Source organism: Ursus americanus, chromosome 2 (genome assembly GCF_024610735.1).
Source record: "Ursus americanus isolate L20-20 chromosome 2, mUrsAme1.1.p, whole genome shotgun sequence".
Classification (NCBI taxonomy): domain Eukaryota; kingdom Metazoa; phylum Chordata; class Mammalia; order Carnivora; family Ursidae; genus Ursus; species Ursus americanus.
This window is the reverse complement of record NC_142128.1, coordinates 6,131,829-6,192,776: the sequence shown is the minus strand read 5'-3', so window position 1 is coordinate 6,192,776 and position 60,948 is coordinate 6,131,829. Positions and strand designations below refer to the sequence as shown.

Genomic DNA, 60,948 nt, shown 5'->3' with positions numbered 1-60,948 from the left:
GTACGGAAGGAACCGAGTGGGTTCCCTCTGGAGCTGTCTAGAGAGTGCCAGGTGTAGAACCACCACAGGGCTGAAATGGGCTAGTGTGGAGAGAGAGTGGGAGTCACCAACGGAATGTTAATATCCCTTCCTTTACCAGCTGAACAATGATTTCTGTCTGCCAGGGCACTGGAGAGAGATCAGAGTGCTTAAACTCAAAGGGAAGACACCATTTCCAGGGAGTTGGGGGGAGGTGCCGTCTGAGGGCTGTGCACTGGCAGGGAGCCCTCATGGTGCTGTCTCCTCCAATCCTGCACTCCAAAGACTAGGAAAGCAAGGGGAGGAACAGGGTCCAGGATGTTAAAGGTGACAACGGAAGCCCTCTCACTCTTGGGAGGGTTGAAGGACCCAGGAATATTCAGCCTTGGAGAAGAGAAATCTTGGAGAGACATGAGAACTGTCTGCCATGGAGGTCGTTCTGCAGGGTCCTAGGTATCAAAACCAGGGTTAACAAGTAGATGCCGCCAGGGGGCAGGTCTCAACTTGATTTAAGGAAGAATTTAAATCGTGATTTAAGGAAAATTTGCCTGTGTCTGCTCATCCTGGGAGATGTCAAGGTAGAGCATGTCGGGGCCTTGTGGGTCTTTAGCCTGGATGGATCCTGTAACATCCATTCAGGGATTCTGTAGTTTTCTCAGCTTTATGGAACCTGGTTCATTTTCGTATCTGTGGTCTACCCTTTCAAAATTTGCAGTGAACCTCACCAAGACTGCATAATTCTCATGGTTTCCGAAAGAAATAAGCCTGTGAATGAGGATATAGGGATAAAACAGAATTCGGACATATTGTAAAAATTGCCTTTGGATTTAGAAGCCTTAGAAAAATAAAATTTCTTCCCTTACAAACAATCTCCAGTCTGTTTTTCATGTTTCTTTTATTTAAGCTGTATTGGGACAGGGCATTAAAATTGTCCACAGGAGGAATTACTTCTAGAAAACAGCCAGGGCACACAGACATTACATATTCCGTCTTTGACATGAACATGTAGGATCTCAACTGAAACAGACCCACTGTTACTGCTATCCAAGTGCTTACACAGCTTGATGCAGTGTCAGAGAAGCCACACTAATTTTAGTTCTTCAAATGGCTGGGTATTTACATACTCAAACCCTTTTCCCCCACAGCTATCTTTATTCTGTCGCACCTGTCTCTTTCTGACTTGTACTTTCTTTTGCATAGTAAACATTCTCAGGATATCCAGTTTTCTATTTTCATACGTTTTTCCTCTCAATGGTCTGCTGTTGAGATCTGTGTCACCCTGGAAGGAAGAAAGAGAGAGGGTGAGAAAATCCTTGTGGACCAGAGCCAAGAGTTCTGACATCTTTGCCTCCTTCTTGCTGGAGAGACGGTGTCCCCTAGATGCATGGGCTGCAGCTGCACAGGCTTCCTTCCTCATAATGGACACCATTATTGGATCAGAGCTGGTTCATTCTATGTGAGGTTGTGAAGGTTAGAGACACCTTTGGGCCTGGGGTGCCTAACTGGGCCTGGACTGCATACAGGCCATTGAGAGGGCTGGAGTGTGGTCCCCAGGGATACAGTGCTCACCACGAGCCTGCCTGTGGTGTCTCATGAGGGGCCCACAGGCTTGTTTTGCCATTGTGATATGTCCTCCCGAGAAAGAAAAGTTGCTCATTACATCCCACACATGGATTTAAAAACTAAGCAAGATTTCCCTAGGGAAATTATGGGATACTTGTACCCAATGGGGCTCTTCACATCCTCAAGCATGCCTGTCCAGCTAGCTTCGTCTCCCACTGCATCCAGCACTCTCCCCTCTTTCTGAGCTCCTCTTCCCTAGTCACGCTCTTCCCTTGTATGCATCTGACCCCTGCGCTTAGGCATATGTTGGGTCTTCTATCTGGAATTCCTTTCTTTCCTTCCCTATCTGGTGAGGGATTAATTTTACTTATTCTTTTTAATTTCCATTAAAAACTTGTTCTTTTCATTTATTTTACTTAATCTCAGAAACAATACTTTTATAATATACTTTGATCATGCATCTGGATGTCATGGCAGTATCAATTGCTGTAAAAATGTTGATAAACTTCCTCTCAGTTTCTGTACTTTTGTTGTCCTGGGCAGGTAACAAATGGACCACTCACTGAGTGGCACTGCCTTAGACTTTTCTTAGACTTTTTCCTCCAGGGAGCTGCTCTACCCAGCCACCTCAGTTTAAACTAGTCACTCCTCCCCTGTCATCCTCCCCTGTGAGATGTCAACACAGCATCACAGAACATTCACTCACAGCCTTGTGGTGATGTGTGCTTCTATTTCTCCACCAGATTCTGAGCTCCACAAGGGAGGACATTCTTTCTTATTCATTATTTATCTCTGTATCTCAGAGTCCAGACCTAGTCCATATTCAGAGCTTGGTCAATATTTGTGGAACTGAATATAAAGCCACTTTGGAAAACTAAACTCTTGTGGGGTCTTGGCTCAGTGTTGACTCATGTACTAATTTGTTTAAGACATCTCCTGGCTACTGATGGCGTATCTAGCCCTGTGACCAACAAGGGGAAATGGGATAAAAGAGGCTCATCACCTCTGGGTGCCGTTGGCAGGACGGTGGCCTTGTGGTGTGGAGACAGAGCTGTTGGACCAAGACTAGCACCCCAGGAATAAACAGTCACTAAGCCAGGGCAGAGGATCTGTTTCACAAGATGGCTAATCCTGGAGGCTGAGATTTAGCAAGTGGAAGGAGTGAACTACCTCCGGAGTCTGGGTGGCACAGGGAGCCTCCTGAGTAACCCCCGCCAAAGTGAGAGTTCAACAGAAGGGACTCCTTGCAGGGTTTTGCCCCAAAAGGAGATGGTTATACGTTAATTGTAGTATTCATCCAAAGGCAAGCCTCTGGTTTCCTTAACTTCTTGAGCTAACCATTACTTAAGAATTAGAGAATTAAGAAAAAGATTATCTCCTATCTTTTGTTTCCTCCCTAACCAAATGATAAGAAAAGTCTTAGCTTGAATTCAAAGGTCAGTGGGGTTATCACTTTTGACTAAAACCCAAACTGACCCAGTACTGGAAGAGAGCTGTGAGTGGGGAACCTTACACATCCATCTGGATGTGCACACACAAGACCAGAAGAAAATTCTCATAATCCATGGAGGCTGGACCATCAGTACACTGAGACTTCAGCCCCATTCCCTCCCAACCTAAACCAAGTCCTTGATCTTGAGTTGTCCTACTTAATCCTAAACAGAGGGCAGCCTTATTCATCTCCGCAGTAATTAAAATAAAAGACAGCTTGCCTTTCCACAGCACAAGGCTTGTATGACCATGAGCAAGTCACTGAATTTCTCTGAGCTCATTTTCCTCACCTGACAAATGGAGATATTTATATATCTCCTTACCACAGGATGAATAAGATAGTGAAAAACATTACCACGTGCCTAGTTCTGGTAAAAGGCGGAGAAGCCTCTGTTCCCTGGCTCTGCGTTTCTGTAAGGGGAGATTTCTGCTACGGCCTTGGCTCTAACACACCCGACCATACATCTGATCACCGTAGGGCTGGTTAAACCGCAGACGCTGGGCCCGCCTCCAATAACTTCTGATTCAGTAGGTCTGGAGTGAAGCATAAGAATTTGCATTTCTAACAATGGCCTGTATGCAGTCCAGGCCCAGTTAGGTACCCCAGGCCCAAAGGTGCTGATAATGCTGCTGCTCAAAAGGACCGCGTTTTGGGGGAACCACTGCTCCAGAATAATGTTCTTTGCCTCTTTCCTCATCTTTCCCTTGCTCCATTCATGGGAAGAGGAGTGATTTATCCTGTGTTTAGAAGCAGGAACCAGGAAGGAGGGGATGAACCCCATCTGGTCTCTCCTTTTGGATCTGCCTGTAGGTTTGATGAGTTCTGGTCGTCCCTCCCCTTGGAGTGGGGGTTGCTCCTTGTGGAGCTGGGCTGTGGTGGTTCAGTTCGGCAGGTACCTTTAATCCCTTGGATACCCATTAAATTCTTAATCTAGAACTATAATAAAACTATAGCATTTTGACTTTTATATATTTGTCTCCTACATTTTTTTTCTCAGTCGATTCTGAGTTAAAGAAAATAAGAAAGGACTCTTTTACATGGTCTCCTATGGGACAGTGCTCAGAAATGGTAGCTGCAACTATAGTTATTAATGTAAGAAATCTAAATTCAACCAGTATTGATGAAATCCTCAGGAATAATGATATTGTGGGGCTGTGAAGGATGAATACACACTGGCTGTAAGCTTGCAAATGTCCCTATGGTTCTCCAGTGGAAACAAGCATTAGCACCTGTCTGCCAGGCCTAATGTCAAGGGGCATCAGACATGGAACCTGTCTTCAAAGAGCTTCCACCCAGATGGGGGAGCATCATGACCCCCAGCACCTGTGTTACAGGTGGACAGCGCCACGCCCGAGGGCTTCGAGAAGGCAGAGAGGGAGTGGTGCAGCTGAAGGGACCGGGGAGCTTTGGAATTCCCATGGTGTGAGGTCAGGGCACAGCAGACAGGAAACGTCGAGTCGGAAGGAGCAAAGCAGGAGCAGGGAAGGAAATTTGGGGCACGGGCATCGAGAGTGGAGTCCGTACCTACTGGCTGTGGGCTGGAACGTGGAGAGCGTCACTCCTCAGAAAGGGTTTTGGAGGAGCCTGTCTTGGACACCTGGATGATCTCCACGGAGGTGATGCCTTTGCCAGCCACGCGGTGTCTGGTGCGCAGCTTGTTCAGGGCGGTCTCTGCCATGCCGGCCCGCTCCTCAGCGTCATCCAGCTCGTGCACTGTCTTCCTGTAGCGAGCCAAGGTCTGGTTGGCCTGCTCCTCCTGTGACAAAGGCATGGTGGAAATCAGGGTGGAGACCTGGCTGCTTCTGGTTAAATGTGCCTCGTTATCAGTTCTACACAGACATGTAAGAGTCCAGGCTTTCAGTCGTTTCAGATGATTCTTTTTTGTCCTTGACATCCGTATTTCTAAATACAATGTGCTCTGTTACTGCTTCTGTCATCTGTGGTTTTAGGCATCAGCTAGTGGTGCCCCACTATGAAAGATGTGGGTTTAATGCTTTCCCTGGCCCCCACCACACATCTCCCATCCCCTCGTCTCCCCAGGAGAGTCGTAGTGATGTTTTCGTTAGAACCACACTAACAGTAAGCCTGGTCTTTATCGAGCCTTTCGGGAAAGGCACTGGTTGTGTGAGTGGCTGATGGATTCAGTGTGGTAGCCCCAGAACTGGCAGCAAACAATGGCAGGGTCAATATCTATGTCGGGGTTGGGATGGAGGGGTGGTTGGTGCCGGTAGGTGGACGTGTGGTTTAGGGTTGAGACTCGAAGCCATCATTTGCTAACCATTTGACTCGGATTTTAACGATTACTAACATAACATAAATACCCCACTCTGGGCTGTTTCCTCACCTGTGAAACAGACTAAGAATATCAGTCTTCCCGCCTTGTGTTGGGAGGATCAAAGAAGGGAATGGTCTTGTGTCTCACAGGATGAGCCGGAGGGAGAAGTTATCCTGGCAGAGGCCACAAGGGGCAGCAGAAGCAGGACAAAGGCAGCCAAGACCTTCCCGGTTTTGGAGCACACCTTGCAGTGGGCACCCTAGTTAGCACGGGTGTTCTTAGGGGATCTTTCCATTTTCTACATGTTCTTATCTCCAGTGTATAGTATCCAGTCTGCTTCCAACACGATAGTGAGAACCAAGTGCCACGAACATAAAGCTCTCAGGGATTGTCTTTTGGCTGATACCTGATTCCCTGTGGTTAATTCTAACCAAGTCTTGAGACCTGGGCTGGGAAGGGAGGTGTATTAGGGACGCACAGCGAGCACCTACCGCTTCTTCGATCTGCCGCTTGTAGACCTTCAGCTTGTTCTGCAGCTTCTCCACCAGCTCCTGCATGCGCTGGTTGGTCTTGTGGTCCTCCTCCGTCTGGAAGACCAGCTCTTTGAGGCGGCGCTCATTCTTGCGCAGTGTCTTGACCGTCTCCACGTGCTGTTTCTGCTCACCATCCAGCTCGGTCTCTAGTTCCTTGATCTGAGGGAGGAAGAGAGGAACATGGCTGAGGGAACGCAGGTTTTTGAACTTGGGAGCTCAGTGGCCTTGGGTGGGGGTGTCATGGCTGCCATGTCCACTTCCTCCCCAGAGGAGAGCAGGTAAGCTGTGGCCAGGGGGGTCAGGTGGGTTCTGCCTTTCATGCACCTGCTGCGGTTGTCACATGTGTCCCTTTCCCTGAGCCTCAAGTTTCCTCCTCTGGGAAGTGGGGGAGGCAGGGGCCAAACCTCCTGGGCCCCTCTAGCTCTGACACCCCATGGTGAAGACTAAGGCTTGTTTTAAGTAAGTAATAAGGGAGGAACAATGTGGGAAACAGACCGGGAGCAGAGACGGAGGAAGAATCCTGGGAACTGCCCTGCTTGGGGGTGACGCACATTCTGGGGGAAAGGTGGTAGGGGGAGAAGGAGGAGAAGTGGAGCCCTTTGTATAAATAAATTACAGCTCTTGTCTCAACTTCCTTTCCCTTCCTAGCATTTGAGTAACCCAACTCCTCATCAAGCGCTGGGCTTGGTGTTTTTGGGAAAAGGCCCCTGCCCAGCCACCTCTGCCCTTTCTCTGTCCTGGCTGAGCTCAGGGGTGCCCTCACCCTGGCTTCCAGCTTCATGATCGTGCGCTTCCCTCCTTTCAGGGCCAGCTGCTCAGCCTCCTCCATCTTGGCCTGCAAGTCTTTGATGGTGATCTCGTAGTTCTTCTTGATTTTCTCCAGGTGCATGCAGTGGTCCTGCTCTTGCCGGAGTTCTTCCGCCATGCGGGCAGCCTGTGGGAGGGGAGAGGACGGGGGGCTGGAGCTGGGTTCCCATGCAGCCTCACAGTGCTTCTGAGAGATGAGGGACCTTGTCCTCCGGTCTCTGGGAGACCGAGTGGTGGATGAGGAGAACCTCGCTCATGTGCTGCTGGGTTTTGGTAGAGGGGGTGCCCCATGTTCCTGTGGCCCTCCGAGTGAAAGGGGAGGAGGCAGGCTCATGCACGCACAACCAGGCCCCCCAGTTCCGTAGACTCCACCAGCCTGGGGCTCTCCAGCCCCTCTTTGCTGTCTCCTCCACGAGGCACACAGCACAGAGGGTGGGAAAAGCACAGGTCTGGAGGAGGAAGACAAAGGTCTGCATCTGGCCCCTGTGTGGCCTTCAGCAAGTCACTTTACCCTCTCATCCTTGTATTCATTCCACAGATATTCATAGAAAATCTGTATGCTGGGTGTGGGTCTGTGCTCTCCCGACATAGCACCAATAAAAGCAGCAATATTCCTGAGCTCCTGGCATTTCAATCAAGTGAAAGCAACCTGGCAATAAAATCTGTATTCCCTCATCTTTAAAGTTGGGTACATGGTTTCTGCCACTCAAGGTTATGGGAATACTCAAAGGGATATTGGGGCAAAACCACTGGCAGCACGTCCTGCTGAATCTGCCCCTGAGTCCCTGGACACAGCACCCATCTTCCTTTCACTAATGCTCTCCTCAAGACTGGTTTAATGCTCCTCCTTGCCAAAAGGCCTGCCCAGAAAAGCTCACTTTCAGTGGCTCCTTTGACCCAGGCCCCAGGCCTCAAGCACAGATCTCTCACACCCTCACGTGTAGCTTGTAGTTTTTCCTTACTTTCATGTATTTGGCTTTTCAGAAAAGCCTCCAGACTCCTCAGAGCAAGGACCACAGTCCTACTGGCAGGGCCCTGCTGCAGAGTGACCCTTGAGTGGTTGGGGTAGCCTTCCCTGCCGGGGGTGGCCTGGTCTTCAGCAGGCAGCTTGGCCTGGAGTGCCCAGGCCTTTTCCACCAGCCCCAGGCAGCGTGCACACTTACGTCAGTCATGGCTTTCTTGGCCCTCTCGTCGGCCGAGCGGAACTCACTGATGAGCTCCTCGTGCTCATTGGAGATGCGCTGGACATCTGACTCCAGCTTGCGCTTGACCACAAGGAGGCTTTGGTTCTAGAGGAGAAAATGAAGACATCACTGTGAGCCAGAAGTCTGCACAGTCCTTTCCATGTCCAGGAAAGAAACACAACCCTCTCCCAGACACATTTGCCAGACTCCCCAACAGGAAATGGCCCTGGGCTCCCTGCTTGGGGTAGGGTCTCTCCCAGCATTTTTCTCTGGGTTTTAGAGCAGAACTTGTGTCACAAGGAGTCCAGGAATAATGTCATTTAGGCCTGGGATGGGTGGCAGCTCTAGAATAATCCTGAACTCAGAGCTGGGAAAACCCAGGTTCAAGCCCCAGTACTTCCACCTACGTGGGTAAATTCTTTACCTCTAGGCTTTGGTCTTATCTCTAAAATGGGGTTATAATCCTTGTATGTCCCATGCACATTTTTTCTTTTGGTGAATTCACATGAGATGCTTAGTAAGAATTAAGCTGTGCTGGTAAAGGATTGCACTATCAGCGGTACTGGTATTACCACCAGCAGTAGATGGGGGTCCCCACTGCTGACCGTGGATACGCCACTCAACTCTCTGGGTCACGGTTTTTCATTTGAAAAGTGAATGTCAGACTTTGGAATATTCTAGACCCCTTCCAGTTCTGAAGTTCCGTCCTCAGCTACACTGAAGATAATGGTGATCCTTAAAATTGGCTAAATCATCAGAATCTCCTGAGGAGTCTGGATTTAAAAGTTTAGATTTCTGGAGTCCCACCAGAAACCCACTGGATCAGAATTTCCAAGGGAACGTCTGGGAGTCTTTGAAAGCTCCGCGCAGCCGTGTGCATGCACACTGTGTGTGCACTGAACTTGGTTAAGACGGTACATTTTGTGTTATGGGCTTCTTGCCATAACAAGTCAAGTCTCTGCAGGTGAGTTCTGAAGATTTCCCAAATGGGGACACTATCTGCCTTTAAGTTCTGAAGGAAGCCCACAAGGTTTGGGCACCACCCGGGCCTTGTCCCAGTGCCCCAATTATGAGTCGGCCTAGCACCCCCCAGGAAGCCACCATCCTACCTGGATGTTGACCTCGTTGTGCCGCTCGGTGATCTCCACCACCTCCTGCTCCAGCAGCTTGCGGGAGCGCTCGCTGCCCTCCAGGCCTGAGCGCACTTCCTCCAGCTCTGTCTGTAGCAGGCTCAGGCGCCGCTCCTGCAGGTTGTACTGCTCTCGCAGCTCCTCGTGCTGCCGAGCGTCCTCGTCCATCTGGACCTGCAGGTCCTGGGGGGCAAGAGCACCTGGACTGAGCCCACCTTTTGGGTCCTGGCATGGTCTGGGGCTGGCCAGGCCTGAGAAGCTCTGACCTTTATGGACCGGGCTCAGGAGGGAGCTGGGGCAGGGTGGGGAGGTGGAGTCCACAGAGGAAGAGAGTGCAAGGTGTAGACCTGCCCTTCGGGAGTTCACGGTCTGGTTGAGGCCTACCTAGCTGGCCAGGACCCAGGTGTCCAGAAGATTTGTCCAGTGGGCGGTTAGCATGAGGTCAAGGCTTTTCCAATGATAGAGCACCTGGTGTTTCTAGCAGGGCCTTCTCACAGAGGCCTTCCTCCATGACCTTGACCATTACACCCCTGCTGGCTAATCCACGTCTCCCTTCTCCTGGTCCTGTTATTTCTCTAGAGCACTTACCACCTTTTTTAATACTACAATTTTATTTATTTGTTGTTTGTTGCCTATCTGGAGGGATGTCTGTTTGTTGCGTGCATTCTTGTATCCCTACCACTTAATATAGTGCCTAGAGCAGGCAGGTCTCCAATAAATATGTGTTGAATGCATGGATCCAGCCACAGGTGCTTGAAAAATTAGCCTGATGACAGAAGGGGATAAAGGAAGTCTTCAAATCTATGCTTATTTCTTAAGATGAGTGGTGGGTATATGGCTGTGTATTATGTTCTTTATTTTTCCGTGCCTGAATTCACTTTTAATAAGTCAAAAATGACTTTCAAAACCAAGACAGGCCCAACTTTCTGTTTTCCTGTTTTCTTCCCTCTTTTCAGTGGTCCAGGATATGGACTTTGGTGGTTGGGGCCTCTCATGCATGAGTCCCCAGGACTCCTGCTCCCTGGAATGCCAGGCTCCCCACATTGTCACTTTCATGCCTCTGTCCTAGCTGCAGACGTGCATACAGTTAGCTTCCAGGAGTCCTGCAGGCTTGGGGATGGCTTACTTTGTCATTAATTCTTCCTCCTCCCAAATTGCTACCTTGATTTGCTGTTGTAGCCTTTTCAGGGTCTTTACAAGTTCGCTGTTGTTCTTGTTGGCGTGGTCCAGCTGGATTTCCATCTCATTCAGGTCCGTCTCCATCTTCTTCTTGAGCCGAAGCGCCTCTGCCCGGCCCTTGGCCTCCGCTTCCAGGCTGGCCTGCAATGACTCAATTGCCCGCTGGTGGTTCTTCCTGCAAGTCCAAACAGAGACGGTCTTGGCATGCTGGGCTCGCTGGTCAGGCTGTGCTTACCCTCCCTAGATTAGAGGTCTGAGACCTTCGGCATGGATATGGCCACCATATTTGAAATTAAACCCTATCTCCCCTTAAACGTGTAAGTGGGGGAGCATTGTTCTTTGGGAAAAGGAACGAAGGTCAATGTTTACCACCTATCTTTTGGGATCTCAATTCATATAACATGCAAAACATGCAAGGAAACTGAGGCTCCACGATGACGAAAAACATGCCAGAGGTGTAGCCCACCATGGAGTCAGGATTGAAACCCAAATGCTAGCCCTGTTGTTTAAATTACAAAATGTGAGCCTTGGCCGTACCAGTCAGATTTATGTCTCTCTTTAAAACACCAGTCATTGCTTGATTGTATTTGCTATATTTAATTTTATTGTAATCAATGTAATGAACATTTTCACAAGGCCCTCATAGAAGCTGTGTTAATCTCCTTTCATCGAAGGGGACTATATTTAGATATTCAAAAAATAGTTGTTTCATTGAGGGAGATAAATGGGTAGCACGTAAAGATCCTGTCACCTGCCCCATGCTGTGTTCACCTCTGCTCCACCCCTGAACACCTTCTGTGTACTTGCACATTACTGGGTTTGTAGCACTTTGAGAGATGAATTCAATTTCTAGACATGGGAGAAGGTGTCATAACATTCTCAGAAGAGAACAAAATTTTGATTCACTTTTACTTAAATAAATTCAAGAAAAACTATAAAACAGGTTGAAAAAAGTTAAAGAAGAGCTAAATAAATGGAAGGACAATCATGTTCATGGATCAGAAGACTTAATATTGTTAAGGTGGGATTCACTGCAATCCCTATCAAAATCCCAGCTGACTTCTTTGCAGAAGCCGACAGGCTGATACTAGAATTTATACAGAAATCCAAGGGACCGAGAATAACCACAACAATCTTGAAAAAGAGGAACAAATTGGAGGACTCACACTTCCCAAGTTCAAAGCTACTACGAAGTTACAGTAATCACGACATCGTGGGGGTGCCTGGGTGGCACTTTTGGGGATTGAGACTCTTGGTTTCATCTTGAATCATGGTCTCAGGGTTGTGAGATTGAGCCCTGTGTTGGACTCTGCGCTTGGCATGGAGTCTGCTTGAGATTCTCTCTCCCTCTCCCTCTGCCTCTTGCACTTGTGCTCTCTGTCTCTTTCTCTCAAATAAATAAAATAAATCTTAAAAAAAAACCCACAACAGGGGCGCCTGGGTGGCACAGCGGTTAAGCGTCTGCCTTCCGCTCAGGGCATGATCCCGGCGTTCTGGGATCGAGCCCCACATCAGGCTCTTCCACTATGAGCCTGCTTCTTCCTCTCCCACTCCTCCTGCTTGTGTTCCCTCTCTCGCTGGCTGTCTCTATCTCTGTTGAATAAATAAATAAAATCTTTAAAAAAAAAAAACCCACAACATTATGGTCCTGGCATAAGGACAGGCCTATAGATCAATGGAATAGGATTGGGAATCCAGAAATAAACCCTAGTCAATTCATTTTCAACAAGGTTGCTAAGACCATTCAGTAGGGAGAGAACAGTGTTTTCAGAAAGTGATTCTGTGGGGCGCCTGGGTAGCTCAGTCATTAATCGTCTGCCTTTGGCTCAGCTCATGATCCCAGGGTCCTGGGATCGAGCCCTTCATCGGACTCCCTGCTCACTGGGAAGCCTGCTTCTCCCTCTCCCACTCCCCCTGCTTGTGTTCCCTCTCTTGCTGTGTCTCTCTCTGTCAAATAAATAAAATCTTTTTTTTAAAAAAAGTGATTCTGTGACAACTGGATATCCACATGCAAAAGAATGAAGTTGGACCCCTACTTCACACCTTCTACAAAAATTAATTCAAAATGGTTCAAAGACCATAAAACTATAAAATTCTTACCCAATCTGGGAAGCATAGGTAGAAATCTTTGTGACTAGATTAGGCAATGGGTTTTTAGATATGACTCCTAAAATGCAAGCTACCAAAAGAAAAAAACCAGAGACATTGGACTTCATCAAAATTAAAATCATTTGTGCTTCAGAGGGTGTCATTAAGAAAGTGATAAGGTGGGGTGCCTGGGTGGCTCAGTCAGGTAAGCGTCCGGCTCTTGATTTTGGCTCAGGTCGTGTTCTCAGGGTCCTGAGATGGAGCCCTGCTTTGGGCTCCCTGCTCAGTGGGGAGTCTGCTTGAGATTCTCCCCCTCTCTTGCCCCTCCCCCAGCTTGTGCACTCTCTTTGTCTCTCTGGAATAAATAAATCTTTATCTTATTTATTTATTTTTAAACATTTTATTTATTTATTTGAGAGAGAGAGAGAAGGAGAAAAAGAAGTAGGGAGAGGGGCAAAGGGAGAGGGAGAGAGAGAAAATCAGGCTCAGTGAGGAGCCAGATGTGGGGCTCGATCCTGGGACTCCAGGATCATGAACTGAGCCAAAGGCAGATGCTTAACCAACTGAGCCACCCAGGCACCCCTGGAGTAAATAAATCTTTTTAAAAAATTAAGAAAGTGAAAAGACAGTCCACAGAATGGGAGAAAATGTTTGCAAATTATATATCTGATAAAGGAAGGGTCTAGTATTCAGAATATCTAAAGAACTCTTACAACTCAACAATAAAAAGACAACCTGGTTTTTAAAACAAGCCAAGGACTAGAATAGACATTTGTCCGGATAATGAGCACATGTGGCCAATAAGCACATGAAAGATGCTCAGCGTCATCAGCTATGATACTGCCTCACATCCACTAGGATGGCTGTGAGAAAAAAGATAAGGATGAATGTTGGAGACGATCTGGAGAAACTGTAGTCCTTGACGCTGGGAATGTAAAATGGTGCAACTGCTTTGGAAAAGAATCTGACAGTTCTGCAAAAAGTTAAGCATAGAGTTAACGTACGACCAGAACCAGGTCTATATCCAAGAGAAATGGAAGCCTAGATCCACACAAGATTTGTATATGAATGTTCGTAGGGGCATGATCCATAGTAGCCAAAAGGTGGAAACAACACAAATGTCCATCAGCTGATGAATAAATAAAATGTGACCTGCCCAAACAATGAATATTATTCAGGAATAAAAAGGAATGAAATACTTCCTGACACGTGCTCCAACACGGATGAAGCTTGAAAACATTCTGCTGAAAGAAGCCAGTCACAAAGACCCACATAATGTATGAGTCCACTACACGGCATGTCCAGAACAGGCAAGTCCAAAGAACGTTGTCGGCTGGATTAGTTGTTGCCTCCGGCTGGGAGTGGGGGTGGTGGGGAGAAATGGGGCATGACTACTAAGGGATATGGGGTTTTTCTTGGGGAGGGGTAATGAAATGTTCTAAAATTGTAGTGATAATTGCACAACTTAAAACCATTCAATTTTCCCCTTGCCCTGGGCAAACTGTATGTAAATTATATCTCAAATCTGTTGCAAACTCTCTCTCTCTCTCTCTCTCACACACACACACACACACACACACACACACACACACACACACACACAAACCGCATAGTGGCATAGCTAGATATTTAGGGTGGGGGTCAGGTTTAGCCCGATGGCCGCAGAGTCATGGGGCTTCTCTCCCCAGTGGCTCTCTACAGCCCTAGGAGTGATCGTGGGGCATGTTGTAAACTCAGGAAGCCGCAGTGCGGGGAGATTTCAGACAGGCAGTTTAGGCAGGGTGCCAGTGTGGACAGTTGCAAATGTGTTGGTCTTCTCAGAATCACAACAAATCATATTTCTGTAAACCAAAACCTAGTGCTGAGTCCAAAAGTTTCTTAGAACCTCAAGCAGCAACAGAGGACACTGGATTAAAAAGAAATCTCCAAGTCCTTGGCACCCCAACAAATCAATTCTTTTCCATGGTGTGGTGGATGTTCTCTAAGGGTTCATGAATGTTAATAGTAACATAGCTGTGTGGCTTTGCAGGTTAACATGTGCTTTCATAGCTACCATCTCATTTAATTTTCCCCGCACCCCGGAGCCGGGATGAGGAAGCTATCATCATTCACATCTGTTAGATAGCATGATAGCACCTATCTCACAGGGTTATTTTTCCTAATTTTTTTATTGTGGGAAAATGCACGTTACATGAAATTTCCCATGTTAACCATTTTTAGGTGCACAGTCAGTGGTATTAAATATATAACGCTGTGCCACCCTTGCCACCATCCACCTCCAGAACTCGTTTCATCTTATAAAACTGCAATCATGTCCCCACTGAACACTAACTCCCCCATATCCTTCATTCCCCTAGCCCCTCGCAACTACTGTTCCACTTTCTGTTTCTATGACCGTGACTACTCAAAGCACTTCCTGTAAGTGGAATCATACAGCATCTGTCTTTTTGTGACTGGCTTTTTTCACTTAATATAATGTCCTCAAGGTTCATCTATATTATAGCAGGTGTCAGAATTTCCTTCCTTTTTAAGGCTGAATAAAATTCCATTGTATGGGGGTACCCGGGTGGCTCCATCGGTTGGGCATCTGGCTCTTGATTTAGGCTCGGTTTGTGATCTCAGGGTCGTGAGATCGAGTGCTGCGTTGAGCCCTGCGTTGGGCTCCGCACTCATCGGGGAGTCTTGCTTCTCTCCCTCTCCTTCTGCTCCTCCCCTTGCTCGTGCGTGCACATGTGTGTGCTCTCTCTCTCAAATGAATAAATCTTTAAAAAAATTCCATTGTAGGTACAGACCACATTTTGTTTATCCATTCATTTGTCAATGGACATTTGGGTTGCTTTCATGCTGTAGCCCTTCTGAATGAAGACAGGTGTACAAATCTCTCTTCAAGACCTTGCTTTCAATTCTTTTGGGTACATACCCAGAAGTAGAATTGCTGGATCATATGTCAATTCTAGTTTAAATTTCTTGAGGAGCCTCTATGCTGTTTTTCACAGCAGCTGTACCATTTTATATTCCCAGCAGGGCACAAGGGTTCCAGTTTCTCCACACCGTCACCTGTCATCTTCTGTGTTTTGGATAGTAGCCATCCTAATGGGTATGAGGTGAAATCTCATTGTAGTTTTGATTTGCGTTTCCGTAATGATGAGTGATACTGAGCATCTTTCCATGTGCTTATTGGCCATTTGTATACCTTTTTTGGAGGAATGTCTAGTCAAGTCCTTTGTCCATTTTTAAATTATTATTATTATTGTTATTATGGGTTATTATCTCATGGGGTTTTGTGACCACTAAAGTACTATATTTCAAAGTGTTCACCTAAATTGCCCAAGGTCACATGACTCGTGGGTGGCAGAGGCCCAGGTTTCTGGACTCTGCTTCATCATGCTACCTCAAGTCAGCCTCCCATCGTCTCATCCCTATACCTTGTAGCTTCAAATTCCTCTTCTTTCTCATGGATTCTCCGGTCGATGTCAGCTTTCACCTGAGCCAGTTCCAGCTGAATTCGAATCACCTTGCTCTCTTCAACCTGCCGGGAATATAAACATCAGTCTTTCTGGCCAAGTAGGTGCGTGGTCCCTGGCCAAGGGTCCAGCCTCCCGGGTGATGGCCATGCGTTTACCTCCAGGGAAGACTCGGCTTCCTCCAAGGCCACCTGGAGTTCTTCCTTCTCGATCTCCAATTTTTTCTTCAACTTCTGTAGCTCATGCACACTCCGTCCTCCCTCACCCAGTTGATCAATCAGTTCCTTTATCTCCTCTGAGGAAGGAATATTCTCATTGGTAAGGCACATGAGGACCACCAGCTTCCCAGGGCCAGAGCATGTGGCAGGGCAGAAGCAGGCAGTCCTAGCCTCACTGTGTCTAAAGAGAAGCAATATACTCCAAGTCATAGACTCACGGAGCATCAGGGCTTGGACACTGGAGAACAGTAGGTCCAAACTCCTCATTTTGTAGATGAGAGGCTGAAACCCAGAGAGGAGTGAGCAAGCACAGAGCAGCTTTGGGGCCAGTGCCCAGGACTCCCTGAGCCTGTGAGGCCTTCGTTCAGGGCCATCTTTTCTCAGAGAACCTCTTCTCCCCTCTGCCTCCCAGCCACCAGGTCTGAAAACCAACCTCACAAGAAAAGGTGGGAGGATGAGAGCCTTTCTGATCTCCTTCTTCATTTGGGAGACCTCTGTTGCCCGCCCAGAGGAATTCCCAGGGACTTACAACACCTTGGAGCAATCATAAATCTCAGCCCACAACCAGAGGTGTCCAGGGAATGTAAGTGTCCTGATTACTCCCTGACCAAACTCCATTTCCACATCAAGCCTCCCTGAGTTCAGAGAAATCTCATTTAATCCAGGGTCTCCCCCTACCTGGGTTTCTAAGTTCCAGGTGGGGTTTGGAGAGCATCATCGAAGTCTCAGCTCGTGGTGTCCACCTGTGCTGGCATCATAGACACACCTGTAACCCACATGGCTTCCCATCACCTGTCCCTGAACATAGCGGCTGTTTCTGGAACATTCCCCACTGCACTGCTCTGTGACCACGAGGAACAGTGTGATGCTGCTTCACATCCTCTCTGCCCAGGCAGGCTACTTGGCCTCTCTCCTCCGTGGCTCCCACCAGGCTGGGGCTGCTTTACAAGTCTTTTTTCTTACCTGTGCTTCACCTGCCAGGTGAGGTGCGTATTCCTCTGCTCTTAACCCCTATGTTAGCTGAGAGTTTTATCATCTGCACCAGGAGCTGGTGGGAGGGTGTGGATGGGGAACGGAGGTGGGTAGGGGAGGAGGCAGGGCCCTGGGCCACTGGCCCTCAGCAGTGCCTCATCATCACCTCCCTCCTATTTTCTGCCCTCTTCTAGTCCAGGCAACCTTGACCTGGGTGTTCTAGTTGTTCCTTCCTAATCTTAACTCATGTATTTATATTCAGGTCCTTTAGTACTTAGACTTTTGAGGTTACAAAAGCAGAGCCTTGATACCTCAAATGCTGGGCTCACACAATTCTCCCCTGTAAGCTGACAGCTCCCCAGGGAGAGACTCCTAGGATCTTGGGCAGATTTGGGGACAGTCAGGGACCATCTGCTTCTACCCTCCATCAGGCATCTAACCCAAATTGAGGGTATCGACTGAGATTTCGTCTGCTGCTCGGCAGAACAGGGATCCAAAAACAGTTCTTAAAAATAAAAATACTGGCATCTCTTGCACAACCGATTTTGTGATTAGTAATTTGCACCTGCCATAAAAGCAAATAATGCAGTCAGATCTCTGTATGGCAAAACGATCCTCAACAGATAGGCAGCATTCTTCAAATAGCATCCCACAGAATGAAATTCCAGCCCGAGGCCTCCTGTTCGTGAGAAATCTTACACGAGTATGTGTATTACAATACACAAAATCTACTGAGCCCTTATTTGTGCCAGCCACTCTACTGAGTGACGATTTCACACATCTTGTTTCACTGTCACCACAACCTTACAAGGAAGGCACTATCTCCCCAACTTACAGGTGAGGAAACTGAGGCACAGAAAGGTTCAGTGACTCACCTGCTTGAAGTCCTGTTGCTGAATGCCCGAGTGCTTCTACACAGTGTTGGTGCCGACGATGTGTCAGGTGCTCAAAGCCATGACGCGCTCAAGAGGAAGGAGGCCCTGCCTGTGTCTTTGTCCCCTGCCCTCAGACTCACCCTGCAGAGTCTTGTTCTCCTTCTTCGCCGACTCCAGGTGCTCCAGGGACTCCTCGTAGGCGGTCTTGATCTTGAAGCTCTCTGTCATGTACAGGCGGCACTCCTTCTGCGAGCTGTCCACCTCCACCTGCAGCTCTTCGCACTTCTGCTGCCACTCGGCCAGCATCTTGTCAAAGACCCGCTGCTTCTTGTCCAAGGCAGCGGCTGCAGCATTGGCCTAGGGAGAGGTGGGAATGGTCTCCAGGGGTCTGACTTTCCAGCCCCTTCCCCTCCTCTGCCCTCCTCCCTACCTTCCCCACCCCTGCCCAGTAACTCTGGTGACCGCAGACTTCTCGGGGGCTGGGAGATAATTCCACATGTGTGGCACAAGCAAGGGGCAGAGAGTCTGGAAAGAGCCGCGTCCCACTTCTTAAGCTTCTACTACTAGACGTGCAAACTTGGGCAGTCCATCTTACCTTCCCGGGCTCGAACTTTTTAGGTGTAAAATGAGCGATCGGGCCACAGCAGCCTTCCCAGATTTAAAAACATTCACCCAACTCTCCATTACCTATTTCTCTGTGATTTACTAATATGTGTTATATGTCATTGTTCAACTCAGGGATGGCTTTGGTGTTATTTTTCTTGTGAATCAAAGCTAATTTTTCTCAGACCTTATTTTTCATAGACCTTTCACCTTTTTTGTAACTGTCGGGCAACTATGTATTTGCTGTGGTGCAATACTGGATTTTGTAAATTTTTGCTTAATTTCTTAATTGCGGGGACGGGGAGCAAAAGGTTTTCAGGTTTTGGGACTATTTTCCTGAAGCCTCTCACGAGGATATGACCCTCTGCCTTCGTAGCCGTCACTGCTGGCACGAAACGATTCCCTGTCTAGACCAAGACCAGGTTGCTATGTGCCGGTGGAAATCTTATTTAATTCGGCCTGGAGACTTGCAGATCAGTCCGCACCAGGGATGCAAACAATATTTAGCCACACAAAGTGTGTGGGCTGTGGTTTACATGAGGAAAAGGGGAACAGAGACAGTAGTTGCATGACTTCCCGGGACTAAGTTTTGTCCTCATCACAGACCTATTTGAACAGTGGCCTGTTGAGTATTAAGATCGGGCAGGAGCCCATGTCCAGGAGGCCTGAATACAGACCCTGTGCTCCATCCTATTGGACCACCTGTTTCGTCTTGCTAAGCCCAGACATGTGATAGTTTCATCCAGCTCCCTGAGGTCTCTTGGACCCAGCGAGCATTTGACCCCCTGACCTTCTCCAAGTCGATGGTGAGGTCCTCGACTTCCGCCTGGAGGCGCTGTTTATTTTTCTCGAGGGAGGCAGCCCGGGCCTGGGCAGCTTCAGCTGTCTCTTCTGCTTCCTGGAGCCTGGCGGCCAGTTTCCTCCTGTGGGCGAGGGCAAGAGAGGCCATCAGGAAAACAGAGGAGCCCATGGGCTGGGGGCTGGGTTTGTGATGCTGAGCTCCGGTGCCACAGAGGGGAAGATGCAGATGAAATGGAGAGTGTTTGGAGGGAAGCAGTCACCGTCCGTCCAACAACTATTTATTGTTTCTACTCTGTGTCAGGTATCATTTTAGGCATTAGAGAAACAGACCAAGACCCCTGCCCTCATGAAACTTCTGCTCTAGATGGGGGATAGACACAGAGACATAAGCACCATGGAGAAAATAAGGCAGGGAAGGGGACACATGAGCAGAGGAAGAGGAAGGCGAGCACCCTGCAGGTGTCTGGGGAAGAAGGTCCAGGCAGAGAGAGGTGAGGGGTTGAGATTCAGCCTGAACTTTGGAGTGGGACCAGGCAGCTCGGAGACACTCTCAACAGAGAATAGAAAAGGGCTGGAGGACAGGACATGGGAGCTGCAGCACACAGATTGAGGCTCATCGTATAAAGAGCTTTTGATAAGAGATTTATGTCAGCTGGAGGCCGCTGTGCTTCTTGCTCTCTTGTCGCCACAAACCCCAGTGGGCAGGAGGCACCAGCAAGGAGGCCGGGGTCCCCTCCCTGCCTGCTGCAGAAGGCTCACATGCAGGGCTTCCCATGGCTAACCAAGCCAGCCTGTTCCTATATGAGAAGGCAGCTCAGAGCCACATTCACGTGTCCACTCTTATTTCCTCAGGCCCGTCAAGCAGAGTGTCCACTTCTCTAGTTTACAAATGAGGAAGAAAGCTCACGAGATTTGAAGGCATTTAGCACAGAGCAGGAGAACTGGCAGTGAGGGCCCTTGATGCTGAGTGTGGTCCGCATCCTCCCAGCATCGCCCAGAGGCCACGCCCCAGACCCACCAGACCTGTGGAAGTTTCCCAAGTACTTTAGGGGCAGAGAAGCCCTGCCTGGAGGTGGAGACCCTGCTCCTGACCTCCCTGCAGGGAGCTGAGCACTTTAAGGCAGAGGACATAGAGAGCCTTGAAGAGGGAACCCGAAGGCTGGGTATTCTGCCGAGGGCACAAAGTGGGCTTCGCTGTCCAGACACGCATCCCCCCCGCCCCTTAAGAGGAGCCTGTGAACTGCCTTCTTCTGGCTATGGCCCTGGCCTCCGCGGTGGCTGACGTGGTCAGCCCCCCCTGCCAGTGCCAGCCCCACCCCAGCCTTCCTGCTGTCCAGTGCAGGGTGACACTCACTTGGTCTCCTCCAGCTCCTCAGTCCTCTGGATGGCATCGGTCTCATACTTGGTCCTCCAGGTGGTCACCTCAGTGTTGAGCTTGGACACGAGGCGCTGCAGCTCCGACTTGCCTCCCTGCTCCTCCTCCAGCTGCTCCTTCACCAGGTCTAGGTCATGCTTGGTGTTGGCAAGACTCACCATGGCCGCACTGCGAGACTGCGGGGAGCAGCCGAGCCCATCAGAGGCCTTACTGGTCCCTGTGGCCCCCAGGGCCATGGCTTAGACATACACAACGTTGGATCAACATTGCAGCAAATAAAGGGGGAAAAGGACACCTGCTTCTACAACCCAGACCATTAGGGTTTGTTTTCCTTGTTTTGTTCCCATTACTGGCCACGAGGATATGGAATTTTGTCAGTTTCATTTAGTCATTCACATGGTGTACCATAGTCTTATAGTTAACTTTTTAACTTGCTATTGAATCATATTTTTCATGTTCCTTCTACATCTTTATAACCTGTAACTTTCTTCAGAAAGACAGCTCCGTCACCCCCGACCCCATCCCCAAACAAACCTTGGATTCTTCATCCAGCTGCCTCTTGTAATCATCCACCTGTGATGTCAGTGATGTCTTTATCCGCAGGATTTGGTTGAGCCGGCTCTGGGATTCTTCGTATTCCCGGCTCAGCTCCCCATTTTCAGCTGGGTGAGAAGGGAATGGGAGAAACATTGGATGGAAAACTGGCTCCCCAGCCAGATCCTAAGCTCCGCCAGTGCAGTGTTCCCAAAGTACCCAATAAATATGGTGACTTGGCCAACTGAGCTGGAAAGGGGAGTGTGGTGAATCCTTACGAGCTGCCTAAATTAAGTGAGCCCAGGAGAGGAGCAGTTGTCCAAGCATTGCCAACATCCAGGCATCTTGCATGGGGGGCGGGGCTTCCGATCATGAAGTCCCAGCCCCTGGCATAAGATACAGCAAAGAAGCTTGAAGGAAACGTGGGGCAGAGTGTTTACTTTGAAAAATTAATTGTCACGGTCCCTGAACCTATACTCTTGTCGTCTGTGAACTGACTGTTGGGGCCAGAGGCCAGGAAGACTTGCAAGAGCCAGAGAGGACGAGCAGGGGTTTCCAGTTCTGCTCTAGAAGTTGTTAGTTTTGTGGCAAGTTACCTTGTCTCACTGAGCTTCCCTTTTCTTATCTATCAAATGGGGATATTGATTTTCAAAAGTACTCAGGATGTGGAAAATAAGGCCAGAGGCTGCCAGCAGGTTCTCTGGTTTCACAGTGGAACATTGTCTAACTGGCCTAAGGAGTGTTTACTCCTCGCAGGCAGTAGTGTGGTTGTTTGGCTTGCTGTTTACTGCAGATAAGAGCCCAGCCTCAGCAAAGTTAGGTGTGAAGTGAATAGTGATAAGTTGCAAATTATTTTTGCCCTAGAGATGCTTCTGGTAAAAAACCAAATCAAACCAAACCCAGAGGTTGCAGTATTATTGTGTTGTGAGACACTAACTGGTTTTGCATCTAAGTTAGCAAAGTTATATACAAGCATCCCTTCCCCAACCGACTGCGTTAATCTCTGGCCCTCAAATGCTCTTTGAAGGCAGGTGAGCCGTTTTCTGGCTCCTTCATTAGTGACACATGTTCACTGTCTGTTAGTATGCGGGTCATGTTTTAAAATGTTTAAAAATTGTGTTTGTCTGCCCTCCTGCTGACCTCACAGGGTGGTTGACAGAACTGGGAGGGAAATGCTTTGAATAGTGTTCCCTGTTATATACGCGGTAAAGATGATACTTGGAGCACTTGGTAGGTGGAATCAAATCTCCTGTCTCATCACAGGGGATGTGAATTTTCCAAGGCCAAGAAAGCTCTGGGAAGAGGACCCAGTTACTCCTTCAGTTTCCTTGAGGATCCCTGTTCTGTTCCACACACGTTTCCTCAGGAAGCTGCAGGGAGGGACCAGCTCACCTTGCAGGCGGGTCCTGATGGCGTTGATTTCTGCCTGGTTTCGCTCCAGCTCAGCCACCTTGGCGTTGGCTTCTGATAAGCTGTCTTCCAGCTTTCGGATGTGGGCCTCGGCATTCATCTGCTCAGGCAGAATGAACCCGGTGGGGAAATGGGGAGCAGGCCCTCCCTGCTTCCCACCGGGTTCCCCTAGTGCAGACTGCCTGCCTAGTCCTTCGAGAACGTCCCTGACTCAGAACCATCTTCCCCCCACCCTAGCTCACCGTGTCTACCAACATAAACGTAGAGACTTTGGGTTGGCACACAGACCCTCACTCTCTGGCTCATCTCCCTTTTATGGCCACTCCGGACCCCTGCAGACCTCACCCAGTAAGAAAATTCAACGGTTCAGTTTAAGAAAAAGTACTAGCATAAGTGCAGGAGTCTGCAGATAAACTAGGGTCTGTGAAGATGCCTCGTGAGTGTCTGAAGTGTGGAATACTAGTTAGCTGCAACAGGGACCCCAAAGCATCCTCCCTGCTCACCTTTGGAGCCCCCCTTGCCCTCATGTCACAAGAAGGCTCTTCACATGGCAGATGCTTGGTAAATGCATGTTGAATGGCTTTTTCGCCTTTCCCTCTTGCCATATACCCCTTTTTCATTGTGGTGATGTATGCATTTAGCCTACTAGTCTCCCAGCTCCTTGAGGATGTAGTCGTCCTAACGTAACGGTCATCTTAATAGCTCACATTTATCGAGCTTTTCTTATATGCCAGAGACGGTTGTAGCCCTCACAACAGAGCTATGGAGTAGGAATTATTAATGTGTCCATTTTACAGATGAGGAAACTGAGGCACAGTTAGATTATGAACTTGGCCAAGGTCATATACCATCCAGTAGGGTCGGGGATGGGCTCATCTCGGTTCCCTTTACAACATCCAGAACATGCCTCGGGCTTGCTGGGGGGCTCAGGAAATATTTGCGAAGTGACTGGACGCTGGGTCACCCCCCTGTGGTTCTGCGGGGTTCCTCCCTCACCTTGGACTTCTGCACAGTCTCCATGCTGGCATTGAGGTCGTCGATCTCAGCCTTCATGACCTGCTTGTCCTTCTCCAGCTTGGACTTGACCCTCTGCAGGTTCTCCACGTGCTCTGTCAGCTCGGCCATGGAGTCCGTGTGCTTCTTGCGCAGCGTGGAGGCCGCTGCCTCGCTCTGCAGGGCCGCCTCCTCCAGCTCCCGCCTCAGCTTTAGCAGCTCCGCCTCCCGCTTGCGGTTCTGCTCAATCTGGGAGAGAGGAGAAGCGGAGCTTAGCAGAACTGACCGGCACTGGCGGCCTGAGGGCGGACACTGTCCATGTGCTCAGCGGTCCCCTGCTATTTCTGCACCCCACTGATAGGATGTCTTGATGGAAATATCCATCCTGAGCCTCTGGGAGGATTGCCCACCAGATTCATTTAGATAGCATTGTGCCTTGAACGGTGCCTTGTAAAAAGATAAGCTCAACCAATTCTTAACCCCAGATACCTGTGAATGTGACCTTATTTGGAAATAGGGTCTTCGCAGATATAAACAAGTTAAAATGTCATAACTGGATTAGGGAGGGCCCTAACCCAATGGCTGGTTGTCCTTGTAAGAGGAGAGATATTTTGGATCCAGGGAGACATAGAAGAAGGAGGCCACATGACCACGGAGGCAGGGATTGGAGTGAGGCAGCTATAAGCAGGGAAGACCAGAGATTGCCGGCAACCCACCAGCAGCCAGGAGAGAGGCCTGGGACACACTCCCCTTGAGCCTCCAGAAGGAGCCCTACAGGCAGCCCCTGCTCTGTGGCTCCCCATGTCACATAGCCCCATGACCCCGCCTCCTCCCATCCTTCTGGTGCCCCAAATCCTGTTGTTCCCTTAACTTGCCCTGCATTGCTAGACGTCATCCCTTCTTACTGCCTGTCCTCCTGGGACCCTGACCACAGCTGGGCACCAGCTCAGCAGGCCCCTCCACAGCGAGCAGACTGTGGCCAAAATGGTGAGGGGATGGGACGTGGAGTCCAGGGAGCCTTCCAGTGCTAAGGGACGCCGTCCACATTCCTGCTCTCAGCTCTGACCCAGGGTCCGAAGTTGTAAGAGCCCTGACTACACAGAATTAGAAGGAGAGTTTCAAGTGGCTTCTGCCAGTCTCCATGATGCCTTTATGTGAATTAGAGGAAGATGCATTCCACACCAGAGGCTCGGCTTGGATTCCAGCCCTGGGAGTGTGGGGTCACCCCGCTGTATTAACCATGTCTTCATTTTCTGTATTCTGATGCTTTGACATCTGGGGCTTTGCTGACCCTGGAAGGACAGCCCCTCCCCAGGGTTAGCTAACTCCTAGAGATAGCAGACAACTGGATTTCCAATGCAAAGCAACCACTCTAGAGCCCATACCTCCAGCCCCTCCTCTATGGGGTTCTCACACTCTCAGCCAGCCTAACCTGCCTTCAGTACCCCCATGGCCAGGTACCAGACAACTAGGGACAGCCTTTGTGCCCTAGAGCCTGCTGAAATGATCCAAACTAGCCCATCCTAAGCCCATCCTTACTCTGCCTCCCCCATTCCTTCCTCACAAACCACAGTAAAGGCTCTCGCCTACAATTTCCCCTTGCCCTTGCCTCCCGCTGACCTTGGTGCCTCCCTGTGTGGCCCTGCACGGCATGCCCCTCTTGGGAGCTGTCACAGACTGTCTCTTTAGTGGCAATCCTTTCCTGATCTGCTAGCCTCACTGCAGCTCACATTTTCTATAAACACGAATCTTACAACACCTGCCCTATGCCTTCAGTCCAGTGCTGCTTCTGTCAACACCACTGAGCTAAGGAGCCCCAGCAGAAAGGGGACCAAACCAGCCCCTCTCTTGCCTCTTCTTTATTATTGTTTTCTCCTCATGTTAGTCCCAGAAATTCAGCAAGAACTAACTGGTCTTTTCCCCACTGCTCATCATCCAGCGATTTTTTTTCTCCCTGCAGGCTGGCCGGAATTGGGGTTCCTGGTCCCCTGAGGATGATACCTGAGCAGATGTGGCTCCCCCAGCTTCTTCCAGCCTGTCACTGAGGTCTTCGAGGTCCCGGGACAGGTCACTGCGTTGTTTCTCCACCTGGGGAAGATCAAATGACCATGACGGGAGACGTGCAGGCGCCCCCTCTTCTCTGGTAAAGACTACAGTGACTGCATGGTGTCTGTGAGGCTGGGGGCCTGCACTTGGGGAGTTCTGCCCTCTGCCTGCCACCCCACATGCTCAGTGAAGGATGCCCGTGTCCTTCTGCACTGGGTGGAAGTGCAGAAGGACACCACCCCCGGCCGGGTTTCCTACCCCCAGCCGGGTTTGGCTGAATCTGGAGTTCAGGTGTGTGAGGATTCATCTCCCACCAGCTTTCTGGCCTCAGCCTCCGCAGGACCCCACCCTAAAGACTCCTTCCATTCTTTGTAACTGGGCAGAGAGGTGCTATTTCTTCCCTTTGCCTAGAAGTTCTTGCCGGTGTCAGTCTGTTGCATTCAGTCTCCATGTCCCCAGGCTAATGTTGCCTCCTCTACCTGCCCCGGGCAGAACTAGCCTCCTCTCCTTGGACTCACACCAGAAATAGTATCTTAGCATCTTACATCATAATTAATATTGCTCATGTAGCACCGTGCCTGGTGCACAGCTCAAGAATCAACGAGGCCTTTTCAACTGGAAACCTGTCCTCTTGCTTTCCTGAGTGGAGTGTCTGCTTACGGTTGGATTGTGGCTGGCACTGGGTCCTCAGACTCCGGAAGTGCGGAAGTATTTCATTTACCTTGGCTCTCATTGCCCGCTCAGCTTCCAGTTCTTCCTCCAGCTCCTCAATTCGGGCCTAGCAGACAAATAAGCAAAGGGGGGTTATCTCTCCCGGGTGAAGTTACAAACTTACCCACTTGGTCTTTTAGTATGGAAATGATGGCAAGTTGCCGAGCGTATGATGGACACCGTCAAAAGCAGAGGGAAACGGCACAGAGAGTGTGTGCAATGGCCCTGAGGCAGGAGGGAGTCTGGGGTATGTGGTGGGGGCAGGCCGGGTGACAAGGTCAGGGAGGGAACAGGGGCAGACCTCCACAGTCTGTAATCATTGTAGGGGCTTTGACTCAAAGCCGGTGTGAGGTGAACATGGATCAGTCTCAAGGACTCGGGGGCAGTCTTGCTCCTTGGGAAACCCAGGTGGCCAAGCAGCTGATGGGAGCAAAGGTGCCTGGAAGTGCATTTCAGAAGGAGAGCTCTGTGCTCTCAGTCCTGGACACACCTGGTGTTCCTTTAGTTTCCGCTGGAGTGTGGAATTCAGAGACTGCTCATCCTCATATTTAGAGTTGACAGAATTGATTTCCATATCCCTCCTGCAAGAGAAGGTTTGCTCTCCTGAGAGAAGAGCTCTGAGGGGAGATCAGCCACTGGCGAGGAAACAACCTGGGCTGCTGGAGGAGGCGTGGAACTTGCTGAAACCCACTCATCCCCCAGCGCCTGGCAGTCTGGGGTGACACCCAGAAGGTCTCACCCTGCAGAGCCCAGAATTTGCTGCACACGCTTTCCAGCTGCTTATTCATTCACTCATGCACTTCCTAATTTGGTAGAAGTTTATTGAATATCTACTATGTGCCAGATGTTTGGGGTTCTGGGGACACATCAGTGAATGAACCAGACAGACATCACTGCTCTGGCACAGCTCACATTCTAGGGGCTCCAGAATCACCTGGATGCTTTGCCTTTTTAGGGAAAATTTTCCTCTAAAAACTTTCCATGAAAGGGTGTCTCCTTCTGACATGTGGGTTCCGTACGCCAAGGAGCCACATGTGAGAACTAAGACGCCAGAGGCCAAGTGGATGGGCAGGATGGTCAAGGTCCCGTGCACCCCCTGGCTGGCCGTGCCACAGACAAACGTGCCGAGATGCGGAGCGAGCTGCCCACCCTCCTAGCAGTCCGTGGTGCTGTGAAACTGCCTTAGCAAAATGCTCCTCAAAGATGCATTGTCCAAATTCCACTCCCCGGGAGCTTTCCTTATCTGACTCCTCACCTCCATCCCCTCAGCCTCTAGCTTAGTTCAGGTTTACACCCGGACTGTTGCAGTAGCCTTCCCATTGCTTTCCTGCTTCCAGTGTTTCTCTGCTCCACCTGTCTCCCCTGTTATTGCCAGAGCAATACTGAGAAAATAGCCCCTCAACTCCTTGTGATCTTTGAAAGTCCAGCTTATGGGTTTCTATGAAGACTCTCTGCCTTTTGGGACAGGTGCCTTGCTTAGTACCAGTCTCCTTTCCAGTGCCCAACAGGCCCTGTGTGAGCCTGGGAGCTCCCTGTGCACAGGCAGCGCCTACTCCCCCCTCTATGCATCCTCTGTGCTGGGTACAGAGCCTGGCACATAGCGGGTGCTGGGGACATGCATTAATGCACATGGAGCCCTCAGCACAGTGCCCGGCACCTGGCACCATCCAGGAAGTGCTAGATACTGCTAATGTTGTTATGGGCAGAAGGAATGCCTGCAAGGGCATACTTTTTCACCACCTCCTCGAGGTCTATCTTGGACCTTTCCATCTCATTGAGATTGTCAATGGTCATCTTCAGGTCACTCTCAGCTTTGCGACGAGCCTTTTCCACCTCTGCCCGGATTTTCTTTTCTTGCTCCCAGTTATCCTCCAGCTGCAGAAACAAGAAAAACAAGAGAAAGTAGGGGTGGAGGGTGAGTCTGAGGCCAGAATGTGATGAGGAACCAGATTGGGCCTGGTTGCTTTGCTGTAGCCTCAGAGAGACCCTCACTTCCCCAGGGCGTGGGTCAGTCCGTACCCCAAATGCATCTGAGGACGCTGTGCCCCAGCTGGACCCGGCCCTTGAGCTATAGCATTGGCCCCAGCAGCAGGGCATTACCTCATGGATCTGGGTGCTGAGCTTGCTGTTGGTCTTGGTCAGGTGGTTCACCTTGTCCTCCTCAGCTTGCAGGTCGTCGAGGGTTTTCTGGAGGGAAAGATATACACGTGTGTCCCACGAGCCATGTGGGAGCAGCTGAACAGACCTGGTTCTCTGCCATCACTTCTGAGCTCAGTGGGCAGCTACTGAGACCCTGCCCCTGGTGCCAGGTGAGGTGGGGAGCAGCCCCGAGCACCTGTTAGCTGCACGTGGGCCCTCACCCGTCAGTGGGGCTCTGATTCTCCTTGTGGCGTGTTGGAAATCTGTGGGGGGCTTTTGGTTGTCACCACGATGGGGGCCCCACCGGCACTTAGCGGGTGGCTCCGGGGATGCTGGGCACCTTGCCTTGCTCTGGGCAGTCCAGCACCATGAAGAATCCTGCAGTCCATACACTTGATGCCCCACCCAGGCAGTCACATAAGCCAGACTCTTCTGAACCGAGCACCCAGCACCACTTTCCATATAACTCTACATAACTACATTTTTTAAAGAATGATCTACCATGAAAACTGAGAGAAGGTTCGTTATTGTCAAAATTTCCCTGAGAGTTCATCACCATTTTGTAAACTCGCGTCACGGACAGCAGCCATGCTTCACTATCTGCGTCCCAGCACACCCTCCGTGCCCATCCGCAGCCACCTAGGCAGGCTCGGGCGGGCGGCCTACTGCTCACGACCTCTTCTAGTGGATCTGTGTGAGCTTTGACACGCGGACGCCCCATTATTTATTACAAATTACATTCCATTCATTTCCCCCTGAAGAAGAAGGGAACGTTATTGATTTTTTTCAAAGTTACATATTAGTTTAATAATTTTCATTTTAGGATAGTAAGAGAGGCTTCCAAAATACAGTCTATGCTCATTGTTTGCGGGTTATCGATTTGCCAGTTTACCTACTAGCTAAAATTTATTTGTAATCCCAAATCAATACTTGTGGTGCTTTCACGGTCGTTCGCAGACATGCGCAGAGCAGGGAAACATTGGAGTCCCGGCCGGTGCACATTCCCAGCTGCGGTCAGATGAGATGGAGCCCTGCCTTCTCGTCTGCGTTTATACTGCAAACAAGGGTCCTTTTCCAGAGTCTATGCAGTGCCATGGCTTTTACATTTTGGTGCTTTTGTTTTGGTGATTTTGCTGTATGAAGCGGCCCCACGCACGGTCTGCCATGCCATCTATTGTCCCGAAGCACTAGAAGGCTGTGACGTGCCTCCCAGAGGAAATGTGTGCGTCAGATAGGTTTTGTTCAGGCATGAGATACAGGGCTGTTGACTGTGAGCTCAATGTTCAGGAATCCACAATATGGACCAAATAGTGTCTTTCAACAGAGACATACATAAAACAAGGCAACGTGTTGATTGTCGTCAATATGTATTATGTATTGATTGGTTCACGAAAATGTGACCAGAGGCTTGGTGGAACCTAACCCCCTATTTCCCCTTAAAGCTGACATTCAGTGTTTGCTAATTCAGTGTTCATGGTGACTTTATAGAACGTGACTACCTCGAATAATGAGACTTGACCGTATTTGCTATAAAAGGGGGCTCTGGGTTTGAAATGGTTGAGAGTCACAGTCTAAGGGGAAGTATTTCCAGAGGCAGCAGAGAGAGGTCCTCGGGGGATGTGTTGTGCGTTCGTGGTATCGGCAAACATGGCAATGGGGGTCCGCCGTCCAGCTCTGGGCCTCAGCTTGCTCGTTGTACCTGTGTCTCCAGAGCTATGAAGTGGTCTGTGCCACGGTCAGCCCTGGTGGCTGGTCAGAGCTGGCTCTGCGTTTAGGACCTGAGCCCGTAACACTCGAGTGGGCCTTCCCATGACAAGAGCTCATGCCCTTTGTTGCCGAGATGTATCAGGGTTCCCTGGTGCGTCACTCACAGGGCACTTCTGTGCACCCCACCTCATCCTGATGACTCTGGGGACCATACCTTCCAGCGTACCAGGGACTCTCAGACTGGCTTAGTTTGGGTGATAAATTACAGGGTCACCCCACTTACAACAAACCTGGGAGGACAGCAATAAGACATAACAATGCCCACTTCACCGATGAGGAAACTGAAATTTTGGGAGACTCTGTGCCCCCAGCTCAGGGGCAGCAAAGCCGAGATTTGAACCCAGGTCTCCAGTCTCCAAGCTCCACCTGCTCTCCCCAGTGCAAGCCGGTGGTACCTACCTGGTGCAGCTCCTCCAGGGCCCTCTTCTCCTTCTGGAGCTTGGCGATGGAGTCTTCCCGGAGCGAGAGGTCCCCAGTCAGGGTGCGGACCTTGTGATCCAGGGCCTGGAAATGGGGGCAGGAGAGAGAGAGACAGGCCCTTAAGGCTGGGAACACCCTTGGGGGAGGCACTTGTTCCAAGAGAGGGGCTCTGCAGCTTGGCCGCTGTCCAGAGTCACTTGGAAGCCTGAGAAATGGAACACCCCGGGCACACTCCAGCCAACCGAGTCAGAATCTTAGGGTGAGGGGGGGCAGCGAGAGCCACCAGTTCAGGCCTTTGCTATTCAAAGCCCGGTCCTCAGGTGTCAGCAGTATCTTAGAGAGTAGACCTCGGGCCCCACCAGACTTGCGGATCCGACGTGGTAGCACTGGCCACGTGTGCCTACTGAGCACTCAGAATGCAGCTAGCTCAACAGAGGAACCACATTTTAAATCACATCAAGTTGAGTTACTAGCCCCATGTGGCTGGTGGCGAGGGTCCTGTGCAGTGCTATAGTGGCGACTCCAGGTGTGAGCCCCACGGGCTTCCCTGTTCTGGTGAGGAGAGTGGTCAGGCTCCAGGGTCTCCTCACCTGCTTCTCCTTCTCCGTCTTGGCCAGTGTGGTCTCAAGGCCCTCCAGGTCCCGCTTGAGGTCGCTCATCTCCCCCTCCAGCTTGCGCTTGGTGGCGCTCAGGGAGGCCGCTGTGCCCTCCTCTTCCTCCAGCCGCTCCCGCATGTCCGAGATCTGGCTCTCCAGCTCCATTTTGGTCTTCATCATCTGGGTCAGACGCTCCTCGGCATCTATCAGGTTCTCTTGCTCCTGGCGGAAGAAAGAGCACCAGTCAAAGGGATCCTAGAAGGGTCCAGGCATGAGCTCTGAGCCCCGTGTGATGTGTGTGACAAAACATCGTCCAGCCGTGCTGTCCCCAGACCACCAGCCGCATCACCTGCGAGCTGGGTTGGATGCCGAGTCTCAGGCCTCACACCTGCTACATTTAAACCTGCATTTTCACAAGATCCCAGTTAAGGTTTTAGCAGAGGTGGTCCAGGAGAATGGAGGACACTCGGGCTGCACAGCACTGGGTACCGCAGGCTCTGCCCTCGCATCTGCTGAGCCCGGACGTGCCTATTCCTCCATCTGTCAGTGGGGCCTGGGCTGCCCACCCAGAGAGCTCCCAACGCTGATTCAGCACTTTTGTGTTAACAAACCATTTCCCGTCCATGGTTCCTCCTTATAACAACCCTGAGGGGCAAGCCAGGCAGATGTTACCACAAGCTACAGTTAGGGATGAGGGAAGCGATATTCAGAGGAGGGTGGGGTTGTCAAAGGTCAAGCAGACAGGAAGGCACAGAAGAGGGACAACCTGGGTATCCACTGGGGTCTCCGTGAGGGCGGGGGGTCAGTGCTGTAGGACAACAACTGGCCACACAGTCGAGCCAGACCAGCTGTGTGACTTATGGTTTATGGCATAACATTACTGAAATTCAGTTTTTTGTCTGCACAATAAGGGAAATCGTGGCTGTGAGGCATAAGGGGGTAGAGCCCATGAAGGTGCTTCTATCAATGGTGGTTCTTTTATCGCTGTGATCTCACTCGCACACGGCTTCTCAGAAGGCTCTCCCTCCCTCCCTGGGTCTGACTCTCAGTGACCCTGGGGATCCTGATAGTTGCCAGGGCCCCCAGCTCCCATCCCCTCCTCCACTCCCTTCCAGGGGCCCACATACGGCCTGTAGCTGGATGGTGAGGTCGTTCTTCTCCTGGCTGAGCGTGGCCATCTTCTCCTCCAGCTCCTTTACCCTGCTTATCAGCTCCTGTGTCTTGGACATGGCGTTCCTCAGCTCCTCCTCCTTGGCCTTCATCTCCTCCTCTTGCCGGGCCACATTCAGGAGCGGCTTGACCTGAGTGGTGAGCAACACCATACTGTGTTAGGGGGATGGGCTTTGCCGGGGGCTCGGTGATGGGCTGCGGGGGCTCTGCTTCAGATGGGACCACACCCGTTTGGGGTGGAAAGCAGCTCTGGCTGCAGCTGTGAGGAGATGTCCTAAAGCGTCCCTAGCCTCCACAGAGAAGGCCCGTCCTTGCTCAGGACCAATCCTCAGGGGCTCTTTGATCCTATGACACACCAAGTTCGGTGTTCCTTGGCATCTAGCCTCGCCCAGTGCTTACATCGTTCTACAAATTGTGTGTGCTCGGGAGCCCTGGCTGAATTCGAGCTCTGGTTTCCCTTGCCTTTCTCCCTTACTGATTCCTCCCTCTCTCTGTCTCTTTCTGTCTATCTCTGTGTCTTGTGTATATTCTCCGTGTCTCTGTCTCTCTCACTTACTTCTTTCATCTGCTCCCCTACGTGGTCTTCCAGGCCTCCCACGACCCAGCCTCGCTCACCGCGCTCCAGCTCAGCTGGTACGTCCTGCCTCGTGGCCTCTGCCCCTCTCGCTCCGGGCTCTGTAGGGCTGGGCCTGCTTTGTCCCTCGGCCAGGAGCACCTGCCCTTCTGCGCCCACTGTGCCCATCCGGACATCTCCGTGCTTTGGCCCTTCTTACCCTTCAAGAGTGCCTGGGTCCATCAACTCCCTCCACCTGTCCTCTGCCCTGCTAGACCTCGAGCCCCTCGAAAATCTCCCTCCGGCCTTCCTGTTCCTAGAGCTCCGAGGAGAGCTTGGCGGGACAGGCCCTTGGGTTTTTTCCTGGTCAATGGATGCATTTCTCTGGAGGGAAATGCCCATCCTGTGGAGATGGGTTTGGGAGAAGGCATCACTTCTCTTGGAAGATGACAGGGAAGCCTCATTGCCAGCCTGGGCTGTGGGGACCTGGGATGCCACGGTGGCAGGTCCACGTAACACACAACTATGAGTGAGAGCCTCCCACAACATGTTGTTTTGTTTTGTTTTTTTCCCATCGACTCATCCTATCTGGCTAAATAAGATTAGAGCTTAATTAAAAAGTAAAAGTAAAGGATTTTTATTTTATTTTACTTTTTTACTCATTGGAACAGGACCTTGCTCCGCCGTGTTTAGTTAGTGGTTTTACTTTCTAGTAAAGAACTGGGAGGTTTCCAGGCTTTGTCTCCTCATCTGTGACCACTGGTGTCCTGCCTGAAAGAATCTTTTTTTTTTTCTACCTGAATCATTTTTTTTTGAAAAGGTTTTATTTATTTATTTGACAGAGATAGAGACAGCCAGCGAGAGAGGGAACACAAGCAGGGGGAGTGGGAGAGGAAGAAGCAGCCTCATAGGGGAGGAGCCTGATGTGGGGCTCGATCCCAGAACGCCGGGATCACACCCTGAGCCGAAGGCAGACGCTTAACCGCTGTGCCACCCAGGCGCCCCTCTGCCTGAAAGAATCTTAAAGGCTGTGGGTCTGCAACTTCCCAGAGGGCAACACAAATACCAAGGGGACAGATGAGATAGATTTAGCATCGCATAGAAACCCTCTGATATTCATCGTTACATAGTTACTTTAAAAGTAACTTTAAGAATAAGAAATTGAATAAATAATTTTTAAAAATAATTTTTAAGAACAGAAAAGAACTTGTCAAATCCATTTTGTGATCCACCATTTTGTGGATAAGGCTTGCTTAGGATGAAATTAAAGCAGATAAGGATAAAAAATTTTCCTTTTAAAATAAAAAGTTCAAAATAAAAATGTGAGTTGACGTAAGGAAAGAAGGTCCGTCACAGAACAGGTGGGGAAGTTAACAGCGATGACTGAACTCTGAGAAATACTCATCTGGACTCCCCTGCGATCTCAGGCCCTCGAGGGGGCTGGCCTGTGTGCGGGTGCCTTTGGGGATGCAGAACTTACTATCCTTCCTCCGAACCTGTGGCCAGCACTGTTTTAGAAATCGCTTTCCCACGGAGAAGGGATAGAAGCTTCTGCATGAGCCATGGGGGCTGCAGGGACAGGGAGAGGACCCGCCCCTCCACCTGGCTGCCCCTTGAGACAACACCATCCTCCCAGCTCCTGAATGTGGCAGCCCTGTGTCCAGCCTCCTCTGGTGCCCAGCACTGTGTTCCCCCTGAACGGGGGCCAGAGGCAGGGACACCGTCACCCACTATGATTCCACCTGCATCAGGAGGACGGCTTACGGCCTCCTGCATTGGTTAAGGGCAGGCTGGCCACTTGGCGTCCCGCATTCCCACCACCTGGCTGACTCACTGCCCTCTCTGCTGTCTCAGAAGAACCTGAGAACTGGGAGGTCAGACCCCGTGATTTCCTGAGGTCACTCCAAGCTCCAAAGGTGAGGACTTCACTAAAGGAGTTGAAGATGCCTCAACATGCCCAGGGGGAGGCGCTGATAACCAAGCCCCCTTTCCGTAGTGTCTGTTGGGGGAGGCTCTCCATCCTAAGGAGACGTTATTTTGAGGGATGAGATGAGGCGGGAAGACACACTGTGATTGTCCCTCAGGGAGGAATTCGCCCCTGTCTGGAAGGAGGCTAGAGTCCTCCGTCTCATTTTTGGACTGTCCCTGCAGGATCCTGTGGCCTCCCACCCCCGAGAGGCACCTCCACCCAGGCCCCCCGGCAGCAGCAGGCTGGCCCCCCGAGACCTACCTTGTTGTAGAGCTTCCACCAGCCCCAGAAACGCAGCTCCAGGAATTTGCGTGTGTTCCGCTGGATGACTTTCAGGCCAATTCTGCAAAAAGGAAGCCGGGGTCTCGTGGATTAAAGTGCCAGTGTTGGGGCCCGGCCTCCTTGATGGAACGGTTCCTCCCAGATAGCACAAGGCTGAGACAGACCACTCGTTTCTTCTTGCACTTCCCTTCCTTCCACGGGAAATCACCCATAACTCTCTGCAGCCTATCCACCCGCAGTTTCTGGAATCTGCCTCCTTGTCCCTGGCACCTTCACCGGACTGTCATTTACTGAGGACCTCCTATGTGCCAAGGCCCCGGGTTGGGCTGGGCTACTGTCCTACCCTCAGCTCCTAACTGGTGTCCCTGCCTTCAGCCAGGGTCGCAGAGGACCTGGTGCATATCAGGAACTCGTTATTGTTCTTATGTGCTCATTACTGTTATTATTAGTAATACTACGACCGAAAAGAGCCAGAGTCAACCAGACGCCAGCCAGGGAAGCCTGAGCTATTTTCTGATGATGGTTTTAGAGAGACTGCTGGGAAACATGATTCTAGGGGAAAGGGCTTGGAGTGAGGGCTTCTGGGTTCCAGTCTTGACTCTTTCCTCATGAACCGAGGGGGCAGGCCCTTCACCCTTCTGGCCTCAGTTTTCACAGGGTGCTGGCCCTCCCACATCCCTGTCATAGTATCATCACACGGATCCAAATGGGGAAGTGACTTGTAGGATTTATATTAAGTGGCTCCTGTTAGGGATTGAATTGTGTCTTCTCCCAAAAGATATGCCGAAGTCCTAACCCCCAGTACCTGTGAACATGACCTTGTTTGGAAATAGGGTCTTCGCAGATGTCATTACTTAGGTTAAGAGGAGGTCATACTAGAGAAAGGTGGGCCCCTAACCCAAGATGCCCAGTGTCCGTATAAAAAGAAGGAAGCTGGTGTGGAGACACAGACACAGAGGGAAGACCTTGCAAAAACAGAGGGAGAGATCGGAATGATGTGGCCACGAGCCAAGAAATGCCTGGGGCTACTGGGACTGGAAGAAGCAAGAAAGGACTGTCGTCTAGAGCTTCAGAGGGAGTGTGGCCTGCAAAACCTTGATTTCAGACGGCTAGCCTCTGGAACTGTGCGAAAATACATTTCTGCTGTTTCAAGGCAGCCAGGCTGTGGCGCTTTGTTACGGCAACCCTAGAAAATGAATACAGGACCCCAGCAGGGTTCTTTGGGCCAGCGAAGACATTGGCACCCTCCCCTCATCTCACTGCCCATTGTCGCTAATGGAGCTGACCACTGTGTGTGTGGCGGGGTCCCTGGTCATCCTGTGTGGGTGAGCGTGGCCTCAGTGGTCCTGACCCGTTGGTGCTCGTGAGTGCTACCTTCGTTCCAGCATCTTCTTGAACTCAATCCTCATAAGGAAACCCCGGAGGCGACACTGTAACATCGTCATGATCTTGGCCAGCCGCTCGTCCCGCATGTCTTCAAGCCTAGCCAGAATGCCGGCTCGGAAGAATACCTGGGAGAAAGACACAGTCATCTGAAAATAGCACAGCTGTCACCAGCGGCAGCCGCTGGCGGGGAGTTTTAAATCCAAGCCCCAGAGGTTCGGAAATGTCCTTAAAAGTTAAGAGGGCCAGTCTGGTGCTTGTGTTTGAGGCCCCTCGGGAACAGCTTGCCCCAGCCTGGACACCGCCAATAGCAGGACCACTGCCGGCCCCAGCATCTGTTTCCCCTCGCCCTTGGCTCCTCCTATGGGTCCCAGCCCTGGCCTTGCACTTACTAGCTGGATCACCCTGGACGTGTCTCCTCACATCTCAGGGCCTCGGTTCCTCATCTGTGAAATGGGGATGTTGACCCCTCCCTGAGGGTTGCTATAAGGATTAGATAGAGATATTGGGTGGGAAAGTCTTGTATAAACTGTGAAGCTGTAAGTAAAAGGTGATAGATCTTCACGGTCCTCGCTGCTATGGTGACTGCCCAGCAGCCGGGGAGGCAAGGGGTCTTCTTTCTTTACCGCCATGCAAAACAGCCTTTGGACAGTCACGGTCCCCCAGGCACCTGGGAGTGGGAAGAGGGTCTAGTGAGGGCAGGGGTGGGGTTGACTCTGTAGAAAGGATACAGAGTTTTACCAACGCTGCACAATTTCAGGCACCCAGCTCTGGTGTGTGAATGGGACACATCCCTAGGAAAATAGGGCCAGCTTTGTAACGTGTTAGAAGGAGCAGGAAATACCGAACCTCCAGGAAATGCAAATTAAGGTTGCAAGATACCAATCACTCCTCCCTCCACCTGTAACTTTTAAGACTTCCAAAAAGGCAAGTGTTGGCAGGGTTGTGGATCAAGGGGAGGGTGAGTTGGCACAACAGTTTTGGAAAATGGTTTGGCATTCCCTTGTCAAGTTAGATGTTTGCACACCCTGAAACGGGCGAATATCCTCCTCAGCATTCACATATCTATCTCTGCCCTGGCTGCACATCATTTCTGCCTGGAGGGCCTTGGAAAGGTGCTGATACTTGGACATAGGTGATTTCAAACAATTTCTGGAACGAGGCTCTGGCATTGGTATTTTTACCGCTCCCCAAAAGGATTCTAATGTACAGCCAAGGCTGAGAATTTCATTCTAAAGAAACTCCTCCATAGGACATGCACAAAGATATTCAAAGTAGCATTGTTAATAACTTCGGGGGGGGGATCAATTTCCAAGGGCAGGAGAAAGGGTAATTGTGGTGCGGCTGTCTGAGGCAGCCTGATACGGCAGTGACAATGAATGACTGTCATGTTCCAACCAACAAGGATGAATCTTGGAAATGCTATGAAGTGTTAGAAGCATGTTACAGAAGAGTATATCAAGTACGATACTTCCATGAAGCTCAAAACCGGGCAAAACCTGAGGCCAGATGCATATGTGATAAAACTATTTTTAAAAGGCAGGAGGATGGTTAACATTCAGGACAAGGGTTACTCCTGAGGAGAGAGATGCAAAGATTGAGTTCTGGATTTTCAAGTGGGCTCATGGGTGGTTGTTTTATTAGTAGTATATTTTATAATGTAATACCTTTTCATAGGCTTTAAGTAAGACATGATAGAAACTTCTAGAAGGACAGAAGGATCCAGGAGACCTGTACCTGGCCTCAGCCTGCCTTGGATGTGCTATGCGACCTTAGCCAAGCCACTCTCCTTGGGGAAGCCTCGATCTCCCCTCCTGTTCAGTGGGAGTGCAGGACCCTGAGTCCTCCCAGCCCCGAGAGACTATAGCAGAGCCCCCAACTAAATCTTTTATATGGATGCTATGGACACCAACAGGAAAAGAATGCAAAAAAATGCTCCCTGTCGGGGCGCCTGGGTGGCTCAGTCGGTTAAGCACCTGCTTTTAGCTCAGGTGGGATCGAGCCCCATGTTGGGCTCTCTGCTCAGTGGGGAGTCGGCTTCTCCCTCTCCCTCTGCTTCTCTCCCCAGCTTGTACTCTCTCTCTTAGATAAATAAAACTAAAAAAAAAAAAAAAAAAAAAAGAATGCTCCCTCTCCAATGCCTTCCTCCCCCACAAAAACCCAAAGAGCTAGCCATCATGGGGTTGAGACACTGGGTTTGATTACAGGAAATGTGTCTTGATATTTCGCAATGGCTGGTCATTGAGGTGTGTCCCTCTAGGAGAGGTGAGGTGAACCTGTGGCAGGGGGTGGGGCCCACATGAGCTAACAATGGGAACAGGCAGAAACATCCTGTTCTCTGTTCTGCTTCTGCCACCAGAGCCTGGCTGGTCCTTGGAGAGCAAAGCTGTCCCCAGAATCCCCAGGCCTTTATCTGGACCCAATGCAACCCTTGAACAACAGCAAACTGCAGTCCATTTGCCCAGCCAGTCGTGGTGTCAGGTGCTGGCAACGGCAGCCCCATCTCCCCTTCCCGAGAGCAGCGTCATGGGGCCTGAGGCCTGCTCCGTCCCGCCTAGTTCGGTGGAACTGGGCACATCAGCTCCATGCCCCCGTCCCCGCTTCCTCACGTTTCCCATCCTTCAAAGGTGGGGGGGTGGCAGAAGCAGCCGGTATTCAGTGATTCTGTGGCAAAACCTGGTGTTCCTATAAGTCAGGTTAGCTGTATGCAGCATGTCTTAATTGTGAAGGAGGCCAAAGCTAAGAGTTCTGGCAGATCCTACAATGACGATTCCGCCAACACTCTACCAGGAGCGAGCTCCAGGGAGCCAGGGACTCTGTTCACTGGTGCATCCCGAGAGCCTTGAACCGCGCTCGGCGCGGGAGGCGCTCTAGGAGCGTTTGCTGAGCGGCCAGATGTGCTGGATGTGCGCACAGCCTGGAGCGTCCGTGCGCGCCAGCAGGCCTGTGGGCTCCGCAGAGACAGGCTTTGAGCCTGAGGCTCCTGCATGCAAAGCTAGGACCCCTGCTGGGTCACCCTGGTTGTCCTGCTGGGGTGCGGTCTGCTTGGGCAGCTGTAGATGGACAGCTCGCACTGTTAGCCTGGCTGGCCCTGACAATCCCAGCAGGACTCTGCGGGGCCAGGAAGTGGGACAGACACAGGGCAGCCCAGGCCCTGTGAGTCAGGATCAGGAAGCTTCTCTGAGTCAGCCCCGACTCACCTGCCAGCTCAGGGCTGGAGCTCTCAATGTGGGTGGGCTGGGATTATGGTGCTTCACTCTCAGACCTCACCTCCCCCCCCAGCTTCATGCCCCAGTCAAACCCAGGACCTTGATTCTGACTGGGACTCTTACAGGCCTAGGAAATAATCTATCATTTATTAAGTACGTGTCTGAGCTGGCTTCTCACCCACATTAGTGCTAATCACCCCCCAAATCCCATGAGATCAGCTGTATCAGCTCTCCTTTTTCAGAGGAGGAAACTGAGGCTCCCCGCAGCTGTGGGGCTTGCCCAAGGCAGGCAGCTGGTCAGTGGCCGAGCTGGAATTCACACCCTGAAGCCCACCCTCTGGGGACAAGGCTGGGTGGCGTAGGGAGGGAGTGTCACCGGAAGAGCTACCTTGGTATGCCCGATTTTGTACTCATTCACATCCAGGTCGATGGACCCGAGCAGCAGCTCTGAGGCCTTCTTGTTGTCTACAAATCCCTGAGGAATCACGTTGGGGTTCAGCACTTGGTACCTGGTGGGAGAGAGACAATGACAGTCATCGTCATGCCCAAGCTGGCAGCTCGGGAAGCACATCCACGCAGTTGATCTTCGCGACGGCCTTGGAGTCACAGGTTAGACCAGTTTTACAGATGGCCGCAGCAGGCAGTGCGGTGGGACAGGAAACCTTGGGGAGCGAACGTTGGTGTGGGTCAGGGGTTCAGGAGAAGGCAGGTGCTCCTGGAAATGAAGACACCAAAATCTTGCCTTCCTGATTTTTCCTTCCAGGCATAGGAGAAGCGCTGCTTTTCCTGACCTGCCAGCAGCCGTCTTTGTGATTTAGACAAGTCCTTCGCTGTTTAGAGCCTTCAGAGGGCTTGGACAAGATGACCTCTAGTTACTTGTCCTGCTCTGTCCGTCTGTGGTCATATGTTCTAGCAGGTGGGGGGGGGGTAGAAGGAAAAACAATGCCTAAGGTGGAGATCTCAGTTTGGGATCCCCCAGAAGCAGACCTTGAGACAGGGATCCAAGTGCAAATGGTTTATTTGGGGGGGTGGCAGAGTTGGGAAGGGGGTCAGGGAAGTCAGTAAGAGGCACGTTATCAGACCCGTTATCACAATGGGCAGCTGGGGCTTAATGCTGCTAGGGGACCCAGGGAACAGTGGTGTGCTGGAACCTGCAGGAGCCAACTGTGTGCATCTCTACCCAACCCCACATTCAGTCATTCAGTGACATCACATTGCTGGCTTGAAATCAGCCATGGGAGTGTTTATCCCATGGAAATCCAAAGACGCTACAAACCAGGGCTTTTTAATTGTTACTATTTTTTTAAGTTTAACCTGGAGAGCCTTAGACATTTACCTGGAAGCCAGTACAGAGCATGCCTCATAGTTAGCCCACCAAGAAGGATGAGGGAGTTGAAGTATTTATACACCAGTTGTCCTCAGCCACTGGTTGAGGGCTGCTCCTGGGGAGGCATTACTCCGGGAGACTTTCAGCCTGCCAAGTAGCAAAGCAGGCTCCAGAGCCAGAGAAGGCCCTCAGGCAAAGAAATGCACGTTCTGGCAGGTGAAAGGCCAATGGCAGTGAGGTGGTGCTGCTGTGAGGTGTAGTGTCTGCGACAACAGGACTATATTTCTCAATTAGTCAGTGCCCGGAAACTGAGAACCGTAGACTCATGGTATCAGGGAGACACCACTCACCTCTGTTTGAACTCTGGGTACTGCATCCTGTTTGGGAAGCCCTTCCTGCAAATACGGATGCCTTCCAGGACTCCGTTACAAGCCAGCTGGTGCATGATCAGGTGGGCGTCCACCACGCCTGCCAAAAGGGAGGGCACAGGATGCCGTCAGGACCCTCGGGTGGGACAGGCTGCTCCTTGCCACTGCAGAACGCTGAGCATCTGTGTCATCAACCCCTGTCTCCTCCCATCACTGCCCAGGGGGCCCCGCAATTCAGCCAAGACCCAAAGGCCCTCCTGAATGTGACTTCCAGCTGGTGCCCACCCAGCCGGAACATGATTTTTGCTTTACAAAGCAGCTAGAACATGATTTTTGGATGATTCATTTCTTTAAAGATTTTATTTATTTGAGAGAGAGAGTGCGTGAGCGAGGGAAGGAGCAGAGGGGGTGAAAGAGGGACAAGCAGACTCCGCGCTGAGTACAGAGCCTGATGCGGGACTCGATCCCATGACCCTGAGATCATGATCTGAACCAAAACCAAGAGTCGGATGCTCAACCAACCAAGCCACCCAGGCACCCCTGGATGATTCATTTTTGGGGGATCCTTTGGTGCCCTGCTTTGCCCCAATCATCCCAGGCGATTAAAAGTAGACTTAATTCATACCTGGCTCACAGTTTGCTCTCAACAAATGTTAGCTTTTTTATTAACTCTTAATGTTTCTGTGGGTCAAAATTGTCCAAGTTTGAAAAAAATTGGTGGGAGGAGAGGGAGGCAAAAAAGAGAGACAAGTACTTCATATTTCGAAAATAATTGAACTGCTATAAATGGGGGTACTTCACTTGAGCAAACACTAACTTCACAGAGCCCCATGATGTACCTGATTGCTTGAACTCGTTGGGGACAATGCAGCGGACAAAATGGGGAGCAGTGCTGTGGAGCGTGGTCATCAGCTTATTCAACTGCTCCTGGGGATGGAGGAAAAAGAAACAGAAGGACTGGGTAGAGCTCAGTGCTGGTGTTGCAGGACACCCATGCTCGGCAGAGGGATTTATTTTAGAGTTCAATTAATGAAATTCAAATTGAGCTCTTCTGCCACACCAACCTCTTCTCCAGTACTCACTAGCCACGTTTGGCTAGTGGCTATCATAATGGATAGCATCTTGGGCAGTGGCTGTCCTCTCAGAGGGACTTGCCCAAGGTGACGTGGTTTTCAGCAAGCAGGGCCTTTCCTGACTCAATGCTGGCTCACTGTAGAGTCTCAGTACTAGAAGGAACTGTAGTGCCTGTGAGGACAAAGCCCTGCCTGTTGTTACCCTCCCCACTGGATGGTCCCTCCTCCTCTGCTTGGATATCTCCAGGGAGGTAGCCCGCTCTGCCTTAGGGCAGCCAGATCCTTGGGAAATACTGAAATCTTTCTTCATGCAACATCTCCCTAGTGGCTGCCCACCTACACTTTGGAACGTGTTCCCAGTCACGCCCTAAATCTGTGGAAGTTATGATCAGCCCAGAAGATCTGCCAGCCAACTTTAGGGCTCAAGATCTTAGGCACTGATACGTCCATTGATGTCACTCTCTGGATTGTAGTCTGAAATGACATGGTTGGACTGCACCATCTCTAAGGGTCTTTTCTGCCCTGAGGACCTATGGTTCTGTGACCCCTTCAGAAGGAAGCCGACTCCTGGAATGAAAGAGGCAACTGTAGGCATAGAAATGAAATCATCCTGTCTTGGCTGTGAGACGGCAGGCCGACCCCCACACCATTAGAAGGGAGGGTTTGATGGAGAGGCGGGGTCACTGGATGCAAAGTGGCCTACAGGGCAGCCCCCACTTACCCTGTAGAAGTTGGAGACTGTCATGAAGGAAGACCCTCTCTTCTGCTTCTTGCTTCCAGCTGAGGAAAGAAAGACAAGCATGTTTCATGTCAGAAAACAGCATGGCGACAGTCAGCCCCATAGTGTTCTGTGTCAAGGAAATGCATTCTCTGGTTTAAAAAGCTTTTCTTGGGGGGCGCCTGGGTGGCTCAGTCAGTTAGGCATCTGACTCTTGGTTTTGGCTCAGGTCATGATCTCAGGGTCCTGGGATTGAGCTCTGCACTGGGCTCTGCGCTCAGCAGGGAGTCTGCTTGAGATTCTCTCTCTCCCTCTGCCCCTTCCTCGCACGCTCTCTCTTTCTCTCTCTCTCAAAAAAAAAAAAAAAAAAAAAAAGGCTTTTCTTGGGACTGGGTAAGGTGGGGCCCTCACACCAGGAAACAGAGATCTACCAGGGAATGGGTAAATGGGGTGACTGTGGCCTAATTGTCAAAAGGGGCATATGCTCTCTGGAGAGTGTGTGTCCTTTTGTGATTTAGGGCTACACAAGGGGACAAACCGCCCATTGCCTGGGAAGGAAGAGGAGCCACAGACCATCTAGAGGAATTGCATGTGGATGGAGAAAACATCTCTGAATTCGAGGAAATTTGCATTTCTTGTCCCTATGAATGGTGGCCACATTGGGCAGCTCCCACCCTGGGGTGTTTCCCTGTGGGCCACACGACCTCCATGGGGTAGGAGGCAGGGCTGGGCTTGGGCTTTGCCTCAGACAGGGAAGAACAGTGAGCAGAAAATAAGCACACAGCATTTGGGCCTCCACTCTTCCAAGGCAGTATTGCTCCACCTACAGGTGATACGGGCCCAGCGATCAATTCAGTTGATGGAATTTCCCAGAATGCATCTGTATCTCTCCATTGCACCCTCGTCCATGGCCTACCTCAAGCAACTTGTCATTCATTCATCCATTTAGCAAGAGTTGAACATGAGAGTTTTGTTTCCTTATTTCCATTTTGGTCACTAAAGGCATCAGCACAGGGAGACTGGACACAATAAGGGGTCAGCTGTACCTGGAGCCTCTTCTTCTTTGAAGAGAAGGGCCAGGATTCCCAGGGATGATTTCTGGAACAAGCCCACCACTGTTTCGTTCAGGGGGTCTTTGTTCTTCTCCAGCCATCCTGTGATGTTGTAACCCACCTGGAGGGGGCAAGTGCCAGCAGTGACCTTCAGGTCCAGCCTCTGCCTTCCAGGTCCCACAGCCAGAACCTCTACCTACAGCATGGCCTGCTCTGGGCTCCCAGGACCAACCTTCAACCCCATCTCTGGGGGCTTCCATTCTTGACATTTCCTGGAGTCCTGGGATGTCCCTGAACTACAGTAGGAGGTGGGGGCCCCATTATCTGCGTTCTTGGGCATTTGCAGTTGGCCTGTTTAGGCTACCCTGTCTCCGAGCTTTTCTGACAAACAAGGCCTCCCCAGCTACTTTCCACCCGGCTGTGACCTTCTCTTGCATGTCTTCCTCTGCTGGCTACTCTGAGCCTGCCTGACCTCAGGCTCTTTTTCTACCCAGGCAGACTGATCTTCTTCCAGGCTTAGCCCTTGCTGTGAGTGACTAGCCTTGACCAGTGAAATCCTGAGCTATATGTAAAGCTCCCTACAAGGACGTCTGGTCAGTCCTTGCTCAAGAGCACACATCCCTTGGCCACTGCCTGGTGGAAGGGGGGGCTCCATCCATCTATAACTGGGGGGTCCATGTGTTCAGGTAATTGGGCATCCATTAATTTCTGCTGCCCATTTTGCCATGTGGCCCAAGCTGGAGAGGCAAAGAGGAAGCCCTTTTCAGATTCTTCCACTGAGCATAGGGAACTGAGGGCAGGAGATAAGAAGCCAAAACTTTTGGGCTTTCCTTCTGGGCCTTACTTTAGAGTCTTCTTAGTGGTGAGGAAGCCCCATTAGACTTTAAACATTCCATTGCTACAAACACGGAGCTTTTCTCACTTCATTGTGGGAGGCGAGGTAGAGCACCGCAGTCAGGCTCCCAACCTGCTGTTTGCTCTAGGCATTGGCACGATTCATTTTGCAAGTAATTGGCATTGTTATGGTTGATGAGATCATCAACTCCCGGCCCCAGTACCCGCTCCAACAGGAGCTTTCCTGACAGCTCTGTCCTAAGGCTGCTATTTCCCTGCAGTTAAACCCACAGAGATTCGACAAACTCGAGTGGTAACGGGAGCCTTGGCATTTACAGCAATACTGCAATCCCAAGGAAACCAAACTCATTCTTAAAAGCTGGCTGAACAAACACTGTCTCCCCTATCCATTATTCAAATAGAACCCGAGTCCTGGCGGCACTTAATTCCCTCTTCCCCAAGGACTAAGTTTGTCATGAGTGAAAAAGCCACTCCGGAGATGTCGTTTTGTTGGTTTGGTGGCCACGAGCTGTCAGAGCCATAAGTTAATCAATTTGGGGGATAATTGGTGGGCTCATGGCATTTCTTTTCTCTTTTTGCAAGTGTTGGAAATTCTGTCCAAGATCTTAGTTCAGCCGTCAAACCGAGGGCCATAGACAGTGGTGTGGCCCTGGAGGGTCTGAGGGCGTCAACTGCTGGCTGCTCCCTGGATTGCTTTAGAATTCTCTGAGGGAGAAGTGATGAGGAAGTATGAGTCAGAGGTCATTTCACGGAGCCGATCACCCTGCTACATGGCGGCTGTGCTAGTTGGAGGTGGGAAGCGTCAGGAAGGGCATGGCAGGAAGGACCTACAGTAGCCAGAGCCGAATGCAGCAAGAAGGTGGCCACAGGGGGCGCCGAGGGGGTACTCACAGTGCCTGCGTAGTGGACGAGCTCGAAGTGGGCCTCAGGCCCCTTGCCTTTGCCCCCCTTGGGCTTGAGGAAGTTGCTGGACTTGCCCAGGTGGTTGTCATACAGGGCTGCCTTGAAGGTGGCGTCGGTGGCCTTGGGGAAGACGCACTGTTCCTCCAAGATGGAGAAGATGCCCATGGGCTAGAAGGGAAGAGCGGTGGATGGTGTTACAGGAAGCCAGGGGACCCCAATGGGGCCACTCAGGTGTTGGCCTGGGGGCGGTGGGAGGGGTGACCCAGACACCCAGGTGGCCAGCCAGGAAGCAGAACTCTGGGCAAGGAGCCCTGGTAATGGTGCAGTAGCTACATGGTCTGGTCTATGAATGCCAAAGCCATTTAGACTTGAAAGAGGCTAGAATTCATTGAATCTAACAGAAAAGATGGAGGTCGGAAGGGGCTATGTAGCTCCCCAAATGCTAATCCCTCCCAAACAGTAGTGCCAGGCAGGCTTGGCCCTCAGGAAAATGGTAAAGTCAATGATACCTGTCCTCTTTGCATTTAACTCTCTTTTATCCGCTCTTGCCCTCAAGGACATTCCTGGCTACCATGGGTCACAGATGGTTCTAGGTCTCTTCTCACAGAATGAGGGAGCTCATAAATGCTGTCCCTCCCTCCCCCAATCTATGGAGGGTCTGGATCTCTAAGGAAGATTTCTGGAAGAGGGCAGTGCTTAACCCCAAAGCTCAAACATGAGGACATTTCAGGTTCTATGACAGCTGGACAGGGAGGTGTTTGTAGATGTTAGGGGATGGGGGCAGGGGGGATTGTGCACGCAGCCTGTTTTTGGAGATACTTTTCCTGGGAGGTTAAGGCTGGTCTCACATCAGAGACCCCTGGCTGCCTTGCTGATAACTTCTCTATGACGGCCCCTAGGCTGAGCCTCAAATACAACATATGTTAGTTCTTTTCCTTTATTTTTTAATTTTTGCTTCGAAATAATTTAAGGCTTGCAAAAGAGTGTGAAGCATTCCTACGTGCCTTTCATCCAACTTCTCGAAATGTTAACGCAACCTCAGTAACAATAATGAAACCCAGGAAATTAACAATGATACGATCCTATGAGCAGACTGTTCAGATTTTGTCATCTGTCCTGTTAAAGTCCCTTTTCTGTCCCTTTTCTGCATTTGATTAAACCATATATATTCTTGAAGTACGCCCTTTGCTAAAACGTTCCCCATGGTGGCCAGTAGACTGGCAGCCTGGGTTAGAACCTGACCCTGCCATTCACAGGTTGTGTGACCTTGGACAAGTTACTTCCCTTCTCTGTGCCTCAATGTTCCCATCTGTGAAATGGTTGTAATACATCACTGCCCCTCCACCCCACACACACGCACGTGTGGTAGCTTAGGATGAGCCAGTGAGTCGAGGCAGCCAACAGCCCGACTAACAGTGGTCATTGCAACACTACTGTACCTATTTTGCAGAGAGGAAGCTAGAGGCCAGACCAACCAAGGTCATTAGCGGTGTTGCTAGTGCCATCTCCCCACAGGCCCCAGTGACTCCCCTTCTGAGGCACGCCCCGGTCAGAGCCCTGGCCTCTCTCTCAGCCCCACCTCTGAGCAGCAGGTTACCTTTTCCAGGAGGTCAATGCAGGCCTGTAGGTCAAGGCCAAAGTCGATGAAGACCCATTCGATGCCCTCCCTCTTGTACTCCTCCTGCTCCAGCACAAACATGTGGTGGTTGAAGAACTGTTGCAGCTTCTCGTTGGTGAAGTTGATGCACAGCTGCTCGAAGCTGTTGAACTGGGGTGGGAGGGTAGAGAGCGGGGCGTCAGCCAGGACCCAGGCAGAGCCTCCCTGGGACCAGGACTGAGGGACGGGGCACAAGCCAAGCTCAAATTTGCTGAGGGCCAACATTGTCAGGTGCTGCCCAGAGGCCTGAACACTGACCACTGGACGGTCCTCCATCAGCCCTGCAAGAAGCCCATCTCAGTTACCCTCCCCTGCAAAGGCCCAGAGCAGCTTAGTACCTTCAGAGCAGGGCTGTGGGGGACAGGGGTAGAAGAGAGTTGGGGGGGAGGGGGCAGGGGGACCCAAACCTCAAATCCCCCCTCGTGTGGTTAATGAAAATCATGGTGGAAAGAATCATTTTCTTCCCAGGATAGAAATCATTTCAGAGGCTTTATGCTTCTGACCCCCTGTGTGCCTTTGGACAGTTCTCTCTCTCTCTCTCTGTGCAGTTTTTTTATCCTCATCTGTAGGATGAAAGGGTTTGGGGGGTTTATGAGCCTTTAAAAAAATAAAAAAATCAGAGAAGTGCTTTCACTTAATGAAATCCGATGCTAAAGCTGCATGAAAACCAGGTTAAAGCAGAGGTGCCATTGTCATCACAGAGCCCCTGTGCCGGACCCAGCGCTGAGCTGCACCTGCTTAAAACCTTACGAGGCAAGACTGAGGAGTGGTCTCATTAGAAGGTGGAGAAAGCAAGGCCCACAGCTTGGAAGTGGCCAAGCTGGGATCGAACCCTGTCTGTTTATTGCACACACTCTGTCGTCGGTGCAGAGCATCCTCCTTTCTCCTCGTCCCTCTGCTGGCCGTCAGAATGCCAGCGAGCACAGTTTGGAAACTCTAAGCCTCCTTCTGCCTATGAAATTAAACGATTCTATTGTAGATGGCAGTCCAATTAGCATTTTTTTTTAAATTTATTTATTCGACAGAGAGAGACAGCCAGCAAGAGAGGGAACACAAGCAGGGGGAGTGGGAGAGGAAGAAGCAGGCTGTAGCGGAAGAGCCTGATGTGGGGCTCGATCCCAGAACGCCGGGATCACGCCCTGAGCCGAAGGCAGACGCCTAACCGCTGTGCCACCCAGGCGCCCCCCAATTAGCATTTTAGAGCCTGAAAGAAATTGGGTTGAGCTGGGTTTCTGTCTTTCTTTTTTCTTTTTTTTAAGTAGGCTCCATGCCCAGCATGTAGCCCATGGGGCCTGAACTCACAACCCTGAGATCCAGACCTGAGCCAAAATCAAGAGTCAGACGCTCAACCGACTGAGCCACCCAGGTTCCTCTGGGCTAAGCTGTTTTTGTTTGTTTGTTTGTTTAAATCCATCTGTGGCCAGTAGAAATCTTAAAATAATACAATAATGGAATGAAATGGACTTTACAGATCATCTCTTCCAGACTGTTCATTTTAGAGTTGAGAAAACTCAATCTCTGAGAGGGGAAGCTACTTTCCTCAGGTCACACAGCTGGTTGAGGGCCAACCTGAGTCCAGAACCATATCTACTGACTCTTAATCATGCTGCCTCCAGTTATAAAGGTAAACTATTTCTGACCCACAACACCAGTCTGCGAGGAGACCTGAGTCTCTCTTGTGTAGGAAAGAAGTGGGAGGCCACCAGTGTTGTGCTGGTAAACCAGCTCACTCTCTCTCTCAAAAACAAAAGAAAGAAAGAGAGAGAGGGAGGGAGGGAAGAAGGAAGGAAGGAGACAGAGAGGGAGGGAGGGAAGAAGGAAGGAAGGAGAGAGAGAGGGAGGGAGGGAAGAAGGAAGGAAGGAGAGAGAGAGGGAGGGAGGGAAGAAGGAAGGAAGGAGAGAGAGAGGGAGGGAGGGAAGAAGGAAGGAAGGAGAGAGAGAGGGAGGGAGGGAAGAAGGAAGGAAGGAGAGAGAGAGGGAGGGAGGGAAGAAGGAAGGAAGGAGAGAGAGAGGGAGGGAGGGAAGAAGGAAGGAAGGAGAGAGAGAGGGAGGGAAGAAGGAAGGAAGGAGAGAGAGAGGGAGGGAGGGAAGAAGGAAGGAAGGAGAGAGAGAGGGAGGGAGGGAAGAAGGAAGGAAGGAGAGAGAGAGGGAGGGAGGGATGAAGGAAGGAAGGAGACAGAGAGGGAGGGAGGGAAGAAGGAAGGAAGGAGAGAGAGAGGGAGGGAGGGATGAAGGAAGGAAGGAGAGAGAGAGGGAGGGAGGGATGAAGGAAGGAAGGAGAGAGAGAGGGAGGGAGGGAAGAAGGAAGGAAGGAGAGAGAGAGGGAGGGAGGGAAGAAGGAAGGAAAGAGACAGAGAGGGAGGGAGGGATGAAGGAAGGAAGGAGAGAGAGAGGGAGGGAGGGAAGAAGGAAGGAAGGAGAGAGAGAGGGAGGGAGGGAAGAAGGAAGGAAGGAGACAGGGAGGGAGGGAAGAAGGAAGGAAGGAGAGAGAGAGGGAGGGAGGGAAGAAGGAAGGAAGGAGAGAGAGAGGGAGGGAGGGAAGAAGGAAGGAAGGAGAGAGAGAGGGAGGGAGGGAAGAAGGAAGGAAGGAGAGAGAGAGGGAGGGAGGGAAGAAGGAAGGAAGGAGAGAGAGAGGGAGGGAGGGAAGAAGGAAGGAAGGAGAGAGAGAGGGAGGGAGGGATGAAGGAAGGAAGGAGAGAGAGAGGGAGGGAGGGAAGAAGGAAGGAAGGAGAGAGAGAGGGAGGGAGGGAAGAAGGAAGGAAGGAGAGAGAGAGGGAGGGAGGGATGAAGGAAGGAAGGAGAGAGAGAGGGAGGGAGGGAAGAAGGAAGGAAGGAGAGAGAGAGGGAGGGAGGGATGAAGGAAGGAAGGAGACAGAGAGGGAGGGAGGGAAGAAGGACGGAAGGAGAGAGAGAGGGAGGGAGGGAAGAAGGAAGGAAGGAGAGAGAGAGGGAGGGAGGGAAGAAGGAAGGAAGGAGAGAGAGAGGGAGGGAGGGAAGAAGGAAGGAAGGAGAGAGAGAGGGAGGGAGGGAAGAAGGAAGGAAGGAGAGAGAGAGGGAGGGAAGAAGGAAGGAAGGAGAGAGAGAGGGAGGGAGGGATGAAGGAAGGAAGGAAGGAACGAAGGAAGGAAGGGTGAGCCTGATTTGAAGTGTTGGCCAATTTCCATGATGTCATATATCAACATGATGTCAACTGGGTCACAAACTTCCTGAAAATTCAACGATCGGCTCTTGCGAGCCATTACAGGCCAGCTCCAGCACGCCACCCATTCTATCCAGTATGTTTACCCCGTTCTTTATGATTTGGCACCATACAAATGAAGATGGAACTTTCTGGATGCCAAAAGTCAGAGACCCAAGATCAAACAACTGAGACCGGCCTCAAGTCCAAGATGAGAAACAAGAGAAACATGGTGAAAAGTAGCTTTTTAAAGGAAAATGGCCACCCCAAAGCAGGAACAGAATGCCAGGGCAGGCACACCTCAAAGATCTCGAAGCCAGCGATGTCCAACACGCCGATGAAGAATTGCCTCTGCATCTTGGTGTCCAAGGTCTTGTTGATCCTGACCACCAGCCACTTGAACATCTTGTCGTAGACGGCCTTGCCCAGAGCCCCGATGGAGTTGTGGCACTGTTCCATGTTCTGGCCCTTTTGCACAAACTCATTGCCTACTTTGACCCGGGGCCTGGTGATGCCCTTCTGGAGCTCCCCGGAATTGAGACCCATGAGATGGGAGACTTTGTCAGCCACTGAGTAGGGACAGAAAAAGCAGGTGATTGAGAGAAACATGATGCCCTGCCCCGGAGAACCCCGGCACCGTCTATTGTGGTTAGGGAAGGGGGAAGGGGAGGGTAATAGAGACTCCGTGTTGCCCATGAGAAAAGAGACGTCTGAGACGGTTTCCACACTCGCTCAAGGTCAACTGGCAAAGCAGAGCATAGAGACCAGAATCGTGGCTCTGACTCTCTGTCACATCTCTTTGAGATTATCAATGTCTGGATATCCAAGCACATCTCTGAATCTCTTTACAGCATGGCTCTGGAATGCGCAGGAAGCCTCAGAGAGCTGGCTGGCCCCTCCGTGAACAGCCCCAGCCGAACACCTACCCTCCGTGGTGTCCACTTCAGCTTGTTCCTCTCTGGGCTTCTGCTTGAACTTCATGTTCCCGAAATGCATGACGCCCCCCGTCAGCTTATAAACGCCGATCTTCTCCTCTGGGCTGAAGCCCAGCACGTCAAAGGCAACCTGCAGGGAAGAGAAAGGCAAGATACTCCTGGCTTCTCATAGAGGCTGTGGCCCTGCGCTCGTGGGGGTGGCCACGGTGGTACGGCCTGGGCTCTGGAGGTCAGACGCACCCTGGCCCGGAGGCAGGTCCGTTTTCCTCCAAGGAGCGCAGACCAGATGCTCTGCAATGTAGTCATTGTATTTATTTACCCTCGCTGGTCTGTGTTTAGTCGTCTGCAAAAGGGGGATCGTAGGTGGTCATAACGATAAACCAGAATGACGTGTCAATGTTTAGTCCAATGCTTGACACATAGCACTTGATACATGATAACAAACGGGAAGTTGCATTGTCATTACCATCATTATTGCTGCTAAGGCTTCATGCTAGGTACTGGGAGAGGGAAAGGCAAAGGCGCATCAGGAATCGGTTCTATTGTCAGACCCTAACAGAACTTACAGGTGCTCAATGTCATAAAAGAAGAGAGGGGGTGCCGTGGGGAATGGGGAGACAAGAGGGTCACTTCTAGCTAGGCTGGAGTACATGGCCCCTTAGGTTCTGTGGAATCCTAGTTTGGTTCTGCTTGCTATGACAGGCTGGAGAGAAGTGCAGCTCAGCCCCAGAGATCTCCAGGGGAGGATCTGGGCTGCTGCCTGGCTGCTTGGAGTGGCCCCCACCCCAATTCTGGTGACAGTGTGTGTGGGGCCCTCACAGTCTCTGTCTTGGCTCTCCCCACCATGTGCCAGCCACGCCAGTCCACTCACATCTGTGATCTGCAGCTCCTCCCCGTCGTCCATGTTCTCCACCACGGTGACGCCCTGGCTCACCCAGTGGTACTCCTTAGGGTTGGGGACCAGCAGCAAACTCTCTGCCAAGAGCAGGAAAGCAGGTTAGCGGCTGAGTGACATGCAGTTTTCTTCTCTTTCCATTTTAAGCCAGATCCCTAAATGCCTCCCCTGTGCCCGGCATGATGATGGACATGGTGAGGTTACAGAGCTGGATAAGACACGGTCCCTCTGGGATCACCCAGAGTCACAGAGGGACTTGAACGGGGCACACAATGAGCTTTGGGGTGGCAAGAGGGTCTCAGCAACCTGGTTGTATCCTTCGCTACTTGGCCCAGTACCTGGCGCCTATTGGGCCCCCCGTAGATATTTTTGGAATAAATTAATTCATACCTTTCCCCTTCCTTTGTCCTGTAAAGAGCAGTTTCTACTCTAAGGTAGGAGGTAATACAATGTCTGCAGTGGGCAGTATCAATCACTTGCACATAATATGCATGGATATTGTTGCTTTTACAAAGAAATATATCTATTTTTTCTTCAAATATGTGCCCTTCTTGGTCTATCTTTGTTTTTCCACTTTTGGAAGAGACATGGGTGCAAGAAATACTTTCATGCTACTGTTGAGAAAAACTAGAGCCCAAGAAGGAAGATAAATGTTGGCTGTCACCCTGCTCTAGGGTCAAGGAGGCAATGGGGCCTGGTGGGGAGTGTGGTAGACAAGAGAGCTTGAGCTCCATCTGAAGGGGCCACCACCACTCAACTGCCTTGATTAGTGCCATGTGGGAGGCCAGGCTCATGGCTCCTGGATCTTTTGCTACTCCAGAGAAACCAAGAAGTTGATGGTGTTATGCTTTGGTTTTTTTATGTGAAGTCTTCCAATTTCAAAATGCCATCCATTAATTAAAAAGGACAGTGTGTCTGAGGTAAATAAAGCCCAAATTTGAGTGGGGAACAGTACTAGTCTCTGGTAGGGTTAGGAGGTATGTATGTGGGAGATTGAGTCTTCACCTCTCCCCTGACTTTATATCTTGAGGAGGTCTGCCATGAACAGTTGAGCAGGTCGGTGCCTGCACAAGAGCGCCTAGGTGAATGAGTATACTCTGCTCATCAGACCATGTACTCAGTGTGGGCTGTGTCCACCCAGAGGGGAGCCTCTTGTTATTGCACATTCAGTGGTCTTGGGCTGACCTCTCTGCACCTGTCTGAGTGTTGGGCCCAGAGGCAGCAGGTCCAAGCCCCATATTCCAGGTCTGTGTCTCAGCCGTGAGTTGCAGGCATTCCAAAGCCCTATCTGTGGTATGGGTCTAAAGTGGTACTAAGTCTCATGAGGCCATCGTGAAGATGGGATGTGAGTAGAACTTTGAGAAAGTTCCCTGTAACCTTATGCACGTAGCTCGAAGGGATTCCTGCAGAACCACGGGATGAGGGGGGGTGGGTCACTGGACCCTCTGTCCTTGGGAACCTTTTGGTTACTGAAACGAGAGGCAAAACAAGTTAAGGGGCAGGCAGACAGACATAAAGATCTTTACCAATAAGTTCAGGCTTCCTGTTAGAGAGAATCTGGTAGAAAATGTGGTAGCCCCTCTCAGCGGCTTGTTGTGAGATGACACGAGATTTCTCTAAGAGATCTGGAGAGGAAGACGCAAACATGTCCATAAATACAGTCCCATTCTGTCTGGAGTACAGCGTGCCACGGCCGACGGGCCTCCCTCTCCCTATAGCCCCACACAATAGCCAGTCTGGCGAGCCATTCCCTCTGCCCTGGACACGGCTGCTGGGGGCCTGACTGCCCACGGAGGGGAGCCTGGGAGCAGGACCAGCACTACTCCCCACCCCCCCCCACACTGGGTCCCACACACCATGTAGCTGGTCCCGCCCAGAAGAACCCTCTAAAGGGGGCCAGACTCACAGCTCTCAATGTCAGCTCCAGCCAGCTTGCCTGTCGTTCCGAAGTGGATTCGGATGAACTTGCCCTGAGCAGGGAGGAGAGGGTCGTGAGGGAGGATGCAGGTAGTTCTAGACCAACACGTGGGCCAGGTTTGGCCACAGTCCCTCATTGGCAGCCCCCCTGAATTCCAAGGGTGCTGTTTGGAACGTAACTGGGCCAGATGTCCTGTACATGGAGCCACAGATTTCCCACACAGATGGGTAGAGAGGATGGACAGGGCTTGGAGCAAAACTTAGGATCTGTGGGGTAGCCCCACAGGGCATTTCTGGGGAGAGGAGCCCTGGCAGGAGGGGCTGGGACCGCTGCGAAGTCTGCTTAGAGGCAGACGTGGTAATTTGGCCCCCGGATGTAGGGGGCACACTACTGAGTTTCCTTACTGAGACACCGCCTTCCTCTCCCTGACCTTTGGTAGAACCACTGGTAAATTCTGGAAATAGGTGTCTCTGTGTCTCCATCACTGCTGCTCCTGGCCTGTCTGCCCCTCGCCTCTCTTTCTCACCTGTCTTCCCTTCCTCCCGGCCCCAGCTCTGTTTACCTAGGCTCCCTGCCAGCCCACTGGCTCAGGCAATGAGGGGCCCCAGCAGGAGACTGGGAATCAGGAGGGAAGCCCGGGCATTTCCCCTCCCAGGACAGCACCTCAGGTAGTGGGGAGGTGGAGCTCCCACAAGAGGGCTGAGCTAGCTTCAGAATCCACCAGGGCCCCGGGGATAGCACGTTTCCCGTATCCCTCCCGACTGGGAGGGGGTGGAAGGGAGGGATGAGAGGAGTTGTCCCAGCTTCCAGCCACTGTGAATCTCTGGCTCCCCCATCTGACTTCTCAGCCTCTCCATCACCGAGTTACCAAGTCTCTGCTTTCAAGCTCCTTGGTTTAAATGCTGACGTGAGCTCTGTTTGATATAGACCCCGACAGATAAGACCTTAAAAATCTCTGGGAAGGAAATGCTGTGACTTGCCTCATTCTATTTGCATGTTTAAATCAGCCGCAATTTCCTTACCTGGAATAGGGCGATGACACCTGTCCCCCCCCCCCCCCCCCCGCCAACTCCTCCCACCCTCCCCTTCCCCCAGGGGCCATGGTTGCCGCTGCTCACACTTACAAATCTAGAGGAGTTGTTGTTTCTGATGGTCTTGGCGTTCCCAAAAGCCTCCAGCACAGGGTTTGCCTGGATGATTTGATCCTCCAGGGACCCCTGACCCAGAGAGAAACACAAGGTTGGGTGCTGCCTGGGGATTCAGGGCTTTCAAAAGACTGTGGCTTTTGAGCCAGGAACTAGGAGGGGAAGGGCCTTGGGAGGCCTAGAAATCAGGGCAGGAAGGAACCTTCCAAGGCCAACACCTGATGACTGTCCCTCTGCAGCCTTGACATTGGAGGGGCACCTGGCAGATGACGGGCCTTGCTTCTTAGCTGTTGTTCCATGCTTTGCTATTGCTGGAGAGACTCCTGAGTGAGCCTGAAAACCCTTCCCGGGGTGTCTCTGGTTTCCTCACAAACTCTTCTTTGCTTTGTGGGCTTTTATAGATGCCACTGGCCCAGCTACTGCTCCTTGTGTCCCCGGCCACCAGGGTCTGCAGAAGCAGCTGATCCGAGGAGCTGGTATTCCCCTTTCTCCCCTGCCAAGCACCAGTGGCCCTGCCACCTGCCCTTCTGGGGAGGGACGGGACCTGGGGCAGTGGAATACATCTTGTAGGAGGAGACCCAAGTCTGTGGGCTCCTTCTCCCTATGTGGTTCCACCCTTCTCTCCAAGCCTGTCTACTCCTCTGTAAAATGGCCCCAACCCACAGGACAGCCGCAAGGGTCACATGGGCTCTGCTGTGTGTGCCTTCCTGTGTGTGCCCCCCTGTGTGTGCCCTCCTGTGTGTGCCCATCTGTTTGTGCCCCCTGTGTGTGGCTCCCTGTGTGTGCCCTCCCATGTATGCCCCCCCATGTGTGCCCCCCTGTGTATGCCTGAAGACAGGGTGGGCTGGGGTGACAGACTCTGGTGTGCCCTTTGGCCCTACCTTTCCATCTGAGGACTGTTTGCCAGTTCCTCCGACGTTGGCAAAGTACTGGATGACCTTCTTCGTGTTCTCAGTCTTGCCAGCACCAGATTCTCCACTGCAAGCGGAAAATGGAGCAGACGAGTGAAGCACCAAGAGGGGATTGGCCACAGAGAAGCAAAGCAATAGAAAGTGCAGGCTGAGCGTTCCCCGGGATTCATCCCTCAGCCAGGACGGGACAGACAGCTGGGGGCGGGGTTGGGGCACAGAGGCCCCCCTCAGTTTCCCAGGTGCAGCCTTGATGTCCTGCTAAGCCCACTCACAGCCTGCAGATTTCCATACAAAGTCCCACCAATTAATTCTAAGAAGGCTTAATTACATGTGTAAGACACAAACCTAATTATACGTATATAGACTGAGAGACAGAAGGGACACTTACGTGATTAGCATAGACTGATTTTCACGATCTGCAGGGAAGAAAACAGCAACAGGAAGATGTAATTAGGAAACACTTAGAAACTAGACATTTGACATCACCCTGGCCAATCAGTTCGCATCTCCCTGCATCCCACCCAGCTTGGAGGTGGACTGCAGCAACCAGCAGAGGCCCAAACCCCTGGGGCCTGTGGGGTCCACGGCCACATGCCTGCCACTGCAGTGTGCACCTTTGCAGAAGAGCCCAGAATTTACCAGCCCCATCCTATACAGCTACCCAGTCACAAGCAACATAATAAAAATCCTTTCACGGGCCACCATGCCATACAGCAGAGATCATACAGGGAATGGTGTTGACTTGAATTCTGGGCAAGTTACTTAACCTGGCATCCATGTTTCTGTGAAGCTTAGATGAGATGCGGTGTGAGGTAGGGCTGGTACTTAGCAAGTGCCCTCGCCCTCACCGAGCCCTGGTACCCGGCATTAAGATCACATGCTGCTGCTTCTCAGCACGTAGCCAAGAACTTCAACGGGCGGTCTGGAGTCAGGGTCGGGATTGGGTAGCCCATGGTTCTAAAGCGTTTGGAGCCAATGGCAAAAAGAGTTTTTGTGGCCCACCCTGAGAGCCCCAGCAGGCCCCACCGCACTCACTCATGAGCATGTCGTGGTAGGCGTTGTCAGAGATGGAGAAGAGATGGGGTGGCATCTCCGTGCGCTTTTTGCCTTTGTACATGTTGGCCACGCGGGCCCCGTAGATGGGCAGCCACTTGTAGGGGTTCACTGTCACACAGAACAAGCCCGAGTAGGTCTGGTGGGAGGGGAGGAAGACAGTTAGCTGGCCTTCCCTGCTGGTGTCCTCTTCCCTCTAAGCCCTAGCCTGTCCTAGAGCGGCCTGCTGGAGGGCGCTGCCTGCCTAGAAAGATACAGTGGCAAAATCTGTATCTGAGCGTCTAGTCAGCAAGCAAAACAATCCTTCACTTTCATCTATATTTGCTTCATTTTCCTTTGGTTTAATTATTTGCATAGATAACACAGTCACTGCATGGGCGAATACGTGGGAAGAAGTCCCCCCAGCAGCTCGGTGCCCGCTTCCTCCTCCCCCCGGGGAAGCACTGTGTTAATTTCTAACACCCTCTTCCTGGTTTTTGATGCATATACATACAAGTCCAGGGATGCATTCTTCTCCCCCCTTCTTATTTTTAAAACAAAAGATAGCTTTCTGTAATACTGTTCTATATCTTGCTTTTTCCGTTTAATCTATCTGGCAGATTTTCCATGAGAGTTCACAGAGGGACTTCTGGGGTGTTTTAAGAGCTGCAGAGCCCTCCCTGTGTGGGCACAACCCTTCCTGGTGGGCAGCTGGGTTTGATCTACTCTGAAGAGGGGGCACCGGCTTCTCTTTTCATCACAAGGCCATTTTGTAAGGAAATCGTCCCATTAAAAAGAAAAAAAAATCAGAAAACCAATGAGGTAGTAGAGAAATTATCGGAGGGGAGAATAAGGGAGGGCAGAACATGGCCACGTCTGTGGGTCCCCATCCATGAGTCCCAAACTGTCCTTCTCCTTCCCGGATGCTCACATCCCCCTGATACCACTCCCCCCACCAGGTGCCTCTTTTCAGTTCAACTTTAAAACCTTCCACTTTGGCCCAAATGGGGATAAAATGCCTCCCCACCCCAGCCTCTTCTTAGCATAGCTGCACTCTACATATTGAGTTTTTAATAAAAGGAATCTTATTAAATAGAAAGTGATCCAAAGAAAGAGAAACAAAGATAAGATAGAGCCCACTTAAGGAGTTGAGAGTATGACACACAGTGTATCACCCTGGAACTCCTGCCGCTGTGTCACTCTTTCCTGCCAGTACTGTCTGAGGGTGGGGGTGGGGCGGACAGCAGATGGATGGATGAATGGATGGGTGGATGGACGGACGGGGGTGACATCGAACAAGGTCGTATGAAGTCACCAGGGGGAAAATGATGTCTTGATGGTGGAGTTTACAGGGGTGTGGTGGGGAGGAAGACTTCCAGACGACAACCTCAGGAAAGGTGTATCAGCTGCCTGTGGAGATGGCACCATCACTGAGGCATCGAAGGCTTGGAGCGGAAGTACTAAGGTGTCAGAAACATGGTCCCCGTGCCCTTATCGGAGCCATACTGTGTGCTGGTTGCTGGGAACGAGTAGCGGCTGTGCCCTGCCCATCAGGAGGGGGGCAGAAGATCTGCAGCCACCTCTCACCCCCCCGCCAGCCCCGGGCACTCACGTAGATCCTCATGTTGGTGTAGCGTTGGCGTAGATTGTTCAGGACGCTGGCCTCATTCAAGAAAGTCATGTCCGCCATGTCGCTGGCTTGGTAGAATTTGGGTGGATTCATCTGCTGGACATCATCCTTCTTCACAGTGACAGTCTGGGTGGGGGAGTGTCAAGACACAACGGGAATTAGGAAATAGTACAGTCCACAGCCATATCGGCTTCTGGCGCAAGGTACCACATACTCTCTGGTATCTTGGAAGGAGCTGGAATCAGGTGACCAGTGGGCCCAACTCCCGGTCCAGCCATGTCCTACTGTGTGCCCTGGGCTGAGGAGGGACCTCCAGGGCCATCTGAGTCCTAACTGCCTCCCCTCTGAAATAGGGATGACAGTAGCTTCCTTGGCTGGTTGCTGGGAGAACTGTATTAACTTACGTGGGATCACGTAAAATACCTTCTAAGTGATTAAGTTCCATCCCTACATTCAGAGCACCTCTGGGCCCGCTTCTCTTCCTGCCAAGTCCATTCTGATGGCTGAGCAGAACTTGCTCTTCAATCCCAGGGACTCTTTGCAGAGATGTGACTCTTGGCTCTCTGCCTTGAGAATTGGTGGAGGCTTCTAAACAGCAGTGAACTTTTTCATTGAAAAAAAAGGGGGGGGTGACTGGGTGGCTCAGTTGGTTGAGAGTCTGACTTTTTTTTTTAAAGATTTTATTTATTTATTTGAGAGAGAGAGAGAGCACAAGTGGGAGGAGGGGCAGAGGGAGAAGGAGAAGCAGACTCTCCTCTGGGTGCCAAGCCTGACTTAGGGCTTGATCTCAGGACCCCGAGATTATGACCTGAGCTGAAGTCAGATGCTTAATCAACTGAACCACCCAGGCGCCCCTGAGTGTCTGACTCTTGATTTCAGCTCCGGTTATGACCTTGGGGTCATGGGATCAAGTCCCTTGTTGAGTTCCACGCTCAGAACGGAGTCTACTTGTCCCTATCCCTCAGCTCCTCCCCCTGCTTTTTCTCTCTCTATCTCTAAAATAAATAAGGGGGCACCTGGGTGGCTCTGCCAGTATAATAATAATAATAATAATAATAATAATAATAAAATATTTATAATATAATAGAATAATATATAATAATAAAGTAAATAAAGTCTTTAAAAAAAGACATTTCCCTGCTCCCACCAAGCCACCTTGAAGAATAAAATTGAAAGCAAGCAAGCAAACAAGACCGAAATAATAATAATAATAATAATAATAATAATAATAATAATAATAATAATAAGGTGCCTGGGTGGCGCAGTCGTTAAGCGTCTGCCTTCGGCTCAGGGCGTGATCCCAGCGTTCCAGGATCGAGTCCCACATCGGGCTCCTCCCCTGGAAGCCTGCTTCTTCCTCTCCCACTCCCCCTGCTTGTGTTCCCTCTCTCGCTGGCTGTCTCTCTGTCAAAATAAAAAAGTAAATAAAATCTTAAAAAAAAAAAACCAACAACAACACCACAATGAGTACTGAGCAGTAAATGTGTTAGGGTGAAAGTAGCACAGGGTTAGGAGTCTGGAACGCCTGTGCATGGCAGTCAAACCCCAGCCCCCCTCTGTGCCCCAGTTTCTTCGTCTGTAAATGAAAACTA

At 51.0% G+C, this 60,948-nt stretch overlaps 1 protein-coding gene across 1 annotated transcript; it reads right to left on the bottom strand.

The window, feature by feature from the left end:
* Positions 1-916: 916 nt before the first annotated feature.
* Positions 917-52,913, bottom strand: MYH16 (myosin heavy chain 16). The gene is made up of 36 exons (XM_087865499.1): positions 52,895-52,913; positions 52,697-52,800; positions 51,817-51,955; positions 51,191-51,459; positions 47,653-47,823; positions 46,044-46,223; positions 44,292-44,418; positions 43,249-43,307; positions 42,294-42,381; positions 41,437-41,554; positions 40,148-40,268; positions 36,542-36,678; positions 35,147-35,228; positions 32,321-32,494; positions 31,188-31,415; positions 30,577-30,681; positions 28,372-28,458; positions 28,001-28,146; positions 26,762-26,852; positions 26,282-26,338; positions 25,516-25,602; positions 23,518-23,763; positions 22,504-22,621; positions 21,112-21,239; positions 20,557-20,753; positions 19,192-19,324; positions 17,939-18,155; positions 15,892-16,028; positions 15,695-15,798; positions 10,164-10,356; positions 8,982-9,185; positions 7,852-7,977; positions 6,645-6,815; positions 5,840-6,040; positions 4,598-4,829; positions 917-1,297 (listed from the first exon to the last, which is right to left on the bottom strand). Exons 1-35 carry the CDS (start codon positions 52,911-52,913, stop codon positions 4,629-4,631), a joined length of 4,965 nt encoding a protein of 1,654 aa, XP_087721625.1. The 3' UTR covers positions 917-1,297; positions 4,598-4,628.
* Positions 52,914-60,948: the final 8,035 nt, after the last annotated feature.

Bases quoted from the DNA above. Each gene is read 5' to 3' on its own strand.
- MYH16 (XM_087865499.1), bottom strand. The intron at 43,308-44,291 runs GTACAGCTGACC...TTCTTTCCTCAG, and splicing joins CAAAGAAGAAGAGGCTCCAG to CTGGAAGCAAGAAGCAGAAG. The intron at 4,830-5,839 runs GTAGGTGCTCGC...CCTTTGTCACAG, and splicing joins AGCGGCAGATCGAAGAAGCG to GAGGAGCAGGCCAACCAGAC.